We start from the raw sequence: 72,089 nt of genomic DNA, 5'->3' as shown, positions 1-72,089 counted from the left end.
TTTCATTAACTGTGTTCTTCATTGCTAGTAATTCTGACTGGTTTTTCTTTATTATTTCTATTTCCCTATTTATGTCTTGTATTGCCTTCTTTATTTCATTAAATTGGTGTCCTGCCTCTTCTTTGATTCCTTTGATTTCCTCTTTGATTTCCTCTTTGATTGTTTTCATGTGTTCTTTGACCTCTTTGAACATATTTATAATTATTCTTTTGAACTCTTTCTCAGGCATTTCCTCTAACTCTTTCTCACTGGAGTACATTTCTGATGCATTAATACTTTTAGGTGGATTTATATCGTCTTGCTTTTTAGTGTTTCTTGTGTTATAATGTATATATTTTTGCATCTTGGGTTAAGTTAATGCTTGGATTTTCTAGCTAGCTGTGTATTCTTAGCTGTATCAATTGATTTGATGTAATATATTTTCAGGGTAGGACCTTAAGGTATTAGGTGTGGCTCTTAAGACTCTCAGAGTATCTACAAATATGTTCTTAGGGGTTGAGTTTCCCTGCTATAGGAGTATTCAAGCAGGCTGAGTGGAGTAAAATACTGGTAGATTCTAAAATTTAACTAAACACTGTACACATTCAATCAAAAACAGCCCCGAGTATGTATGCAAGAGTAGTTATTATAATGACCAGATCCTCTATCAACAAAGAGGTTTAGATTTCTGGTCTGTTGAGATATCCAAGTCAGCTTGTGACCAAGTGAGACCCTTCCCTGGTGCAATCCCAGTTACCTTGGGTGATTGTGGTCTCAGTCAAGTTGCTACCTGGGTCGTCAGGCTGCTGTTCTGATTTCTGGAGCTGGGCACTTGCTTTTCCTACGGGGCAAACTGAGCCGCTGCTGCTGCCTCTGCTGCTGTTGTAGTTGCCACCCCCGGAGCCACCACCGCTGCTGAAGCTGCCGCTGCCGTGTCCACCGCCGCTGCTCACCCCGAAGCTGCTGCTGTGGGATATGCCACCGCTGCCGCTCCTGGGTCCGCTGCTGCTGGGGCCACTGGTACCGGTGCTGGAGCCGCTGAAGTTGCTGCCGAACTCTGCTCCTGCTTGGGTCCTGCTGTCAGCCCAAGTTGGCGTGGCCGGGTCCCGGGCCGCTGCTGTGTTCGCTGGAGCTGGGTTCAGGTGGTGGGGGAGGGGAGGGAGCTGCGGCTGCTCTGGTTGTATCGCTGTTCCATGTGTGCTTCTACCTCGCGGTCTGCTCTTCCCTCCGTTGCTCGCTGCCGCTCTCCCCTCACGTTTCCCGAGTTGCGGAGAGCGCGGTGTGAGGGGAAAATCCCACACCTGGCTTGTCCTGCGGCTCGAGCCGAGAGTCCGGCGGCTTTCTGCCACTCCGCGGCTGCAGCGGGTGGCCGAGCCGCCCCGGAGCCGCTGTTCCCGCCTGTGCAGGCTCTGGATGCTCTGGAACTCTTCTACTTCTCCGCTGCCGCCTCAATTTCCTATACACCTCACTTTTTAGTAAAAGTGTGTATTTTGCTGAGTTTTTTTGGTCTTTTTCCCCCCTAGGCTGCTTTGGCGTGGTACCTACGCCGCCATCTTAACCGGAAGACTCTCATGGGTCCTTTTATAGGTGTAGGTAACAAATTTGTGGAAACTCCAGAAATGAAGACAAGTAGACTCAAAAGGACAGTAAAAGCAGAAGGAGCAAAATTTATTGCAAGCAACTCCCCACCCTTAAGGTTGGGAGAGCAGCCAGGACTGGGAGTCAGTCTGAATCAGCTAGGGACTCTGTTTTATAGGGTTTGGTCTCTCTCTGCCCTTGCCTGTCATGTTAATGAGGGATCTGTGTTCCTCTCACTCATATTAGCCCCTCCCTCAAGACATATAAAACTGCTGGCCTTTTTATTTTTTTTCTTTCTTTCCTAGAGTCTGTCTTTATGATATCCTGCCCCTGTGGTTAATTGCATTAATAGACTATCTGCTTCCTCCTGACCCATTTCCTATCTGTTTAAATCCCCCTAACTCTCCTCAGTAAGAGGAAAACAAGAAACCAAATTGGTCCTCTTGGTCTTTTCACAATCTCAGGTATTTACCTCAAGTGCACAATCTCCTCTTCCCCAGCAATTATTGACTAAAGGCTCTTCATGTCCATTGGAAAAGATAATGAAGAGACACACTGGTACATTTGTAAAGAGTCCCAGACATGCTCTGAGGGCCTTTGGAAAAATATTCGTGTTTTTTGTTATGTGATGACCTTGCTGTTGAGTTGGGTGACCTGTCACTGGTAAATGCATCAGGATGGAGCTACATTAACCTTTACCACAAAGCACAATGCAACCTGCCTCAGAGGCTCTGTGGAGAAGGATTGTTTACCTGTGAGGACCCTGTCATATCTACAAGAACTGCAGTGTTTGAAACTCTGAGCCGGTGTCTTACCTCCCCCTTCCCACAGAGCAGATGTCCTATTGCTGGGGCTGGGCCTTTAACCTGCTTTTCCACATATAAGCTTCAGGGGCAAGGGTGCAGAAGAGGGAACTCTCCCTTGTCTCGGTTGGACCCAGAGTCCTGGTAGCTTGTAAGGTGAGACTGAGAATCCTGGGCCCTTACAGACATCTGAGCACTAGAATTCCCTCACCAGGTTATCTCTCCTCAGACCTGAGCTCCTCTTCTCTCTCTCTCTCCAGAATGATGTGTACGAATGGGCCCGAGATCACCGCGTCCACCACAAGTTCGCAGACACCCACGCGGATCCTCACAATTCCCGTCGGGGCTTTTTCTTCTCCCACGTGGGTTGGCTGCTTGTGCGCAAACACCCAGCCGTCAAAGAGAAGGGAAGTTTGATGAACTTGTCTGACCTAAAAGCTGAGAAGTTGGTGATGTTCCAGCGGAGGTGAGTGAAGGGAGGATGGAGCTGGGGATGTGGTCCCGTGCACTGTGGATTGGGAGACCCCTTATTTCTCATACTGCACACCAACTTAAAGCAGAGGGATATACTAGGCTTTCATGGTCAAGTCGTTTTAGTTTTATATTTCTTTATTTATTTATTTTGGTTTTTCAAGGTAGGGCTTGCCTCTAGCCCAGGCTAACCTGGAATTCACTATGTAGCCTCAGGGTGTCCTCCACGGGGATCCTCCTACTTCTGCCTCCCGAGTGCTGGGATTAAAGGCCTGTGCCACCACGCCCGGCTTATTTTTATTTTTTTATGAGACAGAGAGAGAAAGAATGGAAAAACCAAGGTCACCTGCCACTGAAAATGAACTCCAGACACATGAGCCACTTTGTGCATCTGCCTTTAGGCAGGTACTAGGGAATCCATACTGGGGCATACAAGTAACTTTAACCACTGTGGCATCTCTGAGGAGGGAAAACGTTTTCAACAGTATTATCAGAAACAACCAGCAAATAGTGATTTTTCAAATTTGCGTGTGGACAAGCACAGTAAACTCACAACATGCAAGCTGACAAGCCTCGGTCAACCTGCGCTAGAGACAGATCCTACCTCAAAAACCAAAACACAAAACAAACTTGTTTATATGAGATGCTCTGCATATATTCAGAAGCAAACTCCTTCTTGAAGTAAGGGTGTGACATAAAAGGGACTGATGCCATGCAGGGACCGGCTTAGGCCCGGAGTGAAGTTACCACAGTTGGGCAGAGAACTACCAGTGGCTGCACTGGCGACATGAGGCAGTCGAAGGTGGCTTTAGAGCCGGCTCTCAGGACCGCTGAAAGCAACCACTGCTTGATTCTTGTTTTTAAAGGTTTTCTTTTAAAAATGTCTTAGTTATTTATTCATGGGAAATGGGAGAGAGAGAATGTGGGAATCTTGGAGCCTCCTGGCACTGCAAATGAACTGAAGACGCATTTGCCGCTTGTGCATCTGGCTTTATGAGGGTACTGGAGAATTTGCACTTTAACTGCTGAGCCTAAGCCATCTCTCTAGCCTCAGTTTTTATTCAACTGTTTTTTAAAGTTTTTATTAATAACTTTCATAAATATAAACAACATATCATGATTATAATCCTTTCCCACCACTCTTGCTTTTCCCCTTCCAAATCTGCTCCCCACTGAATCCCTTCTTTCTAACTAGTTTCTCTTCTATTTTGATGTCTTCGTTTATTTTTCTACTATTATGGAGGTCTTGTATAGGTAACATCAGCTTCTCTCCGGCCATGAATATCAAAGGGCACTTTGTGTTTGGAAGACAGTATTTAAGAACTCATTATTTACACCTATAAAGAGAAGCCTCTTTAATCACAACTGAAATGAGAGTAGCAATGGTGTATGGACAGTAACATAATTATTTACAGTGCAGTTTAGTGGGCATAATATATTCATTCAGCCAGGCAATAGTAGTAATAACCCCCTAAGGCTTATGACCTCCAAAGGCATAAGCTTTTGATTAGGTTTTCAGTACCAGGAAGGAATTCCATCCTATGGAGTGGCCTCAAGTGCAATCAGAGAGCAGGTGGTTTTCTCATAAGAGACATGCCATCACTGCAAGAGTTGGGCTGGGCAGGGTGGCACATGCCTTTAATCCCAGCACTTGGGAGGCAAAGGTAAGAGGATTGCCATGAGTTCAAGGCTACCCTGGGACTACATAGTGAATTCCAGGTCAGCCTGGGCTAGAGTGAGACCCTACCTCAAAAAATTTTAAAAAAAAAAGAGTTGGTATATATTTGACCTGACTAGCCAGCCATAATGCTTGCAGCATCCACTGCTAATTAAAAGTACTGATGACATTTCTCCCTCAATAGGCTGTGTTGTTCCTTCCAGTCTCCTGACAGCTAGTCGACACATAGAACACTTCTATCCTAACTAGTAGAAGCTTGATGTCTCAGTGACCTGCAATTAATTCTCAATAAGCAGGTAAACAAGGTAGAAGATAGGGAAGGCCTGGGCTAGGAAAGCAGAGGCAAAAGTGGAGGGGGAAGGAGCTGATTCAGGCAATGTCAGCACCTTAAAAGTTGAAGATATGACTCCTGAAGAGATGTCAATCACTTCCCTTGGCATGCCAATGGCCTCCTCTATATGAGCCCAGATAGAGACACAAAGTCTCCAGAAGGACAGAGACTTGCAGGGGGCCAGTGACACTCAGTGTGCCTCCTGAGGAAAGGCAGACCAAAGAACTAGGGAGTAACAGGAGAAAGCAGATCCATGCCGCTTGCCACACACTTGGGCAAAGACCCTGATGGGCAAGAGAAAGGAGCCCAAAGAGATGGAGAACAGCCTAGGCAACAGACCTCAGCTGATGAGTTTGTGATTGTATCCTGGTCTGGTCCATTAACATGGTTCATTGCTCTTGGAAATATAAATGATGAATTTATTATCACAGATCTATTTCAAATCACTGTTCCCTATAATAGACACTGATCTGGGTCTCTAGGTGGGCTTTACCTCAGTCCTGGCATCTCATGGACAGGAGCACTCTGTACTCTCCTCTTTCCTTCTCTTAAGTGCTTTATACGCTAATAAAAACCTATCTCGGAGAGCTGCCCCAACATACCTCAAAAGGGGCCCAACTGAAACTAAGGACAATTGGTGAAACAAGCAAGGGTGATGTTTTCCTGTGAACCGGATACCAGCACAAAGGGGAAGGAGACCAACGCAGAGAAAAATCAACTCCTACCAAATCAGAGAGCCAGAGCCTCAGAGGCCCCCAACACCTCAGCACTGAAGCAGACCAAAAATGAACCCAACATGGCTCAGGGAAATTTTGCGGAAGAGGGGGCAGAAAGAATATCAGAGTCACATGTTGGGTCATGATTTGCAGAGACATTTAGCATACCAATAACTGGGGACTAACTCCACAATGCACGACCCATTTACATTTACATCAACAAGGAGGGTCTAATGGGAGGGGGTACATCATAGATGAGCCTAAACAATGGTACCAAACTGCCTGTATTTGATGAAAAGAAAACTAATAAATCAAATTAAAAAAAAATAAATGAGATTAAAAAAAAATCCATCTCGGAGGCTGTAGAGATGGCTCAGCAGTTAAGGCACTTGTCTACAAAGCCTGACAATCTCAGTTTGATTTCCCAGAACCAAGGTATACAGGATGCACACAAAGTGGAACATGCTTCTGGAATTCATTTTTGGTGACAAGATGCCTTGGTGAACCCATCCCATTCTCTCTCTGACTCTGACTCTGTCTCTCTGTCTCTGTCTCTGTCTCTGTCTCTCTGTCTCTCTGTCTCTCTCTCTCTCTCTCTCTCTCTCTGTGTGTGTGTGTGTGTGTGTGTGTGTGTCATTGCTTACAATAAGTAAATAAAGGTTTTTTTGTTTTTTTGTTTTTGCTTTTCAAGGTAGGATTTCACTCTAGCGAAGGCTAACCTAGAACTCACTATGTAGTCTCAGGGAGGCCTCAAACTCATGGCAATCCTCCTACCTCTGCCTCCCAAGTCCTGGGGTTAAAGGTGTGTGCCATCATGCCTGGCAAATAGAAGTATTAAAAAAATCTCCAAACATTAAAAACATGTCTTGCTCCTTTGATTCTTACTAGGGCAATTCTAGGGAAGCCATATATTGCATATACATTGCCTCATCTAAAGAATAAGATAGGCAGGCCTGGTGGTATAAGCCTTTAATACTAGCACTTGGGAGGCAGAGGTAGGATGATCACTATGAGTTCAAGGCCAGCCTAGCACTACAGAGTGATTCCAGGTCAGCCTGGGCTAGAGTGAAACCCTACCTCAAATAAACAAAATGAAACAAATAAAAAGAATAAGATAACAGTATGACCTCAATAAGTTCCACTGTTCCCTCCTGCTAGTTTCAGTCTCCTTGTGCTCACAGTGAAGGAGAAAAGATACCACACAGCCCAATCAGTGTGGACAGCGCAGGTTTGTTTGTGTCTCTGCACTGAGCAGCATGTGATCTCTCCACAGGTACTACAAGCCTGGTGTCCTGCTGATATGCTTCATCCTGCCCACACTGGTACCCTGCTATTTCTGGGGTGAAACTTTACTACACAGCTTATTCGTTGCCACATTCCTCCGATATGCTGCAGCACTCAATGCCATGTGGCTGGTGAACAGTGCTGCCCACCTCTATGGATATCGCCCTTACGACAAGAATATCAATCCCCGAGAGCAGGTCCTGGTTTCATTGGCCAATTTGGGTAAGTCAGTACTCCATAGCAAGGGTGCAGGTAGTGATTTGTTAATAGGAGTACTAGCTTAACAGCCAAGGAGAACAGATTGAACCATTTTATGACCATTTTATTTCAGGTGTCCAGCTGTAAAATTACTTTTACTGCATTAGCAATCAAGTAGGAGTGTCCGACGAGTCTTAGGTGATGTGAGGTGGTGGGAAATAACACTGTGTTTCATTCCAGGATCCAAACATCAGCAGTACTATGTATACTGAACCATCTTACATTTTCTGTTCCCTATCACCTCTGAATTAGGATGCATTTTACCTGGGGCAGTGATGCGTAACGGAATCATAAGGATAATGGAGAAGCCAATAAGCTTAGCACTTTATATGTAACCATTCTATATAAAATGTAGAAAAACATGTTACTTGGTTTAGTTTTTTTTTAACTGTGTGACTATGAAAACATCTTTTTATTCATCACTTTGTTCTGCTAAAAGACACCTTCTACTATTGAACATGTTCTTACCCTGACCCATGTTTGAAAAAAAGAAAAAAAATCACTGATATTGTAAAATTCTGAGCTTTTCATAGAAATGTAATAACATGGACTGAAATGCATCCTGTTTTCAGCTAAAGTGTATGTGCTGACTTTCCCCAACTCCAGTGTCCTTATGAGTTCAAAGTGACCCCCAGCCTTATGTCCCTCTTATCTCACCTTTGCCTATCCTCAAGCTGTTCTGTGCTATAAAACATCTTGCAGGCTTCATGACTTCCCTCTCTCACAGTCACAGGCTTATGCTCTCTCTGACACAGCTCACCAGTCCCTGCAGCTCTCGGGGGCTGTCTCCTGCTGCCCAGTCACTACCCACAGACTCTCATCTCCCGTTTTCTACCCCTTCTCTATGCATGCATATGACGTCATTTTAAATGTCAGATAAAAAAAAAAAAACTAGTCTGTGATCACTTAGAACCTTAGAATGTGTGGAAGTTAGCAAGGTCAACATTCCTGACATTGGACTAATGTCACCTGTTGCACAAATGACCACATGAACAACTCAGTGGGCAGAAGAACAGTGCATCTTGACAAGTCCTGGTTGAAGACATTTGCTTGGCTTGTTTTCAAAATCATTTCGAATCTACCTGAGAATTCCTTTATCTTCAAGGGTCCAGTGACATGTGTTCTTTACCCAACCTGAAAATTATCAGTAGTGTTAGAATCAATGCAAAAAGAAAAGTCACATCAAGAGTTGGGGTACAGGGCTAGAGAGATGGTTCAGCAGATAAAGCACTTGCCGGCAAAGCCTGAGGATCCAGGTGTGATTCCCTAGTACCCATGTAAAGCCAGATATACAGATGGCACATGCATCTGGAGATAGTTTTCAATGGCTAGGGTCCCTGGCTTGCTTGCTGTTTTCTCCCCACCCTCTTCCTTGCTTGTAAATTAATTAAACATTTTTTTTACCAAACAAAAATGGATCCAGGCATGGTTGTACACACCTTTAACCCCACTGCTCGGGAGGCTGACTTAGGAGGATTGCCATGAGTTCAAGGTCACACTGAGACTACATCGTGAATTCCAAGTCAGCCAGAGCTACAGTGAGACCCTGCCTTGAAAAAAAAAATGGCGGGGGGACACTTAACCTACTACAGAAAGTGACATTGTCATGAGTCTAGCTAGGATTTTTTAAATTTTCCTCCATCCAGTAAAGCATCAGAAGTTGTTTTCAGAATTCTATCCCAAGGCCAAACATTAGAGAATTAGTGTGTCCAGAGCAGTCCTCTGTGCACCAGGAGTGGCTGAGGGAGCTCCTGCTGCAGGCTGGACTATTCCACTGTCGTTTGGCTGCTGCCGCCCAGCCTACTGGACCTCTCACCCTTCCAGAGGGCTGCGTGCCTGGAGAAAGGCATGCTGCCAACTGGACCTGAAAGAAGCACAGCTACAATTTTCCTTCTTTCCCTTCCTTTTCCAAAACACATGCACCCATGGACAGATCTTCTAAGTTCTCAGGCCCACACTCACTGAAGAACTGGTATTGTCTGGTATAAAATCCTTTCCCAGCAGAACCAGTATCCCTCTCATCCTCTTGTCCTCTGACAAAGACTCTCTGACTACTGCAGTGACAGGATCTGTTCATGCATTTCTTGAGGTGTCTCTGAGGACAGCAGAGCAGAAGACAGTGAGTGAGTTCGTCTATTTCCTCAATGGGATTAGGGTTCTTCCAAGTGCGAGGTACCCGCTAGGGAAGAGGTGTGCAGAGATGGGGCAGCCATCCACGGAGCCCCTAACTGCTCTCCTTCTTCCGTTCCAGGGGAGGGCTTCCACAACTACCACCACGCCTTCCCCCAGGACTACTCCGCCAGTGAGTACCGCTGGCACATCAACTTCACCACCTTCTTCATCGACTGCATGGCGGCCATCGGTCTGGCTTACGACCGGAAGAAGGTATCCTCGGCCTCCGTCTTGGCCAGGATTAAAAGAACTGGAGATGGAAGCTACAAGAGTGGATGAGTTGAAGGCTCCTGGGTTCCTGTACAAAAGCCACTTTAATGTTCTGTTGATTAACTACTGAATAATGCTATCTGGATACCATAGATGATGACCCTAATTCATTCTAATACAGTATTCTTGGAAACTGCTTTAGGATTAAATGTCAACTCCCTTCCATAATGCTCAGCTCATAGACTTCTCTTTCTTCCATTCTATTTCCCTATGCTTTGTCCCCATAAATACCTTTCTTCCTTCTTTCATTACTTCTCACAGAAACAGCTCATGAGACATTGTTCTGTGTCCAACTACCCAAGACGTCACAAGTTTCTGGATACCTGAAAGTAAGGAAGGATCATTGTACCAGATACACTCTCAGTATTTGATCTACTGTGGGCTTCAAAGTAGTGCACTAAAGCTAGAGGTACATCAAAACATGTGCAGAAGTCTTCTGTTAATTATTTTCAGCTCATACTTTGCTGGAGGAAAGGAAAAGGTAGCATTTCTTACCTTAAAGAGTGGACTTCTGGACGATCCTTTCCTTGTCTAGAGGTGTGTATTATGCCTTTTGTGAACACTAACACGGTGACTGAGGAAATGTTTTTCATGGGACAAAATGTCATTTAAAATTGAATTTATTAAGTTTTTTTTTAAAAATTCATAAAAAAACAAGTGGACTTCTGGTCAATCCTCAGGTGAGAGTTAGCATACAGGGTGTGATTCATAAGCAGGGTAGGGGTCAGCTTCGAAGTGAAACAGAAGGAAACACTTGCCAAAATCAGAGACCTTGTCCAACCTGAGACGTGGATCCCTTTCTCTCCTGGCTCTGAGCTGCAGAGAGCCCTTGAGCATGGCCATGCTAAGAGACAGCAGAATGCCTGAATATCTCAAAACAGTTTAGGCTAAGGACAAGGAAAAACAGTTAGTAGGAAAAGGGGTCTCTTCTGAGAAATGATTAAAAAAAAAAAAAACCCAGGGAGATTTCCAAGGTGTTATGGCACATACCTTTTATCCCAGCACTTGGGAGGCAGAAAGAGGAGGATTTCTGTGAGTTCAATGCCAGTCTGAGACTGCCTAGTGAGTTCCAGGTAAGCCTGGGCTAGTGTGACACCCCACCTCAAAAAAAAAAAGAAAAGAAAAGAATAGAAACCCACAAGGTGATTAGTATTTTGTAAACAAGAGCTTTTCAAGTGGGGTGTGTACAGAATTAGTGAGAATAATGACTAATAGAGTTTTAAGGATTTCATAAGCTGGTCCTCCAACTTCTTTCATACCTGTCTGCCACACTCAGGTGATATTTTTCTCCTCTCATAGTAGTAAGATGGTTATAGCACTTCCAAACATTTGAACCAGATTTGAAGTTGACATTGACTCAACCATAAATATATGTAGACATATAATCTTTGTATAGAGCATGAAAATATTTCACTGAGAACATTTCCATCTGAAAGCATGCACTATAGAAACTTGAAGGACAGGCAGAATTACTTGAATTGCCTACTCCTAGGCTGGACAGGAGATAAAGAATTTGATGGGCAGGATGTGTAGACGTCTTATAAGGGGTAACTTTCTAAAGAGAGGCCTTTCACAGCACATTATCAGAGGATTATGAAGTTACTGTTATTGAATATCATACTGGATCTAGTTGGATGCTAGTAAGGTCAACTCCTTTGTTCCAATTTCTGTTTGAATTGAAACTAGGCAGTTTTACACAGTGGTGTGCCCATCATGTTTCTTGCTCTGAGACTATTCAATCTACATCTAGATGTTTTGGGACATGGGCTGGAAATCTCTTAACTATCCTAATTCTGCTTTTTAAAAATTTATTTATTTTTGGAGATAGAATCTGGCTCCAGTTAAGGCTTAACTGGAATTGAGGAGGCAGTCTAGGTTGGACTAAACTCACAGTGATCCTCCTACCTCTGCCTTCTGAGTGCTGGGATTAAAAGTGTGCACCACCACACCTGGCCACTATTCTAAATCTTCATTCTTGGCTCTACTCCTATCATTCCCTTTTGTCCTAGCAATGATCTCTGTTCCTAGACATTTTCCCTTTCCCTGGACAGTATCCCTTTGTATGTATTTAGGGAAGAATCCCTCTCTTTAGGACACAATGCTCACTGGCTTAGAGCTGCTGTGATTATAGTAAGTAGCAATGGTTGACACTTTTCTATGACATCCAGATCTAATCTCTCTCAGCCTGTATGAGCCTAAGTCATACATACATCTTCTGAAAAGTTTGGCAAGTCTCTAGAAAGTTCTCTGGCTTGGACTGGCACTCTGGCTATGAACTCTAGCCAAGCTAAGTGCTTAGCCACCCACTGAACAAAAGAGGATTTGTTGTTAGTCCTTCCTATAGAACAGAGCAGACAGCATGCTCAGTACATCCTGACTGTATGGCAGTGTGGCCTCTGTCCGTGCCCCCAGGTGACACTACAATGTCTGTGGGAGGTGGAGGCACCCATGTGCTCCCTTAGGAAGCACCAGAATGAGAGGCAAATTGATGCTTATCTCAGGTCAATGAAAGATCTCAGTCTGTGGAGCCAGGATGTGCTTTGACTGAAAAGTGAGATCTGGGCTGGAGGAATGGCTTAGCTGTTAAGGCATTTGCTTGCAAAGCCAAGGGACCCAGGTTTGATTCCTCAGGACCCACGTTAGCCAGATGCACAAGGTGGCGCCCACACCTGGAGTTCATTTGCAATGGCTGGAGGCACTTGTGTGCCCATTCTCTCAGTCTCTATCCCTCTTTCTCTGTCAAATAAATCAATAGATAAAAATAAAATACTTTTTAAAAAAAGGAAAGTGAGCTTTGAAATTGCATGAACTTTGCTAAACTGAACATTTATTTAGCAACCAACATCTACAACCACACAGACAAGGGCAGACAATGGTATAGAGCAAAGGTAAAACCAGAAGAACTACAAAAAATGGAAAAAATGAATACACACCTTTAAATATTATCTCTTAATATCAATGGCCTCAATGTCCCAACCAAAAGGCATAGGTTCACAGACTGGGCTAAAAAGCAAGATCCTTCAATTTGTTGCCTCCACTAAACCCACCTTTCTACAAAGCATGGACACTATCTTAGGGTGAAAGGTTGGAAGACAGTGTTTCAAGTAAATGGACCTAGAAAACAAGCAGGGATTGCTACCTTAATATCTAACAAGGTAGACTTCAGTCCAACATTAGTTAAGAAACATAAGGAATATTGCTGAAGACTCTATACGCAACTGACGCGTAAAATGGAATGACATGGCTGGAAGCCAGGAGAGAGTCAGTCCCCAGACAGTCAGCATGTCTAGTGCCAGAAGGTGCTACATAGGCGACTGGGGGAAATGACCAAGATCTGTCCAAGCAACACATTGTTTAACCTAATTAGCAACAAATAACTGGATGTGATGCCCACACAAGTGCAATAGTCATACACAGCCATGGTGAGGAACCAATTGCTCTTGATTTGGCTAACTGATCCACTCAGTGGTACTAGACCCATAGCTGGAGCTGGGAAACAAGTCAGAACCGTACCCAAACACAAGCCCACTCTACAATATCAAGCTACCATCAATCACGGGGTATAAGAGGGCCTACACCTATCATACTGTCTATCAAAAGAGTAAGTGTTAACTCAATTTTCCGGGTGCTAACTTACTCTCCGTTGGAGAATCTGCTTCTCTTTTCCAGATAGATGCCGATCCTAAGAAGAGAGCTGCCCCAACATACCTCAAAAGGGGCCCAACTGAAACTAAGGACAACTGGCGAAATAAGCAAGGGTGATGTTTTCCTGTGAACCGGATACCAGCACAAAGGGGAATGAGACCAACACAGAGAAAAATCAACTCCTACCAAATCAGAGAGCCAGAGCCTCAGAGGCCCCCAACACCTCAGCACTGAAGCAGACCAAAAATGAACCCAACATGGCAAAGGGAAATTTTGAGGGAAGAGGGGGCGGAAAGAATGTCAGAGTCACATGTTGGGTCATGATTTGCAGAGACATTTATCATACCAATAACTGGGGGGTAACTCCACAATGCACGACCCATTTTCATTAACAAGGAGGGTCTAATGGGAGGGGGTAGATCACAGATGAGCCTAAAGAATGGTACCAAACTGCCTGTATTTACTGAAAAGAAAACTAATAAGTTAAATTTAAAAAAAAATTAAAAAAAGCAAAAAAAAAAAAAAAAAAGGAAAGAAACATATGGAAGGTCACTATATTTTGATTAAAGGCACACTCCAACAGGAGGACATTACAATCCTCAACATATATGCACCTAACACAGGGGCCCCCAAATTCATAAAACAAACACTACTAGAACTAAGTTTACAGATAATACCAAACACAGTGGTAGTGTGTGACTTCAACACCCCACTCTCATCAATTGACAGGCCATACTGGGAAAAAATAAACAGAGAGGCATCTGGACTAAATGAGGTAATAGAAGGAATAGACCTAACAGATAGCTACAGGACATTTCATCCAAATGCTGCAGAATATATTCTTTTCAGCAGTACATGGAGCATCTTCTAAAACAGACCTTGTATTAGGACACAAAGCAAATCTTAACAGATACAGGAAAATTGAAATAATTCCCTGCGTTCTATCTGACCACAATGGAATCAAACTACAAATCAATAGCAAGAAAGTCTATAGAGCATACACAAAATCATGGAAATTAAACAACACACTACTAAATGATGAATGGGTCAATGAAGAAATCAAGAAGGAAATCAAAAAATTTATAGAGTCAAATAATAATGAGAACACAACATACCAAAATCTCTGGGACACAATGAAGACAGTCCTAAGAGGTAAATTTATAGCTTTAAGTGCCTATAATAAAAAATTAGAAAGGTCGCAAGTAAATGACCTAATGCTTCACTTTAAAGCCTTGGAAAAAGAAGAACAAGGCAAACCAAAAATCAGTAGATGGGAAGAACTAATAAAGATTAGGGCTGAAATCAATGAAATAGAAACAAAAAAGATACCAAAACCAGGCAAAGATAGAACAAAAAAAGAAAATTACAGACCAATCTGCCTCATGAACATAGATGCAAAAATTCTCAACAAAATATTGGCAAACAGAATACAAGAATATATCAGAAAGATCATTCACCCTGACCATGTAGGCTTTATCCCAGAGATGCAGGGATGGTTCAACATACACAAATCGATAAATGTAATACATTATATAAAAGGACTGAAGGACAAAAATTATATGATCATCTCATTAGATGCAGAGAAAGTGTTTGACAAAATCCAACATCCTTTTATGATAAAAGTCCTACAGAGACTGGGAATAGAAGGAACATATCTCAACATAATAAAGGCTGTTGATGACAAGCTTACAGCCAACATATTACTAAATGAGGAAAAACTGGAAGCTTTTCCACTAAAATCAGGAACAAGACAAGGGTGTCCACTGTCCCCACATTTATTTAATATAGTACTGGAAGTCTTAGCCATAGCAATAAGGCAAGAGGCGCACATAAAAGTGATACAAATTGGAAAGGAAGAAATCAAATTACCATTATTTGCAGATGACATGATTCTATATATAAAGTACCCAAAAGACTCTACCAGAAACTGTTAGAACTGATAAACACCTACAGCCATGTAGCAGGATACAAAATAAATACACAGAAATCAGTAGCATGCCTATATGCTAACAACAAACATACATAGGGTGAAATCAGAGCATCACTCCCATTCACAATTGCATCAAAGAAAATAAAGTACCTTGGAATAGAGCTAACCAAGGAAGTAAAGGATCTCTACAATGAAAACTATAAAACACTCAAACGAGAAATTGCAGAATACACTAGGAAATAGAAAAACACCCCTTGTTCCTGGATTGGAAGAATCAATATTGTGAAAATGGCAATCTTACCAAAAGCAATCTACACATTTAATGCAATCCCCATCAAAATTCCAAAGGCATTCTTCACAGAAATAGAAAAAAACAATCCAAAAATTCATTTGGAATCACAAAAAACCACGAATATCTAAAATAATACTGAGCAACAAAAATAAGATGGGAGGTATCACCATACCTGATTTTAACCTATACTACAAAGCCATAGTAACAAAAACAGCATGGTACTGACACAAAAGCAGATATGTAGATCAATGGAACAGAATAGAGGAACCAGATATAAGTGCAGGTAGCTATAGCCACCTGATATTTGATTAAAATGCCAAAAATACTCATTGGAGAAAAGACAGCCTCTTCAGCAAATGGCGCTGAGAAAACTGGATATGTATCTGTAGAAGGATGAAAATAGACTCTTCTCTCTCTCCATGCAGAAGAATTAAGTCCAAATGGACTAAAGACCTTAACATCAGACCTGAAACTCTGAAATTGCTAGAGGAAAAAGTAGGGGAAACCCTTCAACATAATTGGTCTTGGCAAAGACTTTCTGAATATAACCCCAACTGCTCAGGCAATAAAACCACAGATTAACTACTGGAACCTCATGAAATTATAAAGATTTTGTACTGCAAAGGACACAGTGAAAAAAGCAAAGAGGCAACCTACAGAATGGCAAAAAATATTCGCCAGCTATATATCTGATATAGGATTAATATCTAGGATATACAAAGAACTCAAAAAGTTAAATAATAAGAAGTCAAACAAGCCAATTAAAAAATGGGCTATGAGCTGGGCGTGGTGGTGCACGTCTTTAATCCCAGCACTCGGGAGGCAGAGGTAGGAGGATCGCTGAGAGTTTGAGCCCACCCTGAGACTACAGAGTGAATTTCAGGTCAGCCTGAGCCAGAGTGAGACCTTTCCGTGAAAAACCAATAATAATAATAATAATAATAATAATAATAATAATAATAAAATTTTAAAAAATGGGCTATGGAGCTAAATAGAGAGTTCTCAAAGGTGTTGGAGACGAGGAGATGAGCCCTGAACAGACCTTTGCCCTGAGATAACCTCTGTCCTGAGCAACTTCTGCCCTGAGCAACTTTTGACCTTTCCTCATCCCCCCACCCTGCCACACCTAACTGATTCCATCCCCCCACTCCGCCACACCTAACTAATTAACACCCTGCCTGGCAACTGCAGAGATGTGATAACTGTACCATGAATTTTTTGAATAACCGCAAACTGTCCTAGGCCAAAGGCCTAGAAGATTCTGTAACTTTCCACCACCTGCCTCCTCCAGCCCCCCTCCCCCAAAACCCTAACCCTAACCCTAACCCTTAAAAAGGCCACTGTGGCTCAATAAAATTGGACTCTTGACAAGTGTACATTTGCTTGAGTCTCTTCCTCTCTCTTGCCCATCTTATTTCAGGTTAGGGTCCTCCTCGCCCCCATGAATAACTAGGTCCCGCGGGATGGGACACGTGGCGCCCAACATGGGGGCTCGAGGCACGGATCCCTACCAGACAGAGATCCCCAATTCAGCGACCTCTGGAGGATTTGTTAAGTGGTCACTGCTTCTCCGCCCAAGAAGATGGCAAGACCTGGTAAGTTTTCCCTCTTCATTCCGTCCCATCAAGATGGGCCGTTCATTGTCTAAACAGGCTTCTTTCATAAAGGATTTAAAAGCCTCTCTCAGAGAGCGAGGAATACGAGTAAAGAAAAGGGATCTTATACAGTTTTTTATTTTTGTTGACAAGACATGTCCATGGTTGATGATTGATGGACCTAATATTCATCCCAAAAAGTGGCAAAGAGTAGGTAGAGAATTAAATCAGAAGCTCACTGAGGAAGGCAATGACGCACTATCCCCAACTATTTTCTCTTTCTGGGGCTTAATTCGAGACATTGTCGAGGAAGCAAATAATGACTCTGGTAAACGCCACCTTCTCTCTGTGGCCGAATATTGTCTCTCGTCTTAACAGCCTGGCTCCCGCTGCCCTTCACATCCCCCCTCTCGAGTTTCAGACTCCTTTTCTCTCATTGATGTTTCTGACTCTCATACTTCTGACCCTTCGAATCTTCCCCAACTTTACCCTACACTACCCCCAATTGACATTTCTAACACCCCCCCATAACCAATTGCCTCACCTAATCAATCCTGTTCTAAAGGGCCACCCCTCGCCCCCGCTGCCCCAACTCTTTCCCCCCAAACTCTCCCCTCTGCTCCTCTTTTACCTCAGCCTCCTCCTACTGGTCCCTCATCCTCTTCCTCCCCTCCAGGACCTTGCCCTCTTTTCCCATTGTTCCGCCTAATTCCCTTTCTGAGACCAAGCTTCGCCTCTCCTCTCAAGTTCGAGGAAATTCTCCAACTTCAAAAACAACTTTCTTGTCTCTCTGCTCGCTGTTCAAATTCCCCCCTCCCCTACCCCAGCCCCTTCACCCCTCGTCTTCTCCTTGTTTGGCTTTTCCTGTTATCCGCTCACAAACTAGACATGCTCTTGATCAGAGATCTGGGTCCGACCCCCTTGGGCCTTCCTCCTCTGTCCTTAATCGCGATGCCCCATCCTCTTCATGCCATCTCCCTGCAGTCTCTGTTCCCTTGCCTTCCTCTGATGAGGACGATTCTCAAAGTGAAAATGAAAATGAGGAGGAAGAAAGTCAGAGTATACCACACCACAATATGCCCACCACAGGCCAAGATAGTCAAGGTGAAGAGATTGTTTATCGCCGACTCCGCTTTAAAAACTGTTATGAGCATGTAAGGACCAGCATATGGTCCAGGGCCAGTTTAGGATAAATAAGTTTTTTTTTTTTTTTTTTTTTGTGAGAGTAAAAAATGCAAAGTCAAACCTTGTAAGCTAAACTCTGTGTGCAGTACATAGTAGAGATTAGCAGATGTGTGTGTTAAACTATTAGATAAGCATTGAAAGGTATAAAAACCACAGCTGCTCAGCAACCATTGTCTCAGTCTTCCCGACACTATGACTGACTGAAAGGCTACTCAGCAGTCCTGACTGAGACCCCCGCGAGTACATCACCGATCCGAATTCATCAGCCCAACACTCTGTCCGAATGCTGTCCGAACGCTGTCTGAATGATCATAATGGGCCTAGAAAACAAGCAGGGGTTGCTATCCTTATATCTATCCTTATATCTTTCAAGGTAGACTTCAGTCCAACCTTACTAGAGAAGATAAGGAAGTTCACTTTATATTGATTAAATGCACACTCCAACAGTTCAACATACACAAATCAATAAATGTAATACATTATATAAATAGACTGAAGGACAAAAAACACATAAGCATCTCATTAAATGCAGAAAAAGCATTTAACAAAATCCAACATCCCTTCATGTTAAAAGTACTACAGAGTCTGGGAATAGAAGGAACATATCTAAACATAATAAAGGCTATTTATGACAAGCCTACAGCCAACATAATACTAAATGGATAAAAGACTTTTCCACTAAAATCAGGAACAAGAAAGGGTGTCCACTGTCCCTACTTTTATTTAATATAATACTGGAAGTCTTAGCCAAAATAATAAGGCAAGAGACACACATAAAAGGGATACAAGTTGGAAAGGAAGAAATCAAGTTATAATTATTTGCAGATGGCATGATTCTAGACTCTGCCAGCAAACTGTTAGAGCTGATAAACACCTATAGCCATGTAGCAGGATACAACAACCACACAGAGGATGAAATCAGAGAATCACTCCCATTCACAATTGCATCAAAATAAATAAATAAAATACCTTGAAATTAAACTAATCAATGAGTGATGGATCTCTACAAGAAAAACTTTAAAACACTCAAGTGACAAATCACAGAAGACACTAGGAAATGGAAATACATCCCTAATTCTTGGACCAAAAGAATCAATATTGTGAAAATGACAATCTTACCAAAAGCATTCTACACATTTAATACAATACCTATCAAAATTCCACTGGCATTCTTCACACAAATAGAAAAAACAACCCAAAAATTTATTTGGAAGCAAAAAATCCCCTCGAATATATAAAACAATTTTGCACAATAAAAATAACACTGGTGGTATCACCATACCTGATTTTTACCTATATTACAGAGTCATAGGAAAAAAAAAAAAAAAAAAAAAAAACAACAACAGCATGGTACTGGCACAAAAAACAGGCAGGTAGGTCAATGGAACAGAAAAGATGACCCAGATGTAACTCTGGGTAGCTATAGCCAACTGATATTTGACAAAAATGCCAAAATTACTCATTGGAGAAAAGACAACCGCTTCAGCAAGTAGTGTTGGGAAAACTGGATATGTATTGTAGAAGGATGAAAATAGATCCTTTTCTCTCTCCATGCACTAGAATCAAGTCCAAATGGATCAAAGAGCTTAATAACAGACCTGAAACTCTGAAACTGCTAGAGAAAAAAGTAGGGGAAACCTTCCAACATATTGGTATTGGCAAAGACTTTTTGAATATAACCCAATTGCTCAGGAAATAAAACCACAGATCAACCACTGGGACCTCATGAAATTACAAGGCTTTTGTACAGCAAAGGACACTGTGAATAGAGCAAAGAGGCAACCTACAGAATGAGAGAAAATGTTTGCCAGGTCTATATCTGATAGAGGATTAATACCTAGGATATATAAAGAACTCAAATAATTAAATAATAAGAAATCAAACAACCCAATTAAAAAATTGGCTATGGAACTAAATAGAGAGTTCTCAAAAGAAGAAATACAGATAGCACATAAACATCTTAAAAAAATGTTCTACATTGGTAGTCATCAGGGAAATGTACATTAAAACTACATTGATATTCCATCTCACTCCTTTCAGATTGGCTACCATCATGAAAACAAAATGACGATACAAGCTGGTATGGATGCAGAAAAAGAGGAACCCTTCTACTGGTGGGAAGACAATCTGGTCCAGCCATTGTAGAAATAAGTGTAGAGGTTCCCGTGACAGCTAAAAGTAGATCTACCATATGACCCAGCTATACCACTACTAGGCATATATCCTAAGGACAGGTCTCACTACCTTAGACATACTTGCTCAACAATGTTTATTGCTGCTCTATTCACAAGAGCTAGGAAGTAAAACCAACCTAGATGTACCTCAACTGATGACTGGATAATGAAGATGTGGCATATTTATATAATGGAGTTCTACTCAGCAGTATATTAAAATGAAGTTATGAAATTTGGAGGGAAATGGGTGGATCTGGAAAGGATTATACTAAGTGAGGTAACCCAGGCCCAGAAACCCAAACATTACATGTTCTCTCATATGTTGATCCTACCTACAAATGATTGGATTTCTATGTGAGTAGAAGGAAAATTTTGTAGCAGAGGCCAGTAAGCTAGAAAAGAGATATAAAGGAAATAGAAAGGGATAGGGGGAGAGGTGACTTAATAGGATGGTATTGTATATATGTAAGCAGAAGAATAGATTAATGGGATGAAAAGGCCTAAGTGAGGTCAGGGGAAGAAAATGAGTAAAGTAAAGTGGGGAGAGGGCTAATCAAAGTCTAAGAGAATATAAATAAGTCATATGCAGGCCTACTTTCTTGGACAATGAAATACTCAGGATCCATAGATTATTAGAAAATTTTCAGTGCCAGGGATGGGATACCTTCCAGTGACTTTTTGGCCAGGGAGGTCCCTGATGCCCCCAAAACATTACAGAACATTGCCAAGGCCATTGGTCTCACACCAGGAATAGATGGTAAGATTCTATTGCTAAAGACTCCACATACTTGCACTGGAAGGTCACTGAGAAATCATGTTGAAGCTGAGTTGAAAACCTCCTCCATGTAGAGCAGCTGACAATAATCTTTAAAAAGCTATGCTACATTCAGTTCAATGGGAGAGAGAGAAATAACCAGTGAAGATACTCCACAGTGCACAATGAAAGCCTTATACATGGACAGCCAGGGCAAATGAGCCAACATGTGCAATAGTGGCACATCTGATATGGGGGAAACCAACTGCCCTGTAATTGGACTGGATGCCTTATCCATGGGAGGAAAACCTACATAGGGGTAGTCATGAGCCCTAGGGGTATAATGTCTGCTGGTTTCCAGCTAAATGCATATACTATGCTCACCAAACTGCACAGTAAGCACTTCTATTAATATTCATACCCATATATAAATGCTACAGTCATTTTGGTTAGAGAACCTTCTCTTTTCAGATCTCCGTGACCTTGGGATGACTCAGAAGGCACCATGGATCGCTTCTCGGCCTTTTGGCTAAGATCAAGTGTAGAAGGCACCATGGTGCTGAGAAGAAGTGACAGAGGAGTTCTCAGCACTGAAGTATCTCTATCACATCTTCCAAGGCTCAGGGCCCACTGTGGAAGAGGTAGTGGAAAGAATGCAAGAGCCAAAGGAAAGGTAGAACTCTTTACAATGTGTTCTTCCAGATACAAAATGGCCTGGATATCCATAACCTCACAGTGCCTGACACTACCTACAGAAGACCAACATAATAGCAGGAAAATATTATGACATCAAAATAAAAGAGAAATTGATTTAGAGGGGAGGATGAGGGAAAGTGGGGGGAGGGAGGAAATTACCATGTGATGTTGTTTACAATTATATAAATTGTCAATTTAAAAAAAAGCCATAGTAACAAAAACAGCATGGTACTGGCACAAGGACACATGCAGATCAATGGAACAGAATAGAGAACCCAACTGTTAATGCAGTCAGCTAGAGCCATCTTATTTTTGACAGAAATTCCAAATATATTCATTGGAGAAAAGAAGCTTCTTCAATAAGTGGTGCTGGGAAAACCATATATCTATATGTAGAAGGATGAAAATAGATCTTTGCCTTTCTCCATGCACAAGAATCAAGTCCAGATGGATCAGAGACCTTAACATTAGACCTGAAACTCTGTAATTGCCAGAGGAAAAGTAAGGGAAACCCTTCAACATATTGGCATAGGTAATGACTTTCTGAATATCACCCCAATTGCTCAGGAAATAACACCACTAATTATCCATGAGGATCTCATGAAATTACAAAGCTTTTGTACAGCAAATGACACTGTGACTAGAGCAAAGAGACAACCTACAGAATGGGAGGAAATCTTTGCCAGTTCCACATCTGACAAAGGATTAAAATCCAGAATATACAAAGAACTCAAAGAACAAAACAATAAGAGATCAAACAAACCAATTAAAAAACTGACTGTGCAACTAAATAGAGAGTCCTCAAAGAAAGAAACACAGCTGGCATATAAACATCTGAAAAAGTGTTCTACATCCTTAGCCATCAAGGAAATGCAAATTAAAACTGCTCTACAATTCCATCTCACTCCTGTCAGAATGGCTGCCATCAAGAAAACAAATGGCAATAAATGTTTATGAGGATGCAGAAAAAGGGGAACCCTTCTACACTGTTGGTTGGAATGTAGTCTGGTACAGCCATTGTGGTAATCAGTGTGGAGGTTCTTAAGATAGTAAAAAGTAGATTTACCATATGACCCAGCTATAGCACTCATAGGCATAGATCCTAATGCCTCTTCTCACTACCTTAGAGATACTTGCACAGCTATGTTTATTGCTATGCTATTCACAAAAGCTAGGAAATGGAATCAGCCTAGATGTCCCTCAAAAGATGAATGGATAACAAAGATGTGGTGCATTTACAAAATGGAGTTCTATTCAGTGGTAAAGAAAAATGAAATTATGAGCTGGGCGTGGTGGCACATGCCATTAATCCCAGCACTTGGGAGTTAAAGGTAGGAAGATTGCTGTGAGTTCAAGGCCACCCTGAGACTCCATAGTGATTTCCGGGTCAGCCTGAGCTAGAGTGAGACCGTACCTCAAAAAAAAAAAAAAAAAAAAACAGAAAAAAAATGAAATTTGCAGGGAAATGGATGCATCTGAAATGGATTATACTAAGTGAGGTAACCCAGGTCCAGAAAGCCCAATGTTTCATGTTATCTCTCATGTGGATCCTAGATACAAATGTATAGATTTGTGTATGAGCTGGAACCAAAAGGTAGCAGAGGCCAATAAGATAGACAAAGGCTATAAGGGAGGTAGGAGAGGGAAAGACTTAAGGGGATGTTATTGTGTATATGTAAGTAGAAGAACAGATTATAGGGAGTGGAAAGGCCTAAGTGAGACCAGGGGAAGAGAGTTTTTTAAAAGAAGTGCAGGGGGAGGGTCTGCCGCGGACTGACTCTCGGGGAGATCAGGACCGAGGGAGAACAAGGGCGAAGGCTCAAGGAGAACTCGGGATTCGGCGAGGAAATGACAGACAGACACACTCTAGGTAGAATATGCTGCTGTAATTTACTGAAGGCTTCATGAAGATTTTATACAGATTGAACAGGGAAATTTAGCAAGCCAACAAGTGATCTCAGAAATCATTAATCTAAACAATCTTAAGTATTGTTCTATTGTAAGCATACATGCAATGTTGATCAGGCAGGAACTGTACCCATTTTTTAAGAAGGACGCCTTGTATTATTGACCACAGCTTTACATGAATAGAAGCTTGGGGTAAGGGGTATAAGATGAACAATAGGTTATTTATTTTTTATAAACCGAGCAGAGAGTCATCTCTTTCCACTTATTAGATTATTTATATAATCCTCATATTCATTATAAAAGTGTTTCTATCCAAAAGACCACCAATATTTTAAGGCTGGTTTAATGTTTTTTAGGAATTCTTTTCTTTTTTGTCTAGAGTATAAGCACCAAGGCTTATGTGTCTTTGCTAAGTATTTCATAAATGGAAGAGAATGCCATAGCCTCCTTTTTCCTTCATAATTCATTCATCTATTACCGAATTCATTATATCCTCCCTCATAGGGGAGTGGATCTAGGTAGTTCCCAGCTCTGGGAGTCTACTAACAGCCCTTGATCAAGTACTGAACATACCCCCCAGGAAGTTTCCTGGTGGGAAAGCCTAAGTTTTACAACTCCTTATCTGTAGAACTGTCATACTTCTAATGAACATTACCGATTAACATTTCTACTTTCACTTTCTCAGGATCAGTATTGTTCTAAAACATCATAAGCTGTTTCTACTCTACACCATCTAAAAACTGTTCTAGAGTTAATTTTTTATTCCTAGTAGAGTTATGCATTTCCTCCATTGCCCTAATCATAGGAGGGGCACATTCAATACTCAAATTGTTTTTTGTACTCTGATTGCGTGCAAGATTAATAGTAAGTGTAGCGTAGAAACTAGCTGTTCTTTGACAAACAACTAGAAGGAAGCAGGAGAGAAACAGAGCACAGAAAACAGCTCATTGGCGCCAGCAATTAGGTCGTCGTGACTTCATGGGCAGCAGGAACCTTTACAGTAACCGACTGCCAAGGGGTCACCGGGGGCATCCCTCCGAGAAGTGCTGGCCCTCTGTCCTCAGCTCTCATCCAGTACAGAAGCATCTCTGCTTGCTACACAGGTGAGGTCGCCGTGGACGTAGCAAGGGTCAACAAAATTCAAGATATTATGAATAAGACATATGAAAACTTACTTTTTTGAATTATGGCACATCCAGAAGTCAACAATTGTTACTAGAAAATTTTCAGTGCCAAGGATGGGATACCTTCCAGTGAGCTATTGGCCAGGAAGTTATTGTTGCCTCCAAAACATTACAGGTTATTGCCAAGACCTTTGGTTTCCCACTATAAACATTTGGTAAGACCCTATTGCTGAAGACTTCACATGCCTGGGCTGCAAGTTCACTGAGAAATCGAGCTAGTGCTGAGCTGAAAACTTTTTCCCTGTAGACAAACTAACTGAAAGCTGGAGAAAAGTGCACTGCATGCAGCCCTATGGGAGACAGAAGTCATCAGTAGTGATAACAGTGGACACTGAAAGCTTCAACTCTAGTCATCCAGGCCAAATGATCGAACAGGTGCAATAGTGGCATGTCTGCTTTTGGGGAAAACAACTGCTCTCTATTTAATTGGACTGAAGGCCCCATCTATGCAAGGGAATACATGCCTGGTACTGAAACCCTAATCGAAAACCTATGGCAGGGGAGGTCATAAGTCTTGGGGGTATAAAGTCTGTTCTTGTCTGGCTAAATGTATATATTATTCTCACCAAAATGCCCTGTAAGCACTAAATTTAATGTTAATATTCATATATTAATGCTACTTTCACTTTTGCCTAAAGAAACTTCTCTTCAGATGATGGTGATCACTGGGATGACCCAAAAGGCAACATAGTGCTGAGAAGAAGTGACAGAGGAATGTCCAGCATTGAAACATTTCTATCACACCCTCCAAGGCTCAGGGTCTAAAGTAAAAGAGGTGGTGTAAAAAATGTAAGAGCCAAAGGAAGGGTATGACTCCTTACTGTCCAGACAGAATTTGACCTCAATATCCATGACCTCACAGTGCCTAGCAATACCTTCACAAGACTCTCATAATAGGAGAAAAAGAAGATGACATCAAAATAAAAGAAGGACTGATGGAGAGAGGGAAGGGATATGATGGGCAGCAGCCTTGTGAAGGGGAAAGTGGGGGGTAATATCATGGTTTGTTGTCTGTAAATATAAAAGTTCTCAATAAAAATTTTAGAGCCGGGCATGGTGGCACACGCCTTTAGTCCTAGCACTCGGGAGGCAGAGGCAGGAGGATCGCTGTGAGTTCAAGGCCACCCTGAGACTCCATAGTGAATTCCAGGTCAGCCTGGGCTAGAGTGAGACCCTACCTCGAAAAACCAAAATAAAATAAAATAAAAATAAAAAATTTAAAAAAGATTTACATATAAAAACATGCTAATGTAACTAAGGTACTATGGAGAAAATTCTTCTGAAAGAGAAATTTTCAACTCAGACAAAACCTGATATTCATAAGAAATTATAAAAATCAGTAGCCAGGTAGATAAGAGCGTAAAACATTTTCTTTAGGTATCAAGCTCTGTTTACTCTAGTCAGGAACCCAATTTTTAAAATGAGACCAGAAATGGAGATAAAGAAAAAAAGAAAGGATAGATCTCACCAGGACATCATAATAGTAATAAGGCTTGCTCAGGGAAGGGCCTTTTCACTGAAACATTTAATTGGATAAAATCTAAAATCCTATTTTCTTGATGCCAAAGTTTTAACCAGTAGAGAAACTGAGTTTTACAGCTAAGGTTTCACTCATTAAGAATTCATTGATGCTAATTTGTTATGGTTTAAGGGTTATAAAAACTGGCTTTAAGGCTCTTAGTAAAATAAATTATTTTCCTCCATGAAGGTTTTAACTGTTGAAAAAACTGAATCTTAAAAGATTCACAGCCAAGTATGGTGGCACATGTCTTTAATCCCAGCACTTGGGTGGCAGAGGTAGGAGGATCACTGTGAGTTTAAGGCCAACCTGAATTCCAGGTCAGCCTGAGCTAGAGTGAAACCCTACCTCAAAAAAAAAAAAAAAAAAAAAAAAAAAAATCAAGGGCTGGAGAGATGGCTTGGTGGTTAAGGATCTTGACTACAAAGCCAGTCGATCCAGATTCAACTCCCCTTGACCCACATAGGCCAGATGCACAAGGGGCACATGCATCTGGAGTTTGTTTGTAGTGGTTGGAGACCCTGGCATGCCCATTCTCTGTCTCTCTCTTTCCCTCTCTCTCTCTCTCTCTCTCCCTCTCTTTACCTGCCTATTTCTGTATCTCTCACAGATAAATAAAAATAAAATAAAATAAAATAAAAAACAGGTATAGATTCACATATAAGTATTTTATTTTTAAAATGAGGTACTCATATCTAAAGACATTGTGTCGTTAAATATGGTTGCTGTTTTATTTATGTTAATTCTATCAAATGATCATCAGTAGGTTTACTTACTTAAGTGCTTTCATTTCAGCCATCATAACCTTCATCCTCCTGTTAGGTAAAATATATTGGGATAGGTTGCCTAAGTTTTGTCAATTATAAGTCATGGATAAGATAGAAAATTGTTTTATGTTAATAAAAACCCTATTATATATAAGATCAATTGCTATCCAAGATTTAGCTGAAAACATTGGTTGTCAAACAATGTTTTCTCTTTCAAAACAGACTTATCCAGGATTGTATTAGAGCTTAGCTGTTTTGGCTCAACAATGACCACATTCTGTTCTATTATATGTAAAGTAATAGTCTCAATTCTGGCATCTCAAGTCCAGTGCTTATATCAAAATTAACTCTTCAGACATATGCCCTGCTTTAGGGTATAGCCTCATGCTCAAACAATGGTCTTCATCTGAGAAAAATAACTTCAAGCTCTGTGGTTCTCTTTCCAACCTTCTCTGGGTAATTGGTCCCCACACAGGTATCTGGACTAACCAAAGATGTTTTCAAACATAGGTGCCAAGACTTTATAGTGTCTTACTTGTCTTTTTACTGATAATTTCTAGGTTAAATTAATTGATTTAGATGTATATTATTTTCAAGACTGGTGACAGGTTCTACCCGCACTCATAGCTATTAGGTATTTAAAGGATAAGACATCCTTGCTTTCTATGCTTCGGATATGGTCTATGCCATCACAGGATAATGAAACTTAGAGGTTACACAAAATAACTTAAAACATTTGTGCCATTCTTTAATTTACTAACCAAATGTGCTGCATATATATATACACACTTCAAGGTTGGTGTAAGTGTATTAATAACCTATGCAAAAACCAAAACCAACTGAAATCATCAGAACAAAAAATGCCAATATTTGGCCCCTGATTCCAGGTCATGAGGTCACTGGAGATGGTATGACGTTTCCACACTGGCCCTCTTGTATGTCATTTGTCTTCCTGATCAGGAAGGATACAGAGACCCAGAAACATACAGTCTGAAGCAAGAGAGTCACAACTGAGGAAAAAAATCAGTCCTCCTGGCTTCACAGAAAAGGGAAAACTACTTGGCCAGCATAATTCTGATTCATCCTAACAGACAAAACCAATATTGAAAAAGCTATAGGGCTACTCCTAAAGTCTCCTTTGGAGAGTGATTAGTGACCTCCAAAATTAATCCTTGATTAAATTTTGGCTATGTGCTTGGTCATAAACAACTAAGAAAGAACTGAATAACCATCTTTTAAATTTTTCATTTGACATTCAGAGGATTATTTCTTCATATTCAGCCTGGAATTCACTATGTAGTCTCATGCTGGCCTTGAACTCACAGCTATCCTCCTACCTCTGCCTCCTGAGTGTTGGGATTAAAAGTGTGTGCCACCCCACCTAGCAGATCAAGTGTTTTGTAGATTGATGTTCTTTAGAGACATCCAGATGGAACTGAACACTCCATCGCTGACTCCAGTCTGGGAATGGCAACATATGCTAAAGCAGCAGCAACTAGTCTTCTGGCATCTGTAGTGAAAAAATATGTCTGTGATGATGCCTCAGTGGAGGGTGTAGAGTGCTATTAGGACAAGAATCCAGAAGCAGTATAATTCCACCAAACTTTTTGATAATGCCTCAGTGATCCTCACAGGGGTATGTGCATCTGGAGTTCCTTTGCAATAAGTGAATCCCTTGATGTGTCCTCTCTCTCTCTCTCTCTCTGTCTCTCTCAGTTTCTTTCTAATATGGCTAAAAAAATTAAAAATAAAAATAAATATTTTGAAAAAAATTCTATAGGGCTGGAGAGATGGCTTAGCGGTTAAGCGCTTGCCTGTGAAGCCTAAGGACCCCGGTTCGAGGCTCGATTCCCCAGGTCCCACGTTAGCCAGATGCACAAGGGGGCGCACGCGTCTGGAGTTCGTTTGCAGAGGCTGGAAGCCCTGGTGTGCCCATTCTCTCTCTTTCCCTCTGTGTGTCTTTCTCTCTATGTCTGTCGCTCTCAAAATAAATAAATAAAAAATGAACCAAAAAAAAAAATTAAAAAAAAAAATTCTCTAGTTCCTTATTCCCCTTCAAGTAACAGATTTTTCATCAGTTTTTTTTCTGTTTGTTTTTTTAAATGCTGTTTTTATTTTTTTTATTGTTAGATATGGACATATTTTGTATGTAAACATCACATGTTGGTACCATCCTTTCCCTCCTCCCTGCCCCTTTTCTGAAGAGGTCTTCCTCATTGGGGATGCAGGTCAATCCCATGGGGATTGAGGGTCATGCATTATAGGGGCAGCAGTCACTTATGGGAAGAGGCAATATCTCTGTGCAAAATGTCCCAACTTGTGGCTCTAACAATCTTTCTGCTCCCTCTTGCACAAAATTCTCAAAGCCATACTGGGAGCATTTTAAACCTCCTTCAGTAATAGGCATGTAGGAGCCTCTAGATGTATGTTTTGGTAGGTGCTGAGTGTTCTAAATATATTGCTCCATCATCCTTGTGCTGGTATCAGCTTATCTAAGAGAGCAGCACTCTTGCTCATTTCCCTAGTTCCTCTGTGGTTTCAGTGGGGGTGGGGTGGAGTGCACTAGGTCATTATTCTCCTCAGGTCCTGTTCTCATCTGAAAAAGGGAAACATATTCTCCAACAGAGTGAAGTCAGAGCCCATTGAATGGCATACCATTATTAATTTGGAGAGAATTAAAAGGGTTTAGACACTTTTATAGTTTAAGGTTAGTGGTAGTTTGACAGTAGAAAGCAGAATCCTTACCTGGATATGATTCTGACTTGTTTCCCACATCCAGATATAGTTTCCTTTCCAGTGAGCAGATCTGTTTCCCAATCCAAAAGCAGTCAGTTATCTACCATGGTTGTGTGTCACTATTACACTTGTGTGAGCATCATATCAGGTTGTTTGCTTCTGAGTCACTTAGACTTTAAGTTGCTTGGAAAGATGTTGGCCACTTTCCACTGATAGCTCATGTAGTGCCTTCCAGCACTAGATGGGCTAATTATCTGAGGACTGGCTCTCCTCTGGATTCTAACCAGGTCTTTCCATGGTCTCTGCTGATAGTTTTTGATGTCTTCAGCAGTAAGGTCTTGCCATTAACCTCTGGTGAGTAATAAAATGCTGTAACAGAAGTCTGTCTTGTTTGTTTTGGGAGATCTAGCAGGTCTCTCTGATCCACAGTTCACTGTGGATGTAGACCACATCCTGGCACAGGGAATTACAGGCCAGCAGAAAAGGAAAAGAGAAAATAAAAAGCAGAGAAGAAAGAGAAACAGGAGAAATTTGAGGTTTCATCTCACTCTCTCCAAGGCTCTTCAATACAGGTGCTCCCTGTGAGGTCTGCTTGAGGGTTCCACCTTTTAGTCTGATTTCCTACATATAGGATTCTAGATCAATTTGGGTTCAGATTTTGTGTTACACCCAACCCTACCCATCTCCCAAGCCCTGCCATCCCTATTGACTAAGCCTTAAGATGCTACTGAATTATGTCAGCAACTTGAGCTGATCCAGATTAGGAACTGCAGATGAGTGACATCATGCAACAGTTGTCTTTCTGTGATTGTGTGAGTTCACGTTAAATGATCTGTTCCAAGTTTGACCATTTTTCTTCAATTTCAATGTGTCATTTTTTTTTCTTACTGCTGAGAATTCCATCATGTAGATATGCCACATCTTGGTTATCCATTCATCAAGTTATGGGCACCTGGGTTGGTTCCAGTTTTTAGCTATTATGAATTGAGCAGCTATAAACATGGTTGAGCAAATATTTCTGAACTGAGATGTAGAGATTTTAAGGTAAATGCGCAGTAAGGGAATAACAGGGTCTGCTGGTAACTCTACATTCATCCTTTTTAGGAGTCTCCAAATTGATTTCCACAGTGGTTGTACCAGCTTACATTCCCACCAACATTGAAAGAGGGTTACTATTTCTCCTCAGGCTCATCAACAACTGTTTTCATTTTGATTTTTTAATGCTTGCTATCTTAACTGGGGTAAGGTGGAATCTCATATTTGTTTGAATTTGCATTTCCCCAATGGCTAGGGATGTTGGATATTTTTTTAAGTGTGTGTTAGCCATTTGTAATTCTTCCTCTGAGAACTCCCTATTTAGTTCTCTGCCCCACGTTTGGAGTGGGTTGATTTTTTTTTTAATTGTTTAGTTTTTTGAGTTCTTTGTAGATTCTGGATAATAGGCTTCTCTCAGTGGTATAGCTGGCAACGATTTTCTCCCATTTAGTGGGTAATCTATTGTCTCTGCTAATGGGATGTTTGTCTGTGCAAAAGCTTTTTAACTTCATGACATCCCATTGGTTGAATGCTTGTTTAATTTCCTTTGCTACTAAGGTTTTGTTCAGGAAGTCTTTTCCCAGTCCTATATCATGGAGCATGCTTCCTATATTTTTCTTCCAGTAGTTGAAGAGTTTTAGGTATACAAACTAATTTTCATGGTTGTAATGATTCCTGGCAAAGATGCAAGTGTGGCTACCAGGCATTGTCTTAATAAGGAGAGGATAGTTTGAAAAACTTTCCTGTCATTCGTGTGTGTGTGTGTGTGTTTCTCTGTATGTGTGTACACACTTATGTTGAAAGGCCCACGAATTCAGAAGCCCAGAAATACTATCACACTCCAATGGGAGCTTAAGCGGGCCCCTGCATAAATCAAACTCCAGGCTTTACTCTGTTGAAAGCAAGTAAAGAATCCCTCTTCTCATTGTATCAGAGCCCGCTCCTAATATAAAACTAGGTAAAAAGGGCATGAGATAGCCCTCAAGGATGGGAAATAAGTAATGAAGTGAACCACTTATTTGGTTTCTGTAAATAGCCTGCACTATAAGCCTTAATAGCCCACACTGTAAGCCTTAGTAGCTCACACCATAAGCTGTAGCAGCCTGCCTCAGACCACCAAGGTCATAGGAGGCTGATACCACACTCTGCTACTCCCACCCAAGGACCTGCGCAAATGCTGACCACCAAGGTCATAAGAGAATGATTGGTCCACGAGGGGCTTGAACAAATTAAACTAATTGGCTTAGAAACTATGGGGTGGCACAAACTGACTGGCTCGCACCCCGCGGGCTCCTGATATTTAAAAAATGATTGGTCTAATACACAGGCTTTGTTAGAAACCCTATAAAAACTGTCCCATTCCTGCATTCGGGGCTCTGCAGTCCTCTACCCCTGTGCAGTGTACGACTGTGGGCCCCAACGCGCTTGGAATAAAATCCTCTTGCAGTTTACATCAAGATCGCTTCTTGTGAGTGATTTGGGGTGTCACCATATCTGGGCAGAGCGTGGGGTCCTCGTTTTGGGGGTCTTACATTTTTGGGGCTTGTCTGCGATTTGTGACCACCCCCACACCTGAGAACCATCTTGGAGGTGATGGGGACCCCCTCTGGAATGAATGTGTGCTTGCCAGTGTTTCTGTTCTGAGTATCTGTTTTCTGGGACGTCTGAATATGTTTTCTGGGATGTGCGCTTTCAGTTTTTGGTTTGCAGCTGTCCTCGCAGGCCGTAAGGAATAGAGGACTGTGATCAGCAGACGTGCTAGGAGGATCACAGGCTGCCACCCTGGGGGACACCCCAGGAGGTAAGGAGAACCAGGGATGCCTGGTGGTCTCCTATTGTCGGTCAGAGGACCAAGTTCTGTTGTTGAGGCGGAGGGAGCCTCCACGGCCATCAGATCCTTTTGCCTGCTTGTGGAGGATATGGACGGGCCGCTGATATCTGAATCTGTTAGTCTCAGTTGTGTGTGTTGTTGTCCTTTGTGTCTTTGTTTACAGTTTTTGTCATGTGACAGGTGATGATAAATGCCCTTAACTTGACTCTTGACCATTGCACTGAAGTTAAGTCTAGAGCCCATAATTTGTCAGTTGAGGTTAAAAAGGGACCCTGACTAACGTTTTGTGCCTCTGAGTGGCCAAATTATAAGGTCGGATGGCCATCAGAAGGAACCTTTAATTCCGAGACTATTCTGGCTGTTAAAGATATTATTTTTCAGACTTCCGGTCAAGATGGCGACCGCCTAGCTGCACTACAGACAACAAGGAAAACAAAGATAGATGCAGATCCTAAGAAGAGAGCTGCCCCAACATACCTCAAAAGGGGCCCAACAGAAACTAAGGACAACTGGCAAAATAAGCAAGGGTGATGTTTTCCTGTGAACCGGATACCAGCACAAAGGGGAAGGAGATCAACACAGAGAAAAATCAACTCCTACCAAAGCAGAGAGCCAGAGCCTCAGAGACCCCCACACCTCAGCACTGAAGCAGACCAAAATGAACCCAACATGGCTCAGGGAAATTTTGAGGGAAGAGGGGGCGGAAAGAATGTCAGAGTCACATGTTGGGTCATGATTTGCAGAGACATTTATCATACCAATAACTGGGAGCTAACTCCACAATGCATGACCCATTTTCATTAACAAGGAGGGCCTAATGGGAAGGGGTAGATCACAGATGAGCCTAAATAATAGTACCAAACTGCCTGTATTTACTGAAAAGAAAACTAATAAATTAAATTTTAAAAAAAAGATATTATTTTTCAGAATGGACCAGGCTCCCGTCCCAACCAGGAAGGATTTGATGGACAACCCCCTGCCATGGGTCAAGCCGTGGCTGAATAAACCAAGGAACTCAAGCTCCAGAGTCCTGACTCTCGAAAATGCAAAAAAGCCCTCTCCTGAGGGAGCCAGACCTCCCCCTTGCATCTATCCCTAGATTAAAGAGCCTCTGGCTTGGCCGGAGACTCAGCCCGCCCCTCACCCTTCCCAAAACTCCGCCCCTCCCGAGCCCCTGGAAATGGGAGGCCCGACCGCAAAGACGTGGAGCTGGAGAGATGCTACCCCGGAGGGAACAAATAAAATTGTAACACTGCCGCTATGCGAGGCAGGTCCTCCCATGCTGGGGGGCCAACTACAACCCCTCCAATATTGGCCTTTTTCCTCTGCAGATCTTTATAACTGGAAAGCTAACCACCCCCCTTTTTCAGAGGAACCCCAATGCTTCACGAGGCTGATGGAATCTCTTATGTTTTCTCATCAGCCTACTTGGGACGATTGCCAACAGCTGTTACAGACACTCTTCACGACCAAAGAATGAGAGAGAATTTTAATAGAGGTCAAAAAAAAAAAAAAAAGTCCCTGGGGCCCACGCAGCTGCAGCAAGAGATAAACATGGGGTTCCCTCTGACTCGCCCTGTTTGGGACCACAATACGGCTAAAGGTAAGGAGAACTTAAAAATCTATCGCCAGGCTCTGATGGCGGGTCTCCGAGGTGCCTCCAGAAGGCCCACCAATTTGGCCAAGGTAAGAGAGGTGATGCAGGGGCCAACGGAGTCTCCCTAAATGTTTCTTGAGAGGCTCATGGAAGCATTTAGGAGGTTCACACCCTTTGACCCCACCTCTAAGATTCAAAAAGGCTCAATAACATTAGCTTTCATAGGACAGTCAGCTCCTGATATCAGAAAGAAATTTCAGAGATTAGAGGGATTACAGAAATCTGAGCTACATGATTTAATAAAAAAACAGAAAAGGTATATTACAAAAGAAAGACAGAAGAGGAAAAGGAGCAAAAGAGAGAAAGAGAGAGAGAAGAATGCGAGGAGAGACATGAGAAAGAAAGAAAGGAAAGGGAGGATAGGCGCAATAGATGACAAGAGAAAATCTGACCAGGATCCTGGCCACAAAAAAAAAGGAAAAAGAGAGAAAAATATTCAAAAGTTTAGGACAGGCCCTAGGCAGATAGGGAACGTGGGCAACAGGACCCAACTTAATAGAAATCAATGTGCCTGTTACAAGGAAAAAGGACACTGGGCAAAAGACTGCCCTAAGAAGAACAGCAAAAGACCTAGGGTCCTAACCCTTAAAAAAATAAAGACTAGGGAGGACGGGGCTCAGAGCCCTCCCTGAGCCCAAGGATTCAAGAACTCCCCAAACATCTTTGATGAAGCCCTACACAGGGACCTAACCAATTTTAGAGTTCAACACCCCCAGGTAACCCTCCTTCAATATGTTGATGACTTACCCGAGGTAATAGGATCAGACAATGGTCCAGCCTTTGTTGCCCAGGTAAGTCAAGGACTGGCCAAAATATTGGGAATTAATTAAAAATTACATTGTGCATACAAACCCCAAAGTTCAGGACAGGTAGAAAGGATAAATAGAACCATTAAAGAGACCCTCATCAAATTGACTGCAGAGACTGGCGCTAATGATTGGATAGCTCTCCTACCCCTAGTGCTCTTTAGGGTCAGAAACACACCCGGACAATTTAGACTGACCCCCTCTAACTTGCTATACGGGGGGCCTCCTCCACTGGTAGAAAGGTAGAAATAACCTCTATACATAGTCCTGATGTGCCGCTTTCCCAGCCTATGTTCTCTATGCTCAAGGCGCTCGAGTGGGTGAGACAACGAGCGTGGAAGCGACTCCGGTAGGCTTACTCAGGAGAAGGAGACTTACAGGTCCCACATCGCTTCCAGTTGGGAGATTCGGTCTATGTCAGATGCCACTGCGCAGGAAACCTTGAGACTTGGTGGAAGGGCCCCTACCTCGTCCTACTGACCAAGGATGGTTTGAGGGATGGTTCAACAAGTACCCCTGGATGACTACTCTGCTTTCCACCCTGATGGGACCCTTAATGGTTTTACTCCTGATGCTTTCAGTTGGGCCTTATATACTTAATAAGATTTTTACTTTTGTTAAAAAATGAGTAAGCACAGTCCAGATCATAATACTTAGACAACAATACAAGGGCATTCAGGGCAAAGAAAAAGCTTACATTTAGTCCTTCCAAGTTCTAGGATTAGAACTATTAACAAGAGAAAAAGTGGGAAATGAAAGGCCCAAGAATTCAGAAGCCCAGAAATACTATCATGCTCCAAAGGGAGCTTAAGCGGGCCCCTGCATACCTCAAACTCCAGGCTTTACTCTCTGTTGAAAGCAAGTAAAGAATCCCTCTTCTCATTATATCATAGCCCGCTCCTAATATAAAACTAGGTAAAAAGGGCATGAGATATCCCTCAAGGATGGGAAATAAGTAATGAAGTGAACCACTTATTTGGTTTCTGTAAATAGCCTGCACCATAAGCCTTAACAGCCCACACTGTAAGCCTTAGTAGCTCGCACCATAAGCTGTAGCAGCCTGCCTCAGACCACCAAGGTCATAGGAGACTGATACCACACTCTGCTACTCCCACCCAAGGACCTGTGCAAATGCTGACCACCAAGGTCATAAGAGAATGATTGGTCCACAAGGGGCTTGAACAAATTAAACTAATTGGCTTAGAAACTATGGGGTGGCACAAACTGACTGGCTCGCACCCCGCGGGCTCCTGATATTTAAAAAATGATTGGTCTAATACACAGGCTTTGTTAGAAACCCTATAAAAACTGTCCCATTCCTGCATTCGGGGCTCTGCAGTCCTCTACCCCTGTGCTGTGTACGACTGTGGGCCCCAGCGCGCTTGGAATAAAATCCTCTTGCAGTTTACATCAAGATTGCTTCTCGTGAGTGATTTGGGGTGTCGCCATATCCGGGCAGAGCGTGGGGTCCTCGTTTTGGGGGTCTTACAATGTGCATGTACAGTTATGTGTGTGAATGCAGGTATGCACATGCCATGGCTTGCATGTGATGGTCAAAGAACAACTTTCAGATATTGGCTCCTCATTCAACCTCCTTCGAGGCAAGATTTCAGATCATTCCCCATTCTCTTTGCCTGTGAGCTTCCCATGGATGCTTCTGTCTGTAGTTACTGTAGGTATGGACATGATGAGACTACAAGTAACCACTACAGTGTTCAGTTTTACATGGATTTGGGGGATGTAAACCCAGGTACTCAGACTTGCTTTATCCACTGAACCATCATCTTCTGAGAACCAAACTACAACCAGGACTCTAAAGCTGCTAAAAACCACAAGATCAACCTGGAGCTCTGTCCTTGTAGGTCTATCTGTCCATGCCTTACTACTTTGACAGTGTTAATGTGACTTTGTACAAAAATTTGCCAATATCTTTCTTCACCAGTCTCACGAGGAAAGGGAATATGGCTGAGAAACTGATGAAGGTGAGGTGGCAGAGCTTCCTGCAGCATATCAAGGAACCAGACTATGATGGCTGGGGAAGCTGGTGAATGCAATGGAGTGTGCATTACACTTGGAAAAAGTGTGAATCAATCACTAGAACTGTGCAAGCTGGTCACTGACAAAAAATAAAATGAGCCTATGTGTGTGGCTTCACTGATATTCCATTACCTGAAAGAGCAGGTGAAACCGATCCAAGAATTAGGTAACCATGTAATCAAACTGCACAAGATGTGAACCTCTGAATTGGGCATGGCAAGCACATACTGGGAGACAGTAATGGAGATAAGCTGACTTCTAAAAAGTCATGGAGTGACTTCTCTAGTGGCCATGGCAGGGCATGCATTTTGGGGCTATATTTGCTTTCTCTATAAGTTATATCAAAACATCTACTTAGCTGGGCGTGGCGGTGCACACCTTTAATCCCAGCACTCGGGAGGCAGAGCTAAGAGGATTGCCTGAGTTCAAAGCCACCCAGAGACTACATAGTTAATTCCAGGTCAGCCTGAGCCAGAGTGAGACCCTACCTTGAAACAAAAAATCTACTTAAATTGTTTGATTTATGGCACCCCTTTAAATTAAAAAAAAATGGTACAATTAAAAAAAGAGAGAAATGAATAACCAAAGATAAAACTCAAGTATTATATAAATGGCCTACTAAATAACACAAGAGCTTTCCAAAATAAACAAATTAATAAATAAGCCCTAATGATATATTTTCCCCTTCTCAAATAGTTCTAATTCTACAATAAGATAAAGCAATCATAAATGTCAAAATGGTTATTTTCAAATGGAAAATATATATTGATAATTTGACCAAGGCTTGCTTAGTTTAAAAAATAAAACAACTTCCTTATACTGGAAACAATGGTGAGTCCCTTCTAACTTGTTCCAGGACATCATTAAATAAGTCCTGAGACCAAAAATATATTGTAGGGCTGGAGAAATAGATTAGTGGTTAAGCACTTGCCTGTGAAGCCTAAGGTCCCTGGTTCAAGGCTTGATTCCCCAGGATCCACATTAGCCAGATGTCCAAGAGGGCCCATGCACCTGGAGTTTGTTTGCAGTGGCTGGAAGCCCTGGCATGCCCATTCTCTCTCTCTCTCTCTCCTTCTCTCTGTCTGTCACTCTCAAATAAAAATAAATAAACAAAAAACATATATATATAGTAGCACCCCTACTGACACCCAGTGGCTCTATGGTAACAACTTTGGCCCTGGCTACCCCAGAACAAATTAAAAAACATACACTCTGGAAGGCTATTATACAAAATATGGTATATTCACCATTATCAAGTTTAAATGTTGTAAATGTATTCCTGATAACTCTGCAAATATCTCATCTGTTTTACAAGCCATACAGAAACAGAACGAGATCATATCAGACACAAATGTTCCACTGATGAACAGTTCTGGAAGAAAATCTCAGCCATCTCGTGCTCAGATGGTCCTGAGGCAATCCAACTCCATCTACCTTGGTTCTCTCAAATGCTCCCTAAGGCCTAGAAGTCCACAAGAAGGATAGCCCTGAAGGTGATGACTTTACCATGTGCTCACTTGTCATTAACTCCTTACTTTTGTTTGTGAAGCCCAACATTTTCTTCCAAGATTACCTTCCTACACTTTAGCAATACACTTTCAGAGTTCTTTAAAATAGTTCCCCTTTAAGGGAATTGATATGAGACCATAAGAGATTGTACAATACCCATTTGATTGAGTTTTTTTTTCTATCTCTTTTCTTATCTGCTCTCCTATGAAGCTTGAATTATAAAATTAAGAGTCACCTGGGACAAATAATCACTTGATAACTCCTGTAGATAACAAGAAAGCCAAATCTGTAACAACAGAGGCCACATATCTGAACCCTCTCTTTTACTCTACTTGGAGAACAAAAATGTACACACCATGGGAAGGAGAATTGGCTTAGCAGTTAAGGGACTTGCATGCAATGATAAAGGACCAAGGTTCAATTCCTCAGGACCCATGCAATCAAGATGCACAAAGTGGCACATGTGTCTGGAGTTCATTTGTAGTGGATAGAGACCCTGGTATGCCCATGCTCTCTCTCTCTCCATATATATATATACATACATACATACATACATATATATATATATATATATATATATATATATATATATATATATGCCTCTCTCAGATAAATAAATAATAATAAGACAAGACATGCAAGGTCAATATCTGCAACACATGCTTGGCCAAAAAAAATATGCACACACCAGACAGAACCCATTTTTACTATCTAAAATGGTGGCAGCCAAATGGGCTGATATTTATGCCACCAGCTAAATTTAATGAGAAAGGGAGGGGCACAGCCTCCAAACAACTCTGTTGTTTTATCAATTGTATCTGGCCACACGGTGTAAGAGTGAGGCAAAACAGGGGTCATCCGAAGGCAGCAGAGCAGACACAGCTGCTGCATCTCCTCAGTCTGTTGGAGCCATTCACCAGGGCACCGTCCTTAAGGCACACTGAACTCTTCTGCATTGCAATCTCTCCTGGCTTCTATTTTTTTTACAGTCCTCCCCTTTCCCCTCCCCCATCTCCTGACTTCTTTTCAGAGACATATTCCTTCAGCCATAGGGTTGTTTTCAGGGTTTAACTCTGTTCCTCCTGAGATTACAAAAACAATAAAGTATGAGACACTCTTGTCTTGGTCTTTTCCTGTAGCTCCATTTCTGGGGGGCTTTGGATTTTCATGTTATTTATTTATGGAATTTGTTTTCATGACTTCTGCTAGGGTGGTTTCTTTGGAGATGTGTTTCTAGTAAATATGTAGATTACATAAGAGGGAATATTGTTTGGAAGCCAACAGGTGATAAAATCTTTATGTATATATTTGGTATACATCATAATCAAATCTGGTGTCATCTCCTTGGGATGTCATTCAAAATATTTCAATAACTTTTACAATTCTTGGAACAGGGATCTAGGAGAAAGATGTCCTCTCCTTGATCGTCTCATGGGAACATATCCCACTATTGTTCCCTGTTGTCATCTCTCCCTGGGGACAGAGAGGTTTTTCTCATCCTTCCTCTCTAACAAAAGAACGGAGGGATGGGGGGAAGACTTGGTGGTTAAAGACATTTGCTTACAAAATTTATTGGCCCAACTAAATTCTCCAGTACCCAACATAAAGCCAAACATACAAAGTTCCACAGGCATTTGGAGTTTCTTTCCAGTGGCAAGAGGCCCTGACATGCCCATCCATTCCTCTCTCTCTCTCTCTCTCTCTCTCTCTCTCTCCCTCTCTGTGTGTCTTTCTCCTTACAAATACATACATTAAAGAAATATTCAGAGCTGGGCACGGTGGTGCATGCTTTTAGTCCCAGCACTTGTGAGGCAGAGGTAGGAGGATTTCAAGGCCACCCTGGCACTACATAGTGAATTCTCGGTCAGCCTGAGCTAGAGTGAGACCCTACCTCGAAAAACCAAAAAAAAAAAAAAAAAAAATTCAAAAATTTAACAAAATTTCTTTAATGGAGCCTCTTGGTGACATGAAAGTTTCAATTCTAAACTGAATATAAAATTCTGTAAGAAACAGTTTAGTAGAGTCAAAATAAAATTTACAAAAGGAACTTGTGGACTGTAGAGATGGTTCAGAGGTTAAAGCACTTGCCTGCAAAGCCTAGGGATCTGAGTTTGAATCCCCAGTATCCACGTAATGCCAGATGCACAAGGTGGCACATGTATCCTGAGTTTGATTACAGTGGCTGGCAGCCCTGCCATGCCCATTCTCTTTCTCTCTTCTTTCTCTCTCTGCCTGCCTCTTTCCCTCATTGTCTCTCCAATGAATAAGTTAATTAAAGATTTTTTAAAAAGGAACTTTTGAGTAAGTAAGGGAGAAATGTTGAAATGAATTTAGGGCTGAAGCAATTGTTCTGTGGTGAAGTGTACTTCTGGTTCAAGCATGAAAGGGCCTGGGAGAGGCTGAAAAGCCCAGAGTTCAAATCCCCAGGTACCACATAAAACAGCAAGGAATGGCTATGTACATCTGTAACCAAGGTCACTATTCTAACCACACCTTTGCTCTGACAGATAGTGTAGTAAAATTTCTCTCATGCCAGGACTACAGCTTTTTGTGGTCTAAAGAGTGTTCCTAAAACTTCATAACACAAACCTTAGATTTCTAAATGACAAAGGAACCTCAGGGCTTATAAACTTAGCCAGAATGCCCTACAAGACTAAAAGTACTTAATGATAGACTGGCAGACAAATTAAACACAAGGAGCAGCCTAATAGATTCCCCAATAGTTACTCTTGTTCCTTCCAAAGAGGAACAAAGATGTTTTACCTTGTTTACATAATTATGTCATATGTGTTTGTAATTGACTTCATGTGGCTATATGCCATTGTATATTAAAACTACATAAAATAAAACTAACTCTGCCCCCAGAATTCCCAATATGTCTGAATAACAAAATATGTGGCCAAATGTGGCTTTTCCATGCATTTATGTTTCACTCTATCATAATTTTTTATTTGTTTTTGATTCATTCATATGCCAACTTAAATGTCTAGATGGATGTGAATTCAAGTATTGAGGATACATTAAAATGCCTTAAAAGTCCACACTTATAAACTTAGATACACTTCTCTTTTTTTTGTTAGTTTTTGTTTTATGTCTTAAGTTTTTCAGGGTAGGGTCTCATTCTAGCTCAGGATGACCTGGAATTCACTATATAGTAGCAGGCTTCCCTCAAACTCACAGGGATCCTCCTACCTCTGACTCCTAAGTGCTGGAATTAAAGGCTTGCGCCACAGTGACCAGAACATTTCACTTCTCTTTTTTTTTTGGTTTATTTTTATTTACTTGAGAGCGACAGACAAAGAGGCAGAGAGAGAGAAAGAGAGAGAGTGGGCGTGCCAGGGCCTCCAGCCACTGCAGACGAATTCCAGATGCATGCATCTGGCTAACGTGGGTCCTGGGGAATCGAGCCTCGAACCTGGGTCCTTAGGCTTCACAGGCAAGTGCTTAACCACTAAGCCATCTCTCCAGCCCACATTTCACTTCTTGATGTCTATTTACATAATATATTTGGTCCATTGAATGTTCCATTGTTGAGATATAGAGTTGAAATGGTAACCCACCAAGTACATGTTTTGTTGGCACCCAGCTAATTTCCAGCACTGGAGACTCTTCTATGCCTTTTGTTCTCTTCTTCGTAATCTGTCATGTCAGCTGCCTGATCAGTTGGGCATCACCTTACCAAAGCAGCATCTGATACCAGAAAAAATTCTTTGTCATCTCCTCTCTGTCTTTTATTTTAGTAGGATATGCCCAATTCTGTCTTTCAGGTTTAAATTCTTTTTATGATTAGCTTTCTTTAAATTTTTTTTTATAGTTTTTATTTCTTTGTTTGAGAGCAACAGACAGAGAAAGAGGCAGAGAGAGGGAGAGAGGGAGAGAGAGAATGGGTGAGCCAGGGCCTCCAGCCATTGCAAATGAACTCCAGATGAATTTGCCCCCTTGTGCATCTGGCTTAATGGGTCCTGGGGAATTGAGCCTTGAACCAGGGTCCTTAAGCTTCACAGGCAAGTGCTTAACTGCTAAGCCATCTCTCCAGCCCATGATTAGCTTTTAAAAACAATCCCCCATAAGCTCTCTTTAAGTTCCTTAGTTAGTTACCTACTACTTGATGTTTTTTTACCTATAACCTTAACAGGGCTTAGATGATGTGCATTTCTCCTACCCCTCATTTTCTGTGTCTTTGGGTTGGGATGTGGCAATCCAAGCTTCGTTTTGTGGAAGGAATTTCTGAAAATTCCAGAATTCCCTACCTAGACCCAGAAAAGGAATGTGTGGCTCCCATGATGTAGACCTGAGTCATAGGCTCCTATGATGTAGACCTGAGTCATAGTCCTTCGTTTCCCCCTTTCTATTTTCTCCTCTTACCTCCTTTAAAGACTTAAAACTACCACCCTTCCCTAACTTAGCATCCTGAAGTCTCTTTCCTTTTGCTTTTGATCTTGCCATTTCCTTCCCTGACATTAAATAAATTGTGGGCCCAAGAAATAGTTGGCTTTTGAGTCCTCTATTCCTTGAAGCTAAACCTGCACTCTCTGATGCAACTGATCACTCCATGGAAGATGTCTGAGCTGTCTCCTCCTGCCCAAGGTGTGTGTGAGTCTCCACTTTAAATACCAAACAACAAAGTCTAGTCAATATTCATTTAGAATCTTGCTCTGAAAGCATGGGTGGAAGTTAACAAGATCAATATTCTTATCCCTGGCCAAATGCCACCTCATGCTCAATTCATACCATGTACAACTCAACCTTCTAGGCTGGTGAGATTGCCCAGTGGTTAAAGTTGCTTGCTTGCTAAGTCTGCAGCCCAGGTTCAAATTCCCATTACTTATATATCCCCAGATGAAAAAAGTGACACATGCATCTGGCATTCTTATGCAATAGCATGAGGCCCTGTTGCACATATATATACATGTGCAAATAAATAACAATATATTAAAAAGATAAAATAGCTGGGTGTGGTAGTGCAAGTCTTTAATCCCAGAACTTGGGAGGCAGAGGTAGGAGGATTGCTGTGAGTTCGAGGCCACCCTGAGACTCAATAGTGAATTCCAGTTCAGCCTGGGCTAGAGTGAGACCCTACCTCAAAAAAACCAAAAAAAAAAAAAAAAAAAAACCCAAAAAATAAAAAAATACTCAAAAATTTCTCAATTTACTTGCCATTTTTCCCCACATTATGAGTTTTTCATCCATATTGCTGATTTTCTCATCCATTTCTGTAATTATTTCATTTACATTGCTAATTTTCCTTCTGGGGTCCTGGACTGGATCATTATCCATGGATACATGCATGTCTAAATAGCAGCATGAGCATAGAAGACTAAGAAAGCAAATTTATAAATGGTATAAATATTGACCATCTGATGCTTGCTTAGTTCTAGTGTCCTGAAAAGAGCTTTCAGTTCTTCTAGCTGAGCAGAAGTACCAAGAGGGAGGAGGGCACTCCCAATGGCCCCAATAAGGGTGACAATTGTATGGCATAATCAACCCTATAAGTTACCTGTTCTGTAAGGAAATGTCGTCTGACCCAGATGTAAACCCAAGCAGCTATAGCCATCAGGGTTTTGTTAATGTTTTTTATTAATTTATTTGCAAGCAGAGACAGAAAGAGGGAGAGATAATTGAGCACATCTGGGCCTCTAGCCCCTGAAAATGAATTCCAGACATATGCTTAGCTCTGTGCATCTGGCTTATGTGGCTACTGGGGAATTGAACTTGGGTCATTAGGTTTGGCAGGCAAGCACCTTAACCACTGAGCCATCTCTGCAGCCTGCCATATGATTTTTGACAAAAATATTAACTAGAGAACAGATACCCTCTTGAGAAATTGTACTGAGAAAACCGAATATCTATCTATAGAAGAATGAAAATAGGTCCGTATGTCTGTTCATTCATAAGAATCAAGTCCAGATGGATCAAAGGCCTTAATATCAGACCTGAAACTCTGAAACTGCTAAAGTAAAAAGTAAGGAAAACAACATACAGGCAAAGACTTTCTTATTAGAGCCCCAGTCATTCAGGGAGCAAGACAAGTAACCATTGGGACCTCATGATACTAAAAGCTTTTGTACTACAAAGGGCACTTTGAAAAGAGCAAAGAGGCAGCCTACTGAATGGGAGAGAATTTTTTTCAACTATACATCTGACAAAATGTTAGTATCTATAATGTTCTAAGAACTCAAAAAACTAAATTATGGTATGTATGGTGGTGCATGCCTTTAATCCCAGAACTTGGGAAGCAGAGGTAGGAGAATCACCATGAGTTCGAGGCCACCCTGAGACTACATAGTGAATTCCAGGTCAGCATGAACTAAAGTGAGACCCTACCTCAAAAAAAAAAAAAATTAATAAAAAGACATCAAAAAACCCAAGTAAAAAATGGGCTATAGGACTTTCAGGTAACATAGTGATATAGGAGCCACGCCAAAGCAGACTACAGAAGGAAATAAGCAGAAAAAGAGGAATATATACTCTTCTACCAAAAAGTGAAGGTGCATAAGTTATTATCAACCACTGCAGAGAAGTAGGAGAAACTAAGATCTTCCAGAAAGGAGGAAATGGGCCAGAATCCCACTAATGCAGTGACCACAGTCTGCATGCCCACCAGAAACCAGAAACCAGGTGGAAGGATTTTCAACTCATACCAACTTCCTTACAAAGTCAAGAAAACTCAAGGGGAAGACGGCAGGGACAAGCTGCGTAGCTGCTGAAGGAGAACACAGACAGGGCCAGATGAGCAGCACCAGTGCAGCTCTGGTCATACTTCAGTCTTTGATCCCCAACTTCCAGGGCTGCAGCGAATCTCCAGAGCATTCACTCAGCACCTGGCTAGAGGGCATCCAACATAGCTGATCAGAACATGAGATCCACAGCACAACACAGAGGCAATGAGGTGGGCACTAAGCATTGGTAAGATTAGCCATCCCAAAAGGTAACAGGGCTTAATTACAGACAGGCAAATACATAGACCTACACTGGAAGTGCTAATTCTCTCCATGTCAGGGCAGGTTATGAGTTACTTATTCTTAGTTGGCTTTACCATTCTAAAATAAGCTGCATTTTGGGGTTGACTTTAGTTGCCTTTGATGTTTTCTGATTCATAAGTCTTTTGTCTTTTTCTTTTGCCATTACTGGGGGCAGGATATGACTCAGCCAAAGGCTGACCTGAAACCCAGTTCAGATGAGAAATCTCAACCTCCCAGCTAAACAGATTAAGGGTGTGAGGCAACACAAGCCCTTAGGGACTTTGGCTTTATTAGACTATCTGTTTGTTTTGATCCCTACTCTTGCATAAACACTCTGTACTGGTTTGGAATGAATGTGTATATGGCTCAGTTGAATTTGAGAATTTGCCAATAAATTGCTCTGCCCATTCTACTAGACTACTTGAATATCAGGAAAACTGACCTAGGGTCACATCTGCTATTTTCTTGGAGTATAAGAACTATACTTTACACCTTAAACTCCTAACATGAAGATAGGATTTACATGGCTAAGAAAACTGAAGATAATTAGAAAACCCAAACATCAAACTAACTCAAGTTATAAAACTTTATACCTTGTAATACAAGGAACATGAAAACTCAAAGATAAAACAATCCTGCCAAAAATTTTAAATCCATCAGAAATTACCCCCAGTGAGACTATTTTAGATGAAATTCCTGACAAAGATTTCAAAAAAAATTACATCTATGTAAAAAGAAACCTCTAATAAGAAAACAAACTCCAGAAGGAAAAAACAAAAAGAAACCAGTTTAGTGAAATAAAGAGGTTAATACAAGACATGAGTAAGGAAATAGTTGGAGAATCTGCTTCTCTCTTTCAGAGAGATGCAGATCCTAAGGAGAGAGCCACCCCATCATGCCTCAAAAGGGCCCCAGCTGCAACTAAGGAAAATTGGCAAAACAAGCAAGGGTGATGTTTTCCTGATGAACCGAATACCAGCACAAGGGGGAAGGAGACCAACACAGAGAAAAATCAACTCCTACCAAATCACAGAGCCAGAGCCCCAGAGGCCCCCAACACCTCATCACTGAAGCAGACCAAAAATGAAACCAATATGGCTCAGGAAAATTTTGCAGAAGAGGAGGTGGAAAGAATGTCAGAGCCACATGTTGGGTCATGATATGCAGAGATATTTATTGTACCAATAATTGTGGGCTAACTCCACAATGCATGACCCATATGCCTCAACAAGGAGGGGCCAATGGGGAGGGGGTAGGTCACAGATGAGCCTAATAATGGTACCAAACTGCCTGTATTTGCTGAATAGAAAAATAATTTTAAAAAATTAAAAATATAATGAAAAATACCAATCAGAAATATTAGAAATGAACAACACATAAGTCAAATAGAAAACTCTGTAGAAAGTTTCACCAGTAGAATGGATCAAGGAGAAGACAAAATATATAATTAGAAGACCAGGTGGCAGATCAGATACAGTCTAACAAAGAGAAAGACAACCTAATTAATGGGAAGGCATGAATGGGAATTTCAAAACATTCGGGACACTATGAAGTGATCAAACATAAGAATTCAGGGGATAGTAGAAGGGGAAGTATTTCACTACAAAGGCATAGCAAGTATTTTCAACAAAATCAAAGAAGAAAACTTCTCCTAAATAGGGAAAGTGATGCCAATGCAGATACAGACAGCCTTTAGAATGCCAAGTTGGACAAAATCAGGAAAGAGCCCCTGACTGACACATTATAATTAAACTACAAAACATACAAACCAAAGAAAATATATTGAAAGCAGTTAGGGAGCAAGATCAAGTCATATACAAAGGCAAATCCATCAGGATAACAGCAAATTACTCAAAACAAACTTCAAAAGCCAGAATGGCTTGGAATGATGTATTCCAAGTTCTGAAAGATAACAATGGTCAACCAAGATTACTTTATAGTGCAAAGCTCTTTGTAGTGGTTTGATTCAGGTATCCCCCATAAAGTTAGGTGTTCTGAATTCTACGTTCCCAGCTGACTGGAGATTTGGGAATTAATGCCTCTTGAAAGCACTGTATTATTGGGGGTGGACTTATGGATATTATAGCCAGTGTCCCCTTACCGCTATTTGGCACACACTCCTGTTCCTGTTGTCCACCTTATGTTGGCTAGGGGTGATGTCCATGCTGTGCTCATGTCGGCACCTGCCCTGCCATTGTGGAGCATTCTCTCAAGTCTGTAAGCCAGAATAAACCTTTTCCTTGGTCAGGTGACTTCTGCCAGCAATGTGAACCTAACTGCAACACTATCCACCCAAACAGATTGACAATTAAGAATATTCCACAACAAAGGCAGGCTAAAGGAATATATGAACACTAAACTAGCTAGCTCTCCATAAAATATTTCAAAGGATCCTCCATGTAGAAAAGAAAGAAAAGAACACACATAAGGAACCAGGAAAAAGTAAACCATACTCAAATAATAGTTAATACTAGAGAGTAAAGGATAAATTTGAACTACAAAACAACAAGAATAGCAAGAATAAACACACACTTTTCAATAATAACTCTTAATATCAATGACCTCAATTCCCTAAACAAAAGACATAAGTTTGCACAGTGAGTTAAAAAAGCAGGATCCTTCCCTTTGTTGCCTCCAAGAGAAACATCTTTCCATGAAAAATGGACAGTACCTTAGGGTGAAAGGTTAGAAAATGGTGTCTTAAGCAAATGGGCCTAGAAACAAACAGGTGTCATTATACTAATCTCTCATAGGATAGACTTCAAATGAACATTAGTTTTGAAAGATAAAGAAGGTCACTTTATACTGACTAAAGGAACACTCCAGCAGGAGGACATTACAATCCTAAACATATATATATGGGGCTCCCAACTTCATGAAACAAACAATATTAGAATTAAGATCACAGGGCTGGAGAGATGGCTTAGTGGTTAAGCGCATGCCTGTGAAGCCTAAGGACCCCGGTTCGAGGCTCGGTTCCCCAGGTCCCACGTTAGCCAGATGCACAAGGGGGCGCACGCGTCTGGAGTTCGTTTGCAGAGGCTGGAAGTCCTGGCGCGCCCATTCTCTCTCTCTCCCTCTATCTGTCTTTCTCTCTATGTCTGTTGCTCTCAAATAAATGAATAAAAAATGAACAAAAATTTAGAAAAAAAATAAAATTAAATGGACCCTGTATTATTACACAAAACCAACTTTAACAAATATAGGAAAATTGAAATAATTCCTTGCACTCTATATGATCAAATGAGATTAAAATCAGCAGCAAGAAATTTATTGACCATATACAAAATTGTGGAAATAAATAATACACTACTAAATGATGAATGGGTCAATGAAATAATCAAAAAATTCATAAATCTGGGCTGGAGAGATGGCTTAGTGGTTCAGGCATTTGCCTGCAAAGAATCCTGACTTGATCATCCAGGACCCATGTAAGCCACGTGCACAAGGGGGCACATGAGTCTGGAGTTCCTTTGCAGTGGTTGGAGGCCCTGGCACACCCATTATCCTCTCTCTCTCTCTCTCACTTTCTCAAATAAATAAATAAAAAATATTTTTTAAAAATCATACAGTCAAATGATAATGAGAACACACTTACCAAAACATTTAGAATACAGTGAAGGCAGTCCTAACAGGGCCACTAATGGCCCCAAACCATTACAGAATATTGCCAAGACTCTTGGTTGCCCACTTTAGCTAGATAGTTGGTAAGAATCTATTCCAGAAGACTTCACATGCTTGGGCTGCAGGTCACTGAGAAATCAAGCTGGAGCAAACCTGGAAGCCTTCTCCCTATTAACTAGATGTCAGGATGCTGTAAAGATCTATGTAGGCTTTGGAAAGAGAAAGATCATTAATAGAGTAGTGGACCCTGAAAGCTTTACAGCTAGCCAGCCAGGTGAAATGTGCCAACTGGTGCAATGGTGTCATGTCTGTTATGGGGGAGGGCAACTACTCTCTTATTGGATTTGATAACTGCTCCATGAAGGGAAATTCATGTCTAGTACTGACTGGGAAGGTCACAGGCCTCAGGGAAGAAACTACTACTGATATCTGGCTAAATGGTTATATTATTCCCACCAAACTGCCTTCTAAACACTTATGTTTATGACCATATCTTAATACTACTCTCATTTTAGTTAGAGAATGCTGTATTTCAGATGGCAGTGACCACTGGGGTGGCTCAAAAATGGCCAAAGTGTAGCTGGCCATGGTGGCACACACCTTTAATCCCAGCACTCAGGAGGCACAGGTAGGATTGCCATGAATTTGAGGCCACCCTGAGAAGACAGAGTAAATTCCAGGTCAGCCTGAGCTACAGTGAGACCCTACCTTGAAAAACAAAACAAAACAAAAGGCCAAAGTGGTGAGAATTGACAGTGTAATGTTTAACACTAAGTGAGTCATCTCTATAACACCTTTCAAAGGTCAGAGTTCAGTGCAGAAGAGGTGGTGGAAAGAATGTAAGAGCCAAGAGAAGGGGAGGAATGTTTACAACACTGTCTTCCAGTCACAAAGTGGCCTCAATATTCATGACTTCTCAGTGGTTGATGCTACATAAACAATATCTGTGTAAAAGGAGGGACAGGAGGGCACCAAGGGTTGTATGCAGAAGGAACAGAAGATCCCCAATGCCAATGGTCTAGAAAGATGAGGTGGCAAATTTCCCTGGTCAAAGATGCTCCAGAGTTCAGAAAACATTAACATTACACCAAGAAATGGAAAAAAGGTTGTACACTATTAGTGTATGGGTTATCTCAGGACCTCAGCTGAGGTAAGTACAGTGTTCCTCTTCTCCCTACCTCAAACTGACATTGCAACCTCAGTTCACTCTGCTCCTTGTTGGCAGTGCCAAGGATATTTGAGCAAATACTGGACACATTCCCTAGATCAACACTTTAAATCCGAAGCCAGGAGAGATTTGCACACAGAAGGGCTGAGCCAGCGAGGTGCACAGGACACAAATGGCCTCCTGACTCAGTTTTTGCAACCTCAGTTTTGGCAGTCCTGAAATCTACGCTGTATCTTATTGTTGGGAACAGGACCTCAGCTTCCCAGAGAGATGATGCTGAACCAGAATCACTTGTCACAACAGGTCAGCTTTGCACTGGTGACCTCCACTGCATGGGGTCGTTGGCACCAGTTGGGCTTCTGGTGACTGTTTGGTGAGGACAAGAGGTGGGAGCTACAGAGACACCCTGGACCTCTTTTCATATTCGTATGGCTTCCATATGGTGAGGGGAGTGGGGCGCACATTGTCTTTTCATTCTGCAACTTTCATTTCTAGAGCTTCAAAGAAGACTGTACAGCCAGAACCTTTCTATATAAACATGTGTTTTCTTTGTGTGTTGTTTGGGCGGCTAACCTTTCACCCCTCTCTCCTTCTGCCCCTTCACTTGGAGGTCTCATCATCAATTCATGTGTACATGCCCCATCCCATCTCCAGGTGGCTCTATCCCATCCTCCTGCAGCAAGAGACCCTGGGTCAGGGTCTGCACCTCTCCCTCCCTCCTGTGTGTGTTACCATGTCCTCCACTGCCTCCATGCATCTGTTCCCCTGACTCTACATGCCTTCTTCTCCCAGATCCCTGGCTATGATGCTACCACTAGCATGGTAATGCCTCGCTCTTGGGGCCAGCAGAGTGGACAAGGTAGAGAAGAGGCGAACATGCCCCTCCACTCAGAAGACATCTGCCCTGAAATGAAAGATGATACACATGACCCAACCTACCAGGATGAGGAGGGCCCCCCGCCCAAGCTGGAGTACGTCTGGAGAAACATCATCCTCATGGCTCTGCTGCACCTGGGAGCCCTGTATGGAATCACACTGCTTCCAATCTGCAAGCTCTATACCTTGCTCTGGGGTAAGCAATTCCACTGGCCTGAGCCAGTACATGAGGTTTCTCCCTGTCCTCTAACCAATTGGTAACTCACCCTGGACAGTGGTTTCTCTCTGTCTCCTTCCATCTCTCCAGCTTACCCAGACTTTTCTCAGTGATTACTAACAAACTGGCTGTGTTGGGAAATGAGCCTAGTGGACAAAGCAATGAGAGACTGGGAGAGAGCTCTTCTGAGAGGGAGGAATAGAAAGGGAATTAACAAAAGCTACTCGGCATTGACCCTGAACAGACCAGGTTTGTGTGACCTGGAGGAAGATGAAGCTGGCTCCTATACAACCCCAGGGGCACAGGTGTGTGTCTCCAGGTAGGTCTCCAGGGTGCAGCACATGTCAGTCAGCAAAATGTCCTTAGAATGAAATAAGGATGCAGAATCATTTCATATGTCATTCCCTACCCAGCCAGCTCCTCTGTCTTGAGGCTTTGGAATACTATGAACCCTCAAGCTTCTAATGCCAGTCTTTCCTGTTGGATCCCTATCCCTCCTTGGCAGGGATATACAAGTCTAGAAATAGTATCATGATCAGCCCTGGCCCTCAAACTGCAATATTGAGGGAAACAGTTGCCACTGCCCCTGACCTTCCCTAGCTCAGCTCCTCAGACATCCCTGGGGGTGGCTTGATGGCTGCTTCTTGCTTCTGAAGTTGAATCATGAGAAAGAAGCAGGAAGCTCTGCACACCTAGGGCCAGGAGCTCCATTGTGAGGGGCAATGAGCAAGGGGTTTTGGAGAAAACAATGAGAAATTTTCTGCAGCCATGACAGGTGAGAGTACTTTCTGGCAGCTCTTTAGGAGGGTAGTTGTATTGAAAGACTGGCTGGTCAGGTACTATCTACCCCTGTCCCAGACCTCTGAAAACTTATAGGTTCAAGGTCTGGTCCTTGGAGCTTCATCTGGGAGGGGCTCCAGGTGTCCCAGGGGAATGCAACTGTGGAGATCCTCTTTCTCAGGGCCACAGTTTTTCCAGGTACTTAGTGATGACAACTCAGTTTCATCAGGGTTCAGAAGATCATGTTAGGAAGAGTTCTCAAACCTAAAGAAACATCTATGACAACATTGAGGGCTGAGGATAAAATCAATCCACCACACTTCTCAAGCTAACTCTATGACATGCTGTTTATCTACCACTGCGAATACTCACATTTTTTCCTTGGAGGACAGAGAACTAATCTATTTGAACTGACCTGTCTGCTTAACAGAAAGTGGATATGGGTCAGAGCAGACTCCAGTATGCTCAGGTTCTTGACCCGGTTCCCTTAAGATGACATTGCATTTGCTTGAAAAGCTGGTGTGTCAGGGCCACTTTCAGCATGAATCTCATGGACTCTTCCTTGGATATCTGCTGAGGACTTTAGCTTTGCCCACAGCCCTTTCTTTTCTCCTGAAATTGTAGGATTCTGGCAGCCCTGGGACTTTTCCAGGTTAGAAGTGGTCAGATCTTGTATGTGAGAAGATTCCAAACCAAATATGGCCATCCGGCTATAGAGGTTGCTCAGCAGGGAAATGTACTTGCTTGCAGAGCCTGGTGGCCAGGGTTTCTTTCCCCAATGCCCATGTAGAGCCAGATGCACAATGTGGTACATGCATCTGAGGTGTGTTTACAGTGGTATAAAGTCCAGTATTGCCTGTTCTCCTTCGTTTCTCTCTCCCCCACCTCATTCTTTCTGCCTGCAAATATATAAAAATATTTGAAAAGTTAAGAAGAATGCATGGCTAGAATCTACACATCATCTTGGACCTCACCTCAGCTCAGAGGGAACATGGCCAGAACTTTCCTTGGCCACATACTCACTTACTGGCCTTTGTATGAGGAAGAGGGTCAGGTGCAATAGGCAGGAGTGGGGGAAGCAATTTGGAAATTTTAATCTCTGTGTTTAGAACACAAGACAGTTTGTGCAATGTTTGGTGTCTCCATCCTCAACTATCCTCTATAGCCTTTGAGGATTAATCCTTTCCAGTTGCTCCCTAGGAGTGAAACATTGCCCATGGATACTTGCCACAGGCCCTTCCCTGTTAAATCATAGGTGGAATGTCTGAACCCACAGGACTGTAGAGCACTGTGACGGGGCTTGAGTACTTCAGCGACTACAGATATGTAACTCTGGGGCTTACCTCCCTGATGCAGATGCCAGCTTTGATCCAACCTCAGCATTGTCGACAATTAGCTGACAGTAAGATTCTAGATTGAAAGTGGGATGTAACTACAGAGAAATCTGGGATCTTGGCACTTTTCAGGGAACAGATGGTATAGCTAGGAAAACAATAGTTGTTGAGAGAAAACTGAGCATCACACTACACACACAATTGTGATCCTGAATAAACCTTCATCCTCTCTGATGTATGGATTCTTACCTGCCCATTCAGAGATTATAGTTCCTGGAGCAGAGGTGATTAAGCACGTAAGGCAAATCCCTCAAATCATGACAACACAGAGGGGACAATTCTGATTTTGATTTCCTATTGGTTTTTTTAGAGCCTGTTAAGCCCCATCAAATAGCTTTCTCTTGTTAAATAACTATGTTCAGGACTGACCTCCCCTGACCAGGTTGCCTGTTATCCTAGTGAAATGTCCTGCTGGTAAATAGCCACAGACCCATGCTCTCAGGATCTCCTAAAATTTGAGACTTCTGTAATTGACCAGTGGCCAGATTGATCTGGTTGCTCTTCGTCAGAATGTCCTGGCTGGTGGATGTTGGGATCCTCCAAATCAAAGGAAAGAGCAAAGGAAGTCAAAGTTGATAGGTGGAATACTGCCCAGGCACAATGAAAATGGTAACTGGTACAGTGGAAACAGCTTATTCCCCAACCTGCCTTTTGGCTTGCTTAGTTGCTGGGAATTTAGAATTTATCTCCATATCTATGTATTGTGTCTGGGACATTATGAGGCCATTCAAATATTCAAAACTACAAGATCTCAGAGTCCAAAGGATGATAGCATTCAGGGAAAAACAGACACTCACTGAACTGTAAAGAAGATGACGTTATATCTGGAACTATAGCCTCTACATCAGTACATACTCCAGTGTTTTCCTCTCCCAGAGAGCTAGCAAGATTCCCACTGTGGTGCTTTGATCCAGATGCCCCCATAAACTTAGGTGTTCTGAATGCTAGATTCCCAGCTGATGGAGATGTGGGAATTAACACCTCTTGGAAGCAGTGTATTCTTGGGCAGGATTATGGATATTATAGCCAGTGACCCTTTCCAGTGTTGGGCACACTCTCCTGTTCCTGTTGTCTACCTGATATTGATGAGAGGGTGATATCCACCCTCTGCTCATGCTGTCATTTCCCCCTACCATTCTGGAGCTTCCCCTCAAGTCTATAAGCCAAAATTAACACTTTTTTCCCACAAGCTGCTCTTGGTTAGGTGATTTCTGCCAATAATGCAAACCTGGCTGCAATAGTAATGTAGGTAACAAGGAGTGGGATTGATGCAAGACAACTGATAGTGTGGCTTTGGCCTTTTGGAGCTGATTTTCAAGAGGAATGTGGAAGAATTTGAAACCTTGGCTTAAGAGATACTTTGCAGTGCTGTAAGTACAGCTTGATGGACTATTCAGGTCAGAATTGAAAGACCTGAATGTAAGAACTAAGGACTTTGATGTTTGCCTTATGTTGGTGAGAAAGAGCCTTTCATGGTCTGGGCTAGAAGCAGTTTGTGTGAGAGGCTTGCTGTTATGCCTGTGTCTTGAAAATTTGTGCATGATTGCTTTGCATATCAATGCACTGGTGTGAGTAGAGGGAAATAGCGCAGAAAGAAATCTTTAGGCTGAAACTGCTGCCTGTTCAGCTGTAATTGAGAGATTACAACCACTGAGATTTGGCCAGCTGACCTGCATTAGGACAATAGAAAGAGTGTAGTCTTTTGAAGAGGTCTGAATGTTGAAGGAGTGTCCTGTTCTTCAAAGTTTGCATTACCTCCCCCCCCCGCCTGATTTAACAAATTGGCACCCATCCTGATACTATGGACTATAGAAATGCAGGAAAGAGAGGGTCATTGAATTTGTAACTTCATCTTGTGTTTTGGAAATGGCCATGGTTACTGTGTAGCAGGTTTGGTGGATGCCTGCATGAAGACCTGATGGAGCCATGGGGATGAACCATGATTTGCAGTGGACACCCAGTGGAGATGCCAGAACCACAAGATGGCTGCTAAGGAGAGCTGCCAGTCTAGATAAAGTTTTCCATGACTGTGAGTAGCCTATGGAGGGGCAGAATTTGAACTCTAGAGAGTTGTTGCTGGTTAGAACTATGAGATTTGTCACTGACTAGATTTGTTGAAGTTGGAGCTACAGAGTTTGATGTTTGCCCTATTTAAATCTTGTATTGGTTGAATATTTCTTTTCTATGTGCAGTGCTAACTTTTGCACTTTGGATGTTTGCGCCATTATGGGTTTGGGGGGATTTTTTTTTTTTTTTTTTGTATTATGGCTCAGTTAACAGAGCTTGTATTATGGGAATGTTTGAATATCACTGGGGTTGATAAAAACTATGGGGATGGGCTGGAGAGATGGCTTAGTGATTAAGCACTTGCCTGTGAAGCCTAAGGATCCCAGTTTGAGGCTTGATTCCCCAAGACCCATGTTAGCCAGATACACACGTGGGCGCATGAGTCTGGAGTTCTTTTGCAGTGGCTGGAAGTCCTGGTGTGCCCATTCTCTCTCTGCCTCCTTCCCTCTGTCTGTCACTCTCAAATAAATAAAAACAAACAAACAAACAAAAAATTTAATAAAAATACTATGGGGATGTTTGAAGTTGGACTGAATGCATTGCAGTTTACATCATGGATGGTTATCAGTTTATGGAGGCCAGGGGTAGAATGTGGTGGTTTGATTTAGGTGTCCCCACATAAACTTAGGTGTTCTGAATGCTAGCTTCCCAGCTGATGGAGATTTGGGAATTAATGCCTCTTGGAGACCATGTATTGTTGGGGGCAGGATTATTGCTATTATGGCCAGTGTTCCCTTGCCAGTATTTGGCACACTCTCCTGTTGCTGTTGTCCACCTGATGTTGGCAAGGGGGTGATGTCCACCCACTGCTCACGCCCTTGTTTTCCCCTGCCATTATACAGAGTCTGTAAGCCAAAATAAACCCTTTTTGTCCCCACAAAAGCTGCTCTTGGTTGGATTACTTCTATCAACAATGTGAACCTGACTGCAATACCCACTATGATGTACACAGAGTACACAGGCTCAAGGCTAGGTGGGTAAGCCCAGCCACCCCTGCTGCAGTAGTCCAGACAACCCTGAATTACAATGATATTCTTCTATCTAGTGACTTGTTCCTTCCCTTAACCCCTAGTCTGGCTGAGAGCAAGAGAACAACAGGCTAGCCCTCTCCCTCAGAGACCTTGAAGGACCAGAGGATTTCTTTGTCTCCTGCTTTCTCCACGATGACCTCAGTGACCTCTCTCATGTCCTGTGTCCAGACACACTCTCATTGTCCAAACAGTCATAACAGGGACACCCCACTTAGTCCTTTGGATTTATGAAACCCGTCTGAGTTTAGACCGCATCGTGTTACTTACGGCACAAAGCTACAACTGTCCTGATGAAGATCTGATTCTAAAAGGACAGTTCATCTTGGTGCCTCTCAACAAACATCCTGCCCTCCCACTTCTCTTGGCTTTAAAATTATCCATCACTGTGGAGTAAAAAACAAGGCCTCACATGCTTCTCCTGGTGGGATTCCCAGTGGATGGTGACTTCCCTGCTGTGTTCTCTTGGCAGGAATTGGCTGCTTTTTAATCGGCACGTTAGGCGTCACAGCCGGGGCTCATCGCCTGTGGAGCCATCGATCATACAGAGCACGGCTGCCCCTGAGAATCTTCCTCATTATTGCCAACACCATGGCTTTCCAGGTAAGGGACAAGACCTGCTCACCTCTTGTGTCTCCACTCTATCAGTGGTTCAGGTAGCGTGAAGGTATCAGCACCCAGAGAGGAGCCAGCAGAACAACTGACACCCTGTCCAGTCTCCTCAAGGGCAGGCTCAGCACTGGGAAGAGGCATGGGTGGTGCATAGGCAAGACTCCCTAAGTATAGTCTCATTCTTGGTCCTAAGGTACCTGTGTTATCACTGTGTGGGCTGTGGTGGTTGCTCAGTATAAAGGACCATGGCTTACCTGGCAGGCCCCCACCTTGGCTTCCTAGACAGTCAGTGAACAATAGATTCATCTTTTAGAGTGACTGTCTTAGGAATGTACCTCAATAGGATTTGTGGTGATATACCACAGATTAGCAACTCTGTTATTGCAAAAAGTACAAACTAGCCTACGCCCAGTACATACTGGTCATCATGCTAGACATACGTGTTACAGACAAACTCACTAAACCTTCACAACAATCTTAAGAGGAAAGTCTCCATTTCAAAAATGAGGAAACTGAGTCCCTAAAAGATAAAAGAGATGAACTTTATGACCCTGATGCAGGATTTTGAGATTCTGGAGGGGTCCCCCAGAATTTATGAACCTTAAGTTTTGGGTTCTGTCCTACCTTGAACAAAGAATTAATAAAGATGGACTCAAGAAGGATATGTCACAAATTGGTTTAATTAGGAGACATTGGAGTCTAGGAAGGGTGGCTAGAGCAGAATTATAAACAGTGGGAAGTAGGACACATGCTCTCATGTGAAAAACACTGCATAGTTTACAGGATTCCTTTTAAAAGAAATTGAGGTTTTTAGAGAAAGGCTGGAATAGAGTTGCAAACACATGGAGTGCAGTTCATAAAGCTCATTTAAGAAAAACTGAGGCTGTTAAACAGATATTAAAGCTGGGCATGGTGGAACATGCCTTTAATCACAGCACTTGGGAGCCGAAGGTAGGAGGATCACTGTGAGTTCGAGGCCACCCTGAGACTACACAGTGAATTCCAGGTCAGCCTGGGCCAGAGGGAAACCCTACCTCAGACACAGCTTCCATCCTGGCCCAGAGTTCCATGGAGTGCCAGGGCTAGGTGGCATTGTGAGGTGCAGCTGCTAAATGTCTTGGGGTCTCAATTTCTAACTGAAACTACCTAAAAGAAGCTAGCAGTCTCCTGCCCTCCTTCAATCCTACATGGGACAGCAAGACTGGGTAAGCAAGCTATTGAAGTTTACTGAGACAAATAGTTAGAATACAGAAACAATGAAGGTAGTTGGGGAAGGGGACTCTCATAGGTGTTAGCCTTTAGCAATGAGACAGAATAACTTGCTGAATGTGACTTAAAGTATAATAATGTTGCCAGAAAAATGCTTCCCTGATGGTCTGGGAATCATGGGTCCTTTTATAGGTGTAGGTAACAAATTTGTGGAAACTCCAGAAATGAAGACAAGTAGACTCAAAAGGACAGTAAAAGCAGAAGGAGCAAAATTTATTGCAAGCAACTCCCCACCCTTAAGGTTGGGAGAGCAGCCAGGACTGGGAGTCAGTCTGAGTCAGCTAGGGACTCTGTTTTATAGGGTTTGGTCTCTCTCCGCCCTTGCCTGTCATGTTAATGAGGGATCTGTGTTCCTCTCACTCATATTAGCCCCTCCCTCAAGACATATAAAACTGCTGGCCTTTTTATTTTTTTTCTTTCTTTCCTAGAGTCTGTCTTTATGATATCCTGCCCCTGTGGTTAATTGCATTAATAGACTATCTGCTTCCTCCTGACCCATTTCCTATCTGTTTAAACCCTCCTAACTCTCCTCAGTAAGAGGAAAACAAGAAACCAAATTGGTCCTCTTGGTCTTTTCACAATCTCAGGTATTTACCTCAAGTGCACAATCTCCTCTTCCCCAGCAATTATTGACTAAAGGCTCTTCATGTCCATTGCAAAAGATAATGAAGAGACACACTGGTACATTTGTAAAGAGTCCCAGACATGCTCTGAGGGCCTTTGGAAAAATGTTCGTGTTTTTTGTTATGTGATGACCTTGCTGTTGAGTTGGGTGACCTGTCACTAGTAATGCATCAGGATGGAGCTACATTAACCTTTACCACAAAGCACAATGCAACCTGCCTCAGAGGCTCTGTGGAGAAGGATTGTTTACCTGTGAGGACCCTGTCATATCTCCAAGAACTGCAGTGTTTGAAACTCTAGCCGGTGTCTTACCTCCCCCTTCCCACAGAGCAAATGTCCTATTGCTGGGGCTGGGCCTTTAACCTGCTTTTCCACATAAGCTTCAGGGGCAAGGGTGCAGAAGAGGGAACTCTCCCTTGTCTCGGTTGGACCCAGAGTCCTGGTAGCTTGTAAGGTGAGACTGAGAATCCTGGGCCCTTACAGACATCTGAGCACTAGAATTCCCTCACCAGGTTATCTCTCCTCAGACCTGAGCTCCTCTTCTCTCTCTCTCCAGAATGATGTGTACGAGTGGGCCCGAGATCACCGCGTCCACCACAAGTTCGCAGACACCCACGCGGATCCTCACAATTCCCGTCGGGGCTTTTTCTTCTCCCACGTGGGTTGGCTGCTTATGCGCAAACACCCAGCCGTCAAAGAGAAGGGAAGTTTGGTGAACTTGTCTGACCTAAAAGCTGAGAGGTTGGTGATGTTCCAGCGGAGGTGAGTGAAGGGAGGATGGAGCTGGGGATGTGGTCCCGTGCACTGTGGATTGGGAGACCCCTTATTTCTCATACTGCACACCAACTTAAAGCAGAGGGATATACTAGGCTTTCATGGTCAAGTCGTCTTATTTTTATATTTCTTTCTTTATTTATTTTGGTTTTTCAAGGTAGGGCTTGCCTCTAGCCCAGGCTAACCTGGAATTCACTATGTAGCCTCAGGGTGTCCTCCACGGGGATCCTCCTACTTCTGCCTCCCGAGTGCTGGGATTAAAGGCCTGTGCCACCACGCCCGGCTTATTTTTATTTTTTTATGAGACAGAGAGAGAAAGAATGGAAAAACCAAGGTCACCTGCCACTGAAAATGAACTCCAGACACATGAGCCACTTTGTGCATCTGCCTTTATGCAGGTACTAGGGAATCCATACTGGGGCATACAAGTAACTTTAACCACTGTGGCATCTCTGAGGAGGGAAAACGTTTTCAGAAGTATCATCAGAAACAACCAGCAAATAGTGATTTTTCAAATTTGCGTGTGGACAAGCACAGTAAACTCACAACATGCAAGCTGACAAGCCTCGGTCAACCTGCGCTAGAGACAGATCCTACCTCAAAAACCAAAACACAAAACAAACTTGTTTATATGAGATGCTCTGCATATATTCAGAAGCAAACTCCTTCTTGAAGTAAGGGTGTGACATAAAAGGGACTGATGCCATGCAGGGACCGGCTTAGGCCCGGAGTGAAGTTACCACAGTTGGGCAGAGAACTACCAGTGGCTGCACTGGCGACATGAGGCAGTCGAAGGTGGCTTTAGAGCCGGCTCTCAGGACCGCTGAAAGCAACCACTGCTTGATTCTTGTTTTTAAAGGTTTTCTTTTAAAAATATCTTAGTTATTTATTCATGGGAAATGGGAGAGAGAGAATGTGGGAATCTTGGAGCCTCCTGGCACTGCAAATGAACTGAAGACGCATTTGCCGCTTGTGCATCTGGCTTTATGAGGGTACTGGAGAATTTGCACTTTAACTGCTGAGCCTAAGCCATCTCTCTAGCCTCAGTTTTTATTCAACTGTTTTTTAAAGTTTTTATTAATAACTTTCATAAATATAAACAACATATCATGATTATAATCCTTTCCCACCACTCTTGCTTTTCCCCTTCCAAATCTGCTCCCCACTGAATCCCTTCTTTCTAACTAGTTTCTCTTCTATTTTGATGTTCGTTTATTTTTCTACTATTATGGAGGTCTTGTATAGGTAACATCAGCTTCTCTCCGGCCATGAATATCAAAGGGCACTTTGTGTTTGGAAGACAGTATTTAAGAACTCATTATTTACACCTATAAAGAGAAGCCTCTTTAATCACAACTGAAATGAGAGTAGCAATGGTGTATGGACAGTAACATAATTATTTACAGTGCAGTTTAGTGGGCATAATATATTCATTCAGCCAGGCAATAGTAGTAATAACCCCCTAAGGCTTATGACCTCCAAAGGCATAAGCTTTTGATTAGGTTTTCAGTACCAGGAAGGAATTCCATCCTATGGAGTGGCCTCAAGTGCAATCAGAGAGCAGGTGGTTTTCTCATAAGAGACATGCTATTACTGCAAGAGTTGGGCTGGGCAGGGTGGCACATGCCTTTAATCCCAGCACTTGGGAGGCAAAGGTAAGAGGATTGCCATGAGTTCAAGGCTACCCTGGGACTACATAGTGAATTCCAGGTCAGCCTGGGCTAGAGTGAGACCCTACCTCAAAAAATTTAAAAAAAAAAAGAGTTGGTATATATTTGACCTGACTAGCCAGCCATAATGCTTGCAGCATCCACTGCTAATTAAAAGTACTGATGACATTTCTCCCTCAATAGGCTGTGTTGTTCCTTCCAGTCTCCTGACAGCTAGTCGACACATAGAACACTTCTATCCTAACTAGTAGAAGCTTGATGTCTCAGTGACCTGCAATTAATTCTCAATAAGCAGGTAAACAAGGTAGAAGATAGGGAAGGCCTGGGCTAGGAAAGCAGAGGCAAAAGTGGAGGGGGAAGGAGCTGATTCAGGCAATGTCAGCACCTTAAAAGTTGAAGATATGACTCCTGAAGAGATGTCAATCACTTCCCTTGGCATGCCAATGGCCTCCTCTATATGAGCCCAGATAGAGACACAAAGTCTCCAGAAGGACAGAGACTTGCAGGGGGCCAGTGACACTCAGTGTGCCTCCTGAGGAAAGGCAGACCAAAGAACTAGGGAGTAACAGGAGAAAGCAGATCCATGCCGCTTGCCACACACTTGGGCAAAGACCCTGATGGGCAAGAGAAAGGAGCCCAAAGAGATGGAGAACAGCCTAGGCAACAGACCTCAGCTGATGAGTTTGTGATTGTATCCTGGTCTGGTCCATTAACATGGTTCATTGCTCTTGGAAATATAAATGATGAATTTATTATCACAGATCTATTTCAAATCACTGTTCCCTATAATAGACACTGATCTGGGTCTCTAGGTGGGCTTTACCTCAGTCCTGGCATCTCATGGACAGGAGCACTCTGTACTCTCCTCTTTCCTTCTCTTAAGTGCTTTATATGCTAATAAAAACCTATCTCGGAGAGCTGCCCCAACATACCTCAAAAGGGGCCCAACTGAAACTAAGGACAATTGGTGAAACAAGCAAGGGTGATGTTTTCCTGTGAACCGGATACCAGCACAAACGGGAAGGAGACCAACGCAGAGAAAAATCAACTCCTACCAAATCAGAGAGCCAGAGCCTCAGAGGCCCCCAACACCTCAGCACTGAAGCAGACCAAAAATGAACCCAACATGGCTCAGGGAAATTTTGCGGAAGAGGGGGCAGAAAGAATATCAGAGTCACATGTTGGGTCATGATTTGCAGAGACATTTAGCATAACAATAACAGGGGACTAACTCCACAATGCACGACCCATTTACATTTACATCAACAAGGAGGGTCTAATGGGAGGGGGTACATCATAGATGAGCCTAAACAATGGTACCAAACTGCCTGTATTTGATGAAAAGAAAACTAATAAATCAAATTAAAAAAAAATAAATGAGATTAAAAAAAAATCCATCTCGGAGGCTGTAGAGATGGCTCAGCAGTTAAGGCACTTGTCTACAAAGCCTGACAATCTCAGTTTGATTTCCCAGAACCAAGGTATACAGGATGCACACAAAGTGGAACATGCTTCTGGAATTCATTTTTGGTGACAAGATGCCTTGGTGAACCCATCCCATTCTCTCTCTGACTCTGACTCTGTCTCTCTGTCTCTGTCTCTGTCTCTGTCTCTGTCTCTGTCTCTGTCTCTCTCTCTCTCTCTCTCTCTCTCTCTGTGTGTGTGTGTGTGTGTGTGTGTGTGTGTCATTGCTTACAATAAGTAAATAAAAGTTTTTTTGTTTTTTTGTTTTTGCTTTTCAAGGTAGGATTTCTCTCTAGCGAAGGCTAACCTAGAACTCACTATGTAGTCTCAGGGAGGCCTCAAACTCATGGCAATCCTCCTACCTCTGCCTCCCAAGTCCTGGGGTTAAAGGTGTGTGCCATCATGCCTGGCAAATAGAAGTATTAAAAAAATCTCCAAACATTAAAAACATGTCTTGCTCCTTTGATTCTTACTAGGGCAATTCTAGGGAAGCCATATATTGCATATACATTGCCTCATCTAAAGAATAAGATAGGCAGGCCTGGTGGTATAAGCCTTTAATACTAGCACTTGGGAGGCAGAGGTAGGATGATCACTATGAGTTCAAGGCCAGCCTAGCACTACAGAGTGATTCCAGGTCAGCCTGGGCTAGAGTGAAACCCTACCTCAAATAAACAAAATGAAACAAATAAAAAGAATAAGATAACAGTATGACCTCAATAAGTTCCACTGTTCCCTCCTGCTAGTTTCAGTCTCCTTGTGCTCACAGTGAAGGAGAAAAGATACCACACAGCCCAATCAGTATGGACAGCGCAGGTTTGTTTGTGTCTCTGCACTGAGCAGCATGTGATCTCTCCACAGGTACTACAAGCCTGGTGTCCTGCTGATATGCTTCATCCTGCCCACACTGGTACCCTGCTATTTCTGGGGTGAAACTTTACTACACAGCTTATTCGTTGCCACATTCCTCCGATATGCTGCAGCACTCAATGCCATGTGGCTGGTGAACAGTGCTGCCCACCTCTATGGATATCGCCCTTACGACAAGAATATCAATCCCCGAGAGCAGGTCCTGGTTTCATTGGCCAATTTGGGTAAGTCAGTACTCCATAGCAAGGGTGCAGGTAGTGATTTGTTAATAGGAGTACTAGCTTAACAGCCAAGGAGAACAGATTGAACCATTTTATGACCATTTTATTTCAGGTGTCCAGCTGTAAAATTACTTTTACTGCATTAGCAATCAAGTAGGAGTGTCCGACGAGTCTTAGGTGATGTGAGGTGGTGGGAAATAACACTGTGTTTCATTCCAGGATCCAAACATGAGCAGTACTATGTATACTGAACCATCTTACATTTTCTGTTCCCTATCACCTCTGAATTAGGATGCATTTTACCTGGGGCAGTGATGCGTAACGGAATCATAAGGATAATGGAGAAGCCAATAAGCTTAGCACTTTATATGTAACCATTCTATATAAAATGTAGAAAAACATGTTACTTGGTTTAGTTTTTTTTTTAACTGTGTGACTATGAAAGCATCTTTTTATTCATCACTTTGTTCTGCTAAAAGACACCTTCTACTATTGAACATGTTCTTACCCTGACCCATGTTTGAAAAAAGAAAAAAAATCACTGATATTGTAAAATTCTGAGCTTTTCATAGAAATGTAATAACATGGACTGAAATGCATCCTGTTTTCAGCTAAAGTGTATGTGCTGACTTTCCCCAACTCCAGTGTCCTTATGAGTTCAAAGTGACCCCCAGCCTTATGTCCCTCTTATCTCACCTTTGCCTATCCTCAAGCTGTTCTGTGCTATAAAACATCTTGCAGGCTTCATGACTTCCCTCTCTCACAGTCACAGGCTTATGCTCTCTCTGACACAGCTCACCAGTCCCTGCAGCTCTCGGGGGCTGTCTCCTGCTGCCCAGTCACTACCCACAGACTCTCATCTCCCGTGTTCTACCCCTTCTCTATGCATGCATATGACGTCATTTTAAATGTCAGATAAAAAAAAAAAACTAGTCTGTGATCACTTAGAACCTTAGAATGTGTGGAAGTTAGCAAGGTCAACATTCCTGACATTGGACTAATGTCACCTGTTGCACAAATGACCACATGAACAACTCAGTGGGCAGAAGAACAGTGCATCTTGACAAGTCCTGGTTGAAGACATTTGCTTGGCTTGTTTTCAAAATCATTTCGAATCTACCTGAGAATTCCTTTATCTTCAAGGGTCCAGTGACATGTGTTCTTTACCCAACCTGAAAATTATCAGTAGTGTTAGAATCAATGCAAAAAGAAAAGTCACATCAAGAGTTGGGGTACAGGGCTAGAGAGATGGTTCAGCAGATAAAGCACTTGCCGGCAAAGCCTGAGGATCCAGGTGTGATTCCCTAGTACCCATGTAAAGACAGATATACAGGTGGCACATACATCTGGAGATAGTTTGCAATGGCTAGGGTCCCTGGCTTGCTTGCTGTTTTCTCCCACCCTCTTCCTTGCTTGTAAATTAATTAAACATTTTTTTTTACCAAACAAAAATGGATCCAGGCATGGTTGTACACACCTTTAACCCCACTGCTCGGGAGGCTGACTTAGGAGGATTGCCATGAGTTCAAGGTCACACTGAGACTACATCGTGAATTCCAAGTCAGCCAGAGCTACAGTGAGACCCTGCCTTGAAAAAAAAAAATGGCGGGGGGACACTTAACCTACTACAGAAAGTGACATTGTCATGAGTCTAGCTAGGATTTTTTAAATTTTCCTCCATCCAGTAAAGCATCAGAAGTTGTTTTCAGAATTCTATCCCAAGGCCAAACATTAGAGAATTAGTGTGTCCAGAGCAGTCCTCTGTGCACCAGGAGTGGCTGAGGGAGCTCCTGCTGCAGGCTGGACTATTCCACTGTCGTTTGGCTGCTGCTGCCCAGCCTACTGGACCTCTCACCCTTCCAGAGGGCTGCGTGCCTGGAGAAAGGCATGCTGCCAACTGGACTTGAAAGAAGCACAGCTACAATTTTCCTTCTTTCCCTTCCTTTTCCAAAACACATGCACCCATGGACAGATCTTCTAAGTTCTCAGGCCCACACTCACTGAAGAACTGGTATTGTCTGGTATAAAATCCTTTCCCAGCAGAACCAGTATCCCTCTCATCCTCTTGTCCTCTGACAAAGACTCTCTGACTACTGCAGTGACAGGATCTGTTCATGCATTTCTTGAGGTGTCTCTGAGGACAGCAGAGCAGAAGACAGTGAGTGAGTTCGTCTATTTCCTCAATTGGATTAGGGTTCTTCCAAGTGCGAGGTACCCGCTAGGGAAGAGGTGTGCAGAGATGGGGCAGCCATCCACGGAGCCCCTAACTGCTCTCCTTCTTCCGTTCCAGGGGAGGGCTTCCACAACTACCACCACGCCTTCCCCCAGGACTACTCCGCCAGTGAGTACCGCTGGCACATCAACTTCACCACCTTCTTCATCGACTGCATGGCGGCCATCGGTCTGGCTTACGACCGGAAGAAGGTATCCTCGGCCTCCGTCTTGGCCAGGATTAAAAGAACTGGAGATGGAAGCTACAAGAGTGGATGAGTTGAAGGCTCCTGGGTTCCTGTACAAAAGCCACTTTAATGTTCTGTTGATTAACTACTGAATAATGCTATCTGGATACCATAGATGATGACCCTAATTCATTCTAATACAGTATTCTTGGAAACTGCTTTAGGATTAAATGTCAACTCCCTTCCATAATGCTCAGCTCATAGACTTCTCTTTCTTCCATTCTATTTCCCTATGCTTTGTCCCCATAAATACCTTTCTTCCTTCTTTCATTACTTCTCACAGAAACAGCTCATGAGACATTGTTCTGTGTCCAACTACCCAAGACGTCACAAGTTTCTGGATACCTGAAAGTAAGGAAGGATCATTGTACCAGATACACTCTCAGTATTTGATCTACTGTGGGCTTCAAAGTAGTGCACTAAAGCTAGAGGTACATCAAAACATGTGCAGAAGTCTTCTGTTAATTATTTTCAGCTCATACTTTGCTGGAGGAAAGGAAAAGGTAGCATTTCTTACCTTAAAGAGTGGACTTCTGGACGATCCTTTCCTTGTCTAGAGGTGTGTATTATGCCTTTTGTGAACACTAACACGGTGACTGAGGAAATGTTTTTCATGGGACAAAATGTCATTTAAAATTGAATTTATTAAGTTTTTTTTTAAAAATTCATAAAAAAACAAGTGGACTTCTGGTCAATCCTCAGGTGAGAGTTAGCATACAGGGTGTGATTCATAAGCAGGGTAGGGGTCAGCTTCGAAGTGAAACAGAAGGAAACACTTGCCAAAATCAGAGACCTTGTCCAACCTGAGACGTGGATCCCTTTCTCTCCTGGCTCTGAGCTGCAGAGAGCCCTTGAGCATGGCCATGCTAAGAGACAGCAGAATGCCTGAATATCTCAAAACAGTTTAGGCTAAGGACAAGGAAAAACAGTTAGTAGGAAAAGGGGTCTCTTCTGAGAAATGATTAAAAAAAAAAAAAACCCAGGGAGATTTCCAAGGTGTTATGGCACATACCTTTTATCCCAGCACTTGGGAGGCAGAAAGAGGAGGATTTCTGTGAGTTCAATGCCAGTCTGAGACTGCCTAGTGAGTTCCAGATAAGCCTGGGCTAGTGTGACACCCCACCTCAAAAAAAAAAAAAAAAGAAAAGAAAAGAAAAGAAAAGAAACCCACAAGGTGATTAGTATTTTGTAAACAAGAGCTTTTCAAGTGGGGTGTGTACAGAATTAGTGAGAATAATGACTAATAGAGTTTTAAGGATTTCATAAGCTGGTCCTCCAACTTCTTTCATACCTGTCTGCCACACTCAGGTGATATTTTTCTCCTCTCATAGTAGTAAGATGGTTATAGCACTTCCAAACATTTGAACCAGATTTGAAGTTGACATTGACTCAACCATAAATATATGTAGACATATAATCTTTGTATAGAGCATGAAAATATTTCACTGAGAACATTTCCATCTGAAAGCAGGCACTATAGAAACTTGAAGGACAGGCAGAATTACTTGAATTGCCTACTCCTAGGCTGGACAGGAGATAAAGAATTTGATGGGCAGGATGTGTAGACGTCTTATAAGGGGTAACTTTCTAAAGAGAGGCCTTTCACAGCACATTATCAGAGGATTATGAAGTTACTGTTATTGAATATCATACTGGATCTAGTTGGATGCTAGTAAGGTCAACTCCTTTGTTCCAATTTCTGTTTGAATTGAAACTAGGCAGTTTTACACAGTGGTGTGCCCATCATGTTTCTTGCTCTGAGACTATTCAATCTACATCTAGATGTTTTGGGACATGGGCTGGAAATCTCTTAACTATCCTAATTCTGCTTTTTAAAAATTTATTTATTTATTTTTGGAGATAGAATCTGGCTCCAGTTAAGGCTTAACTGGAATTGAGGAGGCAGTCTAGGTTGGACTTGAACTCACAGTGATCCTCCTACCTCTGCCTTCTGAGTGCTGGGATTAAAAGTGTGCACCACCACACCTGGCCACTATTCTAAATCTTCATTCTTGGCTCTACTCTTATCATTCCCTTTTGTCCTAGCAATGATCTCTGTTCCTAGACATTTTCCCTTTCCCTGGACAGTATCCCTTTGTATGTATTTAGGGAAGAATCCCTCTCTTTAGGACACAATGCTCACTGGCTTAGAGCTGCTGTGATTATAGTAAGTAGCAATGGTTGACACTTTTCTATGACATCCAGATCTAATCTCTCTCAGCCTGTATGAGCCTAAGTCATACATACATCTTCTGAAAAGTTTGGCAAGTCTCTAGAAAGTTCTCTGGCTTGGACTGGCACTCTGGCTATGAACTCTAGCCAAGCTAAGTGCTTAGCCACCCACTGAACAAAAGAGGATTTGTTGTTAGTCCTTCCTATAGAACAGAGCAGACAGCATGCTCAGTACATCCTGACTGTATGGCAGTGTGGCCACTGTCCGTGCCCCCAGGTGACACTACAATGTCTGTGGGAGGTGGAGGCACCCATGTGCTCCCTTAGGAAGCACCAGAATGAGAGGCAAATTGATACTTATCTCAGGTCAATGAAAGATCTCAGTCTGTGGAGCCAGGATGTGCTTTGACTGAAAAGTGAGATCTGGGCTGGAGGAATGGCTTAGCTGTTAAGGCATTTGCTTGCAAAGCCAAGGGACCCAGGTTTGATTCCTCAGGACCCACGTTAGCCAGATGCACAAGGTGGCGCCCACACCTGGAGTTCATTTACAATGGTTGGAGGCACTTGTGTGCCCATTCTCTCACTCTCTATCCCTCTTTCTCTGTCAAATAAATCAATAAATAAAAATAAAATACTTTTTAAAAAAAGGAAAGTGAGATTTGAAATTGCATGAACTTTGCTAAACTGAACATTTATTTAGCAACCAACATCTACAACCACACAGACGAGGGCAGATAATGGTATAGAGCAAAGGTAAAACCAGAAGAACTACAAAAAATGGAAAAAATGAATACACACCTTTAAATATTATCTCTTAATATCAATGGCCTCAATGTCCCAACCAAAAGGCATAGGTTCACAGACTGGGCTAAAAAGCAGGATCCTTCAATTTGTTGCCTCCACTAAACCCACGTTTCTACAAAGCATGGACACTATCTTAGGGTGAAAGGTTGGAAGACAGTGTTTCAAGTAAATGGACCTAGAAAACAAGCAGGGATTGCTACCTTAACATCTAACAAGGTAGACTTCAGTCCAACATTAGTTAAGAAACATAAGGAATATTGCTGAAGACTCTATACGCAACTGACGCGTAAAATGGAATGACATGGCTGGAAGCCAGGAGAGAGTCAGTCCCCAGACAGTCAGCATGTCTAGTGCCAGAAGGTGCTACATAGGCGACTAGGGGAAATGACCAAGATCTGTCCAAGCAACACATTGTTTAACCTAATTAGCAACAAATAACTGGATGTGATGCCCACACAAGTGCAATAGTCGTACACAGCCATGGTGAGGAACCAATTGCTCTTGATTTGGCTAACTGATCCACTCAGTGGTACTAGACCCATAGCTGGAGCTGGGAAACAAGTCAGAACCGTACCCAAACACAAGCCCACTCTACAATATCAAGCTACCATCAATCACGGGGTATAAGAGGGTCTACACCTATCATACTGTCTATCAAAAAAGTAAGTGTTAACTCAATTTTCCGGGTGCTAACTTACTCTCCGTTGGAGAATCTGCTTCTCTTTTCCAGATAGATGCAGATCGTAAGAAGAGAGCTGCCCCAACATACCTCAAAAGGGGCCCAACAGAAACTAAGGACAACTGGCGAAATAAGCAAGGGTGATGTTTTCCTGTGAACCGGATACCAGCACAAAGGGGAAGGAGACCAACACAGAGAAAAATCAACTCCTACCAAATCAGAGAGCCAGAGCCTCAGAGGCCCCCAACACCTCAGCACTGAAGCAGACCAAAAATGAACCCAACATGGCAAAGGGAAATTTTGAGGGAAGAGGGGGCGGAAAGAATGTCAGAGTCACATATTGGGTCATGATTTGCAGAGACATTTATCATACCAATAACTGGGGGGTAACTCCACAATGCACGACCCATTTTCATTAACAAGGAGGGTCTAATGGGAGGGGTAGATCACAGATGAGCCTAAATAATGGTACCAAACTGCCTGTATTTACTGAAAATAAAACTAATAAGTTAAATTTTAAAAAAAAATTTTAAAAAGCAAAAAAAAAAAAAAAAAAAGGAAAGAAACATAAGGAAGGTCACTATATTTTGATTAAAGGCACGCTCCAACAGGAGGACATTACAATCCTAAACATATATGCACCTAACACAGGGGCCCCCAAATTCATAAAACAAGCACTACTAGAACTAAGTTTACAGATAATACCAAACACAGTGGTAGTGTGTGACTTCAACACCCCACTCTCATCAATTGACAGGCCATACTGGGAAAAAATAAACAGAGAGGCATCTGGACTAAATGAGGTAATAGAAGGAATGGACCTAACAGATAGCTACAGGACATTTCATCCAAATGCTGCAGAATATATTCTTTTCAGCAGTACATGGAGCATCTTCTAAAACAGACCTTATATTAGGACACAAAGCAAATCTTAACAGATACAGGAAAATTGAAATAATTCCCTGCGTTCTATCTGACCACAATGGAATCAAACTACAAATCAATAGCAAGAAAGTCTATAGAGCATACACAAAATCATGGAAATTAAACAACACACTACTAAATGATGAATGGGTCAATGAAGACATCAAGAAGGAAATCAAAAAATTTATAGAGTCAAATAATAATGAGAACACAACATACCAAAATCTCTGGGACACAATGAAGACAGTCCTAAGAGGTAAATTTATAGCTTTAAGTGCCTATAATAAAAAATTAGAAAGGTCGCAAGTAAATGACCTAATGCTTCACTTTAAAGCCTTGGAAAAAGAAGAACAAGGCAAACCAAAAATCAGTAGATGGGAAGAACTAATAAAGATTAGGGCCGAAATCAATGAAATAGAAACAAAAAAGATACCAAAACCAGGCAAAGATAGAACAAAAAAAGAAAATTACAGACCAATCTCCCTCATGAACATAGATGCAAAAATTCTCAACAAAATATTGGCAAACAGAATACAAGAATATATCAGAAAGATCATTCACCCTGACCATGTAGGCTTTATCCCAGAGATGCAGGGATGGTTCAACATACACAAATCGATAAATGTAATAC

The 72,089-nt window shown here is 42.3% G+C and overlaps 2 protein-coding genes across 2 annotated transcripts in view; both read left to right on the top strand.

Moving 5' to 3' along the window:
• LOC123460123 (acyl-CoA desaturase 1-like) overlaps positions 1 to 9,549 on the top strand; it is a 21,981-nt gene extending 12,432 nt beyond the window's left edge. The window contains exons 3-5 of the mRNA XM_045147609.1: positions 2,621 to 2,826; positions 6,830 to 7,062; positions 9,350 to 9,549. Of these exons, the coding sequence (XP_045003544.1) occupies positions 2,621 to 2,826; positions 6,830 to 7,062; positions 9,350 to 9,549 (639 nt within the window). The remainder of the gene's footprint in view (positions 1 to 2,620; positions 2,827 to 6,829; positions 7,063 to 9,349) is intronic.
• A 23,228-nt stretch (positions 9,550 to 32,777) lies between these two features.
• On the top strand, positions 32,778 to 66,910 carry LOC123460114 (acyl-CoA desaturase 1-like). The gene is made up of 7 exons (XM_045147518.1): positions 32,778 to 32,906; positions 37,117 to 37,236; positions 51,347 to 51,626; positions 57,389 to 57,519; positions 59,978 to 60,183; positions 64,191 to 64,423; positions 66,711 to 66,910. Exons 1-7 carry the CDS (start codon positions 32,778 to 32,780, stop codon positions 66,908 to 66,910), a joined length of 1,299 nt encoding a protein of 432 aa, XP_045003453.1.
• The last annotated feature ends 5,179 nt before the right edge of the window (positions 66,911 to 72,089 follow it).

Source organism: Jaculus jaculus, chromosome 1, assembly GCF_020740685.1.
Source record: "Jaculus jaculus isolate mJacJac1 chromosome 1, mJacJac1.mat.Y.cur, whole genome shotgun sequence".
In the NCBI taxonomy this organism is placed as follows: domain Eukaryota; kingdom Metazoa; phylum Chordata; class Mammalia; order Rodentia; family Dipodidae; genus Jaculus; species Jaculus jaculus.
Note: the sequence above shows the minus strand (reverse complement) of the source record. Positions and strands in the feature narration are given on the sequence as shown.

Coding starts and splice junctions, on each gene's coding strand:
- LOC123460114 (XM_045147518.1), top strand. CDS start 32,778: ATGCCTGGTGGTCTCCTATTGTCGGTCAGAGGACCAAGTTCTGTTGTT. Junction 60,184..64,190: donor TTGGTGATGTTCCAGCGGAG/GTGAGTGAAGGG, acceptor ATCTCTCCACAG/GTACTACAAGCCTGGTGTCC. Junction 64,424..66,710: donor GGTTTCATTGGCCAATTTGG/GTAAGTCAGTAC, acceptor CTTCCGTTCCAG/GGGAGGGCTTCCACAACTAC.